The sequence below is a fragment of a genome, unplaced genomic scaffold (genome assembly GCF_019419815.1).
Source record: "Pyrus x bretschneideri cultivar Hongxiangsu unplaced genomic scaffold, Pyrus_bretschneideri_v1 Contig105, whole genome shotgun sequence".
Taxonomy (NCBI): domain Eukaryota; kingdom Viridiplantae; phylum Streptophyta; class Magnoliopsida; order Rosales; family Rosaceae; genus Pyrus; species Pyrus x bretschneideri.
This window is the reverse complement of record NW_025999397.1, coordinates 304,208-376,296: the sequence shown is the minus strand read 5'-3', so window position 1 is coordinate 376,296 and position 72,089 is coordinate 304,208. Positions and strand designations below refer to the sequence as shown.

General features: G+C 39.9%; 1 protein-coding gene across 2 annotated transcripts; it reads left to right on the top strand.

The window, feature by feature from the left end:
- The first annotated feature begins 55,927 nt into the window (after positions 1-55,927).
- Positions 55,928-61,588, top strand: LOC103942000 (probable magnesium transporter NIPA6). Of its 2 annotated transcripts, XM_009352197.2 has the most exons (10): positions 55,929-56,284; positions 56,401-56,457; positions 56,681-56,771; positions 56,879-57,039; positions 57,128-57,255; positions 57,401-57,538; positions 59,960-60,052; positions 60,148-60,265; positions 61,055-61,178; positions 61,274-61,588. In XM_009352197.2, the coding sequence occupies exons 1-10, from the start codon at positions 56,164-56,166 to the stop codon at positions 61,485-61,487; spliced, it is 1,245 nt and encodes a 414-aa protein (XP_009350472.2). In that variant the 5' UTR covers positions 55,929-56,163; the 3' UTR covers positions 61,488-61,588. The 2 variants fall into 2 exon arrangements, with proteins under 2 accessions (XP_009350473.2, XP_009350472.2); XM_009352198.2 differs by lacking the exon at positions 56,401-56,457 and having other exon boundaries at positions 55,928-56,284.
- The last annotated feature ends 10,501 nt before the right edge of the window (positions 61,589-72,089 follow it).

The following is a 72,089-nucleotide window of genomic DNA, read 5'->3' as shown; positions in this document are numbered from 1 at the left end:
AAAAGTGTCAAGTTTGTGACCTTCGCTAGGTTGCTCTGGTCATTAGTGTGGATAAGTATGTAAATGAATAGAGACAGGGAAGCAAATAACACAAGATGTATGTGGTTCACCCAGATTGGCTACGTCTACGGAGTAGAGGAGTTCTCATTAGTTGTGAAGGGTTTACACAAATACATAGGTTCAAGCTCTCTTTTTGTGAGTTCTAGTGAATAGTTTAGTACAAATGACATTAGAGATTATTGTGGGAGAATGATCCCCTTTTATAGAAGAGAATTTCTAGTTTTGTTGTGACATTGACACGTGACGTGTTATGATTGGCCTCTGATATCGACAAGTGTTGCGCTGTGATTGGCCTCTGATATCGACACGTGTCGCATTGTGATTGGCCTCCTAGTTGGAGGAAAAGTCTTGTGGGTCCTTGACGGTATGCTGTTGACCGGTGCTTAGTAGTTTTGGGATTGGTCAAGTATGGTACAAACAGTGTTCCCCTAAGTTCCTGAGTGAGGGAAGCTCCTCGGTTGGGGACTTGCAAGATCCAAGCCATTAAGTAATCACGAAACTTCCAAGTATCGAAGTGTGGTGTCGCCTTCACTTGCCTTCTCTGTCCTGTAAGTAGATGTGGCATCTTCTCTTGGAAGTACTTTTCCTTCATCCAGGAGTGGTATCTTTGGTTGGCGTTGACACACAAGGTAATGTATCATTTTCATTTAAAGCTTACTTATAGTTTCAGGTTTGGTCAAGTGTGATACAAACCATATAGTAGAAGTTCCCCAAGTCTCTAAGCGAGGAGATCCACCGAAGGAGGTGACAGACAAGGTAAGCAATCAAGGTTCCAAGCAATCAGTCTCAAATCGGTAAGTTGATCTTGTGTTTCGGCTGATTGTAATCATTCTCCCTGTCTCTCATTCAACAATAAGGATAATGAGAAGAAACAGGGAGAAGAGATGATATGAGGTACTTTTGTTTTTGGAGAAGATGGACGAATCGGCACTTGCTTTATTGCACTTAACTTTCCATAGGTGTATTCTTGAATTGGGCTGGAGAGTTTTCTGGTTTCCTCCAAAGGAGTGAGCTGACTCTAGAATTTGAGGGTCAAAACAAGTCCGTCAGACCTGGAGTATGTTCGATCCTGATGATATGGGATACTTTTGTTGTTTGATAAAGTAGTAGATGTGGTATGGCGAAGCTTTGTTCTTCGACGACGGTGCTAGCAAAAGGCTGTTGAGACTTCTCGATCTCTTCAATTAGAGCAATGATGCCGAGCTTGGATTTGACTTAGACTCTTCCGTCTAGATTCTGCGGTTCCACAAGAAAGGGTATCGTGCTGTAGTGATCTGTTTTAGCTTGCCGTTGAACCTTCTGCTTCAATCTTTTGTATAGCACGCAACCTTTGCATTTAAATGGTCCCTCAGAGCACTACTTCTCAGTGACTTATCCATGCTTGCCAGCTTCAGTGTAAAGAGCCAATATCGTACCAACTGTTCTGAGGTATTTGCCGAAGGAATTCATGACCTTGACAACAGTTGAGGATGAGTACTCGAGAGCAATGCTAGGCATGTGACCAGGCAAAGGTTTCGGGCAATCAGTTCTAGATCGGAAGTTTGATTTCAGGTTTCGACTGATTGCATTCTTTCTCCTTGTCCTGCAGGTAAGAGCAAGGGCAAAGGAAAAGACAGGGAAAAAGCATGATATGGGATACTCTTGCGTTCAACCCTGATGATATGAGATATTCTTGCTCTGGTGTGGCTGGTTGGCATGGGTATTATCGAAGGAGAAGAAAACGGAGTATTTCGAGGGGCTAGATTGGGAGTGCCATTTCGGATATGGGGAAGGGTTGAGCATTTTTTTTTTGTTTGGCAGGTCTGCCTGGCTGTGGTGGATGAAGGTCGACATATATAGGAATTGTCCTAACAGCGAGTGGTAATGTTGTTCCTTTACCCTTCTCGGTCAAAGCAATGTAATGGTCACTGCAAGGTTCACGTGTTTTAACTTTGTTAGAGCACTTTGAAAAAGTGGTATGTGGTATCCAGAAAGCTGATGTTGCGTGTGAGAATTGTGGACAAATTTTATCCAATGAAATCCGACTTCTCAAGTTCGGGAAGCGGTGCCTCTTTGATTTTTGAGCAGGCAATCTTGTTGGGGATATGGTTCTCGAGATTCGGAGAGCGGTGCCTCTTTGATTTCTGGGCAAGCAATCCTGTTGGGAGTGTTTTCTCAGATGTGAAGAAAGGTTGGGCATTTTTGCAAGTCTGCTTTGCCACGGAGCACAGAGGTTGACACACATAAGGATTTTCCAATAATCAAGCAGTGGTGCTATTCCTTTATCCTTGTGGGTAATAGTAGTGTAACTGGGCCTTCAACACTTACCTATCTTAACTTTGTCAGAGTTCTTTGGCAAAGTTGTCCTTGGTATCGGAGGAACTGATGTCACATGTGGGGATTGCTAATAAATTTTAACCCAGGAAATCCGCTTCTCGAAATTTGGAGAGTGGTGCCTCTTCGATTTTTGAACAAGCAGCCCTATTGAAGATCTGGCTCTTTCTTTTATAGGAGCACCAATTAAGTTCAAGGAGTCCGTTCTGAAAGTTATTGCTTGTAGGAATTTTTCCCTTATCTTCGTACTTCTGAGACTTACTGTACTTCATTTTTTTCTTCATCTTTTCTGAGAATGTCTGGCCCTTCCGACCATCGTTTGGACTTGAATGATGTAGAAGAGGTAGCCATGTCTCCTCAAGATAACATATGGCGCCCATCCTTCTTATCTTCTACTGGTCCCCTTACTATTGGGGACTTTGTGATGAAGAATGATATGACTGCTGTGGTGGTGGCCAAGAATCTTCTTACTCCCAAAGACAACAGACTACTTTCCAAACGGTCCGATGAGTTGGTTGTTAAGGATTTTCTGGCTTTCAGTGTTCAATGTGCAGGTTTTCTGTCTAATATGGCCCAACACCTATTTGCTCGAACCCGCCAAGTTGAATCGTTGGCGGCTGAAGTGATAAATCTCAAACAGGAGATCAGAGGGCTTAAGCACGAGAATAGACAGTTGCACATGCTCGCACATAGCTATGCTACAACCATGAAGAGAAAGCTTGACTAGTTACAGGAATCCGAGGGTCAGATTTTAAATGATCATCAGAGGTTTGTGAGTTTGTTCGAAAGGCATTTGTTGCCTTCGTCCTCTGGGGCTGTACCACATACTGAAGCTCCAAATGATCATCCTCTGGTGCCTCCTCTTTTTGTGGTTTTGCCCAGTACTGAGGCTCTAAATAATCACCCTCTGGTGCCTCCTATTTCTAGGACTTTGCCGAGTGTTGAGACTTCTCCTGATCAGCCTTTGTAAAGGCGCCTGATAGGAGCATATTTATGCGACTTAATTGGCTTGTTCTCGTGCATTTACGTTGTGTTTCTTTAGTTATTTTAGTCCTTTATGCCATTTTCGTGTGTTTCTAGGTTAATATGGCTAAGGAGGCAAAAAGGTGCATGTCGGAGCATTTTGGAGCAAGTTTGGGCTTAGAATGGAAAGCTTATGCTTGGAGCCAAAGTGTTGGACGAATTTGAAGGCCTTGTATGCACTTTGAACATAAAACAAAGGGCCTAGCCCAATCAAACAATCCTTTGAGCCATGCAAAACCTCTAGCCCAATCAAACAATCCATCAAAGCCATGCAAAACCACTATTCACACACATGCATCCTGAAATCCTCCTTTGCCGTGCACTCCTATCCCTTTGCATTTCCCTTTCATTTCAGCCACATGTATTCATCATTGCAGCCACCATTCACTCTTTAATCCACATGCATTCACACACACTTCACACAAACAACATTCACATGCAAATACATGCATTTCCAACACCAAACACAACCATTGCCGTGCCTTCCACACCAATTCCAGCTTTTCTTCATCATTGCATCCACGTTGCCCTTTTATTTATGCATTAAACCTATTTCCTTTCCCTAAATTGCAGCCACAATCCACACCTTTCCAGCCTAGCTGCACCCTACATACATTAATTAGTCATTCTTTTCATATTGCACTCACATGCATTCACATGCATTTCAAGAACCAAAACAACCTTGTGCCGTGCATCCCTTATGCCATTTTCAGATTTCCTCCTTGCAATTTCACATGCATTTCCAACCTAGCAACACCCCTTTAATCATTCCTAGCTGCAATTCACATGTTCTCCCATCCATTCTCTCCCTATAAAAACCACTCACACTTCATTCATTTGTCATTCAATTCTACACCTCATTTCATACACAAACACATCATCACACAAGTCTTGCCGTGCATCCCTTCCAATTCCAGCTTCTATTCTTCCATTTCCACCACTCCCCAACCCTCCAAAACACTATCCAACCATTCCTCCATACAAACACCAATCCAAACCTATCCTTAGACCTTATGCCACAACGAAGAGGAGGAGAAGAGTGCCTAAACGTTCATACAATTCAAGTTTGAGTTGTTGGAATTTTTAGGTGTTGCTTTTCCTCGATTGCAATGTTTAATTTCAATTCTCTTTGTCTTGTACGTATGAGGAACTAAACCCCCCATAGCTAGGGGGTGATTTGAAACCATGTTTACGCTTGCAATATGAATTGATTACCTTTGGTTGGAATTTCATGAGTTGTGATTCAATTTGTTTAACTATTTGATTGATAACCTATTTATGTATGTTTATTGAGAGTGCACGCTTAATTTTCATGCATGAATATGACGCTAGAATATAAGTGAGTTTCACCTAAAAGTTATGAACTTATATTCACAAGTAGTGGAGGTTGCTTATAAACAATCGCGTTAAGTAAATTCTTGGCATAAGTTTCATGCAATACATAGTAACGAATGCCTCGTCAACACTTATAGTTTTCATGATGCTTAATGATTCTTGCTTGTATCTCTATTATGCAATTCATGTAGGGAACTTGTGGGGAATACTTTGGGTTGCCGCATGCAATCATCCAATTCATTAACTTAAGGAAAACTTGACGGTTAATTTAAGCGGACCTAATTAACCCGGGGTGTTGAGTTTGATAATTCCTCGAAAGACCAACCGAAAATCATTTCGTATGCAAGTGTAACATGTGTGGAGAAGTATCCCTTGGCTATCCCATCATCCATTAGTTTTTCTTATTTTCGTCCAAAATCTGTTTTAAAGTTTTAAATCACTCGTTTTCTTTTAAATTCATCCAAAATCAAAACCCCCCTTCTTATTTGTTCCAAATCTGTCCACAAGAGTCCTTTTGAATCTTTAGAGTCAAAACCAAGTGTATTTTCGTCCAAATTAAGTCCTAGAGTCTAAATTGAGTTTTTGGTTGTTTTGAGTTTTTAAAGTTTGAGTCATATAAGTTAGTAAGAGTCTTGTGAGTCTATTTAAAGTGTTTTAAAACATAATTTTACATCTTTGAGTCAATTTTCATTAGATTAGCAATCCCTCCTAATCCCCGGCCTAGAACGATCCCTACTTACATACTTACTACATTTGACAAAAAGAGGGTTTAATTTGTGTGCGTATAATTCACGCATCAAATTTTGGCGCCGTTGCCGGGGATTAGCAACTTTGCTAATCTCTTAGATTGTTTTATTTTCTTTTGTTTTTATTTTATTCCAGATTCTTAGTCTTGTTTTGTTTCTTGTTTTAGGTACTAGTTTATGACTCGGAGTTCTCATCCGATTCGTGAACCTATCTCGGTCTTTGACGCCGATTTCGAGCGAGAATTGAGACGAAAGAGAAAGAACCCAGAACCTAGCGAATCAAGTGAAAGCTCCGAGTCCGTTTCTGAATCTGAAGAAGAACCCAAGACAACAGTGGGTGAAGAAGACATGGCAGCAAACAACCAAACAATCAAGGAGCTTTCCGCTTAGGGATTGGACATTGCCACACCCCTATGTATTCAATATCCTAGGGTGGCTCTAGGCAAGACCGATGAGTTCGAATTAAAGTCAAGCTTGCTGCATCATATTCCTAAGTACCATGGGCTGTCCATGGAAGATCCAAACAAACATTTGAAGGAGTATGAAGTTGTATGCTCAAGCATGACACCCATTAATGTTGATGGGAATATTTTGAAGATGAAAGCTTTTCCATTCTCTCTTGTGGAAAAGGCTAAGGACTGGCTTTATGAATTGGCACCCGGGACAGTGACTTCTTGGGAAAGCATGAAGAGAGCGTTCTTGGAGAAGTTCTTCCCTACTTCAAGAGTCATTCTCTTGAGGAAGAAAATTAGCGGAATCCAACAAAGTCAAGGAGAATCTTTTCCGGCATACTGTGAGCGTTTTAAAGCCCTTGTTGCATCATGTCCTCAACATCAAATGAAGGAGGAGCTTCTCCTTCAATACTTCTATGAGGGTCTTCTTCCCATTGAAAGGCAAATGCTCGATGTTTTGGCAGGAGGTGCATTGGTGGACAAAACTCCTATGGCAGCCAAGACCCTAATTGCAAACCGTGCTCTAAATGCACAACAATATGAAGGACTTGGACAAAGAGACCCCCCACGGCAACACCAAGTCAATGAGGTAAGTACCATAACCGAACTTCAAAATCAAATGGCTAACCTTACTACGTTGCTTTCTCAGGTGGTGGAAGGTCCAAAAGTCAAAACCGTAGCTTCTTGTGGCGTATGTTCCATGCAAGGACACCCTAAAGACACGTGCCCACAATTGATCGAGAATGGAGGGTGGGAGACACTCAATGCCGTGGGATATGGCAACCAATACCAAACACGTGGTGATCCGTTTTCTAATACTTACAATCCCGGTTGGCGTGATCATCCGAATTTCAAATGGCGAGATCCCCAACAAGGTCAACAACAAAGCGGATTTAGACAACAACCCCCGGGGTTTTACACCAGAACCCACAGCCAAGACCAAAACCAACCACAATCCAGCCAAAACCATCAAGGTACGTCTTTAGATAATGCTACAATTCTTAAGTTACTTACTAGTTTGTCTCAGGGACAAGAAAATCAAAACAAGGCGATGCAAAACCAAGACAAAAACGTGGACCAATTAGAGAAGCAAATAGGGCAGATTGCGGAGTTTGTGGGACAATTCCGAGACCAAGGTAAGCTTCCAAGCTCAACAATTGTCAATCCAAAGGGTGGCTTTGAAACCGCCAATGCAATCACCTTAAGAAGTGGCAAGGAAGTTGGAACCACCTCACAACCACCAAAATCAAGTCAAGACGAGGAGGACAAGTTGTTGCAAGAAGAAGCACAGGGAGCAAAGCCCACAGCCAAGGATGACCAAACCTTGCCGAATTCATCTAGTCCTCCTAAACCATCCTAAACCACCAAGGTAAGTCCCAATTCGACTTTTTCTAGTTCTATTCCACTAAACGTGCCCTTTCCTGGCAGGTTTTTGCAATCCAAGAAAGACGAGGAGGAAAAAGATGTTCTAGAGACATTTAGGAAAGTTCAAGTCAACATACCCCTTTTGGATGCAATCAAGCAAATCCCGAAGTATGCGAAGTTCTTGAAAAAGCTTTGTACAACAAGGAAATGGATTCGGGAGAAAGAGGTAGTACATGTAAATGAGAATGTCTCTGCATTGTTGCAAAGAAAGCTACCACCTAAATGCAAAGATCCAGGTAGTTTCACTATCCCTTGCGTAATTGGTAATACAAGGTTTGAACATGCCATGCTAGATTTAGGTGCTTCAATTAATGTCATGCCATATTCTGTTTATGCATCGATGAATCTAGGAGAGCTTAAAAATAATGGTGTTATTATCCAATTAGCCGATCAATCTAATGCATATCCGAAAGGAGTTTTGGAGGATGTTTTGGTGCAGGTAGACCATTTGATTTTTCCTGCAGATTTCTATGTGCTTGACATGGAAGATTCGGCACACTCTCCATCATCACCACTCTTACTTGGATGACCTTTCATGAAAACAGCTCAAACCAAGATTGATGTGGCCAAGGGAGCAGTCACTATGGCCTTTGGTGGTGATATGATTAACTTTAAGATTCCTGAATCGATTGAGAATACTAATGTGTTCGTTCTTGTTGTGCCATTAATGTAATTGAACACATATGGACGGAGTATTCAACAAAGATCAAGAAGGATGTTTCTCGAACTACCACCGAGAAGGAACTTGGAGTAGAGCACAAGGAGTGCATAGCTCCAACCTTGAAAGCACCACAATTGGCCATAAGCAACCCTTGTGCATCCGTCCATTATGCTGCCACTTCTTTGCCGTACAAAGGTAAGCCACCTATTCCAAATTCGATTCCCATTTCAACTAATAGGTTGTTACCTTGTTTGGTGCAGGTACCCAATCAATTACAAGGTGGAGGAGATCCCATTACATGCTGTGGGTCCTAAGTGAGAAAAGAAGGTCTCGTCCGGCTGCAAGACGTAAAAGAAAGCGCTACTTGGGAGGCAACCCAATACAGTGAATAAAACAAGGCTTGTTCATTGATTTCCGAGAGATTACAAGTGAGTAAAAAAAAAAAATGAAATGTATCTAACAAAGAAAGAGAAAGATGGAGCCTTCACAAAGGTTGTGTACATGAAGCCCCACTACGTGGCAACACTCTAGGAGCAGGAGGTATCGGAGCAGGAGGCATCGAAGTAGGAGGCATCGGAGTGAGAGGAATCGGAGCGTGAGGCATCGAAGATAGATCATTCAAGGCCCCAATCCTTGGTGGAACGCTAGATGATGCAGGAAAGAGGTGCCTCTGGAAGAAAGCCGCAAGCCTTTGACGGTCATTTTGAATTCGACCTTCAGATTCTTGCAGCTCATCAAGCTTCCTCTTCATGTGCAAACTTCTATTCTCGTACTTAAGCTGTTTGATCTCTTGCTTAAGACTTTCCACCTCCGCCATCAATGATTCAACTTGACGGGAGCGAGCAAGTAGGCGTTGGCCCATGTTGGACACAGAGCCAACGCACTGAACACTGAGAGCTAAGGACTCTTGAACATTCAACTCATCGGACCGTCCTGAAAGTAGCTGACTATCTTTAGGAGTGAGGAGGTTCCGAGCTACTATCATAGCTGTTGTTGCATCCGTCATCACAGAGTCTTCACCTGTAAGAGGGCCATGAGAAGATAAGAAAGACGGGCACCATACCTTACCCTGACGCGGCGCGACCGGATCACTGCTGAGACTCAAATCTAAGCAAATGTTCGATGGGTTAGATGAGCTAGCCATTGTTCAAGAAGTTAAAAGAGAAGGGTTGGATGGAGTAAAATCTCAAAGGGTCGGAGACGATTTTCACGAATGGGAAATCTTCAAGGTGTGCATGTTAGAGGTGATCGATCACCTCTATAAAAGAAGAGGCGACACAATCACCAATTCAGAATTGAAGAGACACCACTCTTCAAAGCCGGATTTTCCGCCGTAAAGATCGCCAGCTCTTCAGACGCAATCCCGGCTTTTCAGATAAAGCATGCAACTTTGTCAAAAGATTTCTGAAAAAGTTGAAGACGCGTGGAGGGCGAGAAAGCAGCTGCACACTTTTGCCGACAAGCGTGTGCAACTTTGTCAAAAGCTCCCGGCTTTTCAGAAAACGTGTGCAACTTTGTCAAAAGCTCCCGGCTTTTCAGAAGACGCGTGGAGGACATTGCCGCATCCGCACTGCCACTTGCCATTACAATTCCTATATACATCAACATTCATGGCAAGGCATACACCCAAAAACGCATGACTTCCCTTCTCGGCCGAGAATGTAACTGCAACCAACCCTCTCAAACATGCTCAGTTTTCTTCTTCTCTTGAGAACACATTTTCAACCATTGATGTATCCCCCAAAGAAGATACCAGATGCCTGGAGTACAAATGAGGCAAGAGGAAACGGTGGATCGAAGCATGTGGAGACAAGCGCAACAAATATATCTGCTGGTTCATTCACTGCTTCTGCAAAAGCAAAAGTATCTCATATCATCAAGGGCGAAAGCAAAGGTATCTCATATCATGATCATTCCCTGTCCTTTCCTTTGTCCTTGTTATTACTCGCATGGCAAAGTAAAGTGAGCAATCAGCCGGCACTTGGAGTCAGTCTTCTGATCTGGAACCAACTACTTGAAATCTATTCCCTGGTTGCTTACCTAGTGTTGCTCTCGAGTAGTCATCTTCAAAGGTTGATACACTTCCAGAGAAGGGACCACATCAGCTTGGAGAACAGCTAAGACGAGTGACGAGGAAACATCAATCTTGTGGATAGTCAGCAAACGCAACAACTGCATATGCTGAGTTATCCTCTAACCCTCTTCAATACGAATTGGAAAGATTGAACAAAGAAACAGGTCATCACCTCCACCTCGTGCTTGCCTGCCATGTGTCAGAATCCTCCAGCTTAGTTCAAGAGTAGTCTGTGGAAAAGCTCACGATCAAGCCTCACTGCAATCGCCAAGGAGAAGATGGAATTTACACTCCATAACCAGATTTGCATCCCTAAACTCTTCTCTTTGTTAGATACATTCTGCCATGTTTAGTATGTTTAGTTGCTGTTTATGTGTTTACTTTTGTTTGGTGTGTTTAAAGCTTAAAACATTGAGGACAATGTTTGATTGAAGTGTGGGGGGGTAACTAAGTATGTTGATGCAAATTCGTTGGATTTTATCACCCATAACTTCAAGTGTTGTTCCTTGCTGTTTTAAAATGTTTTTGAGCTGATTTGGAGTGTTTTAGTGTGTTTTGTTTTATAACTCCGAAAATCACAGAAAAATTTGAAAAACATGTTTTGAAAAGCCTAAAAAGAGTGTTTTGAGTTGTTTTTGTGTGTTTGTGTCGTAGGTCACCTTCCAACACAATGATGAGGATTTGGTTTTTAATTGCATGACTGTTAAAAAGAGTTATAAACATGGAGAAAAGTTTGATATACTCTTGATATATGCTTGGTTATGGTTATAATGTATGACTTCACATGCAATCAAATATGAAAAAAAAAAAATTTCTTGTAACATGCTTGAAGGAAGGAACTCAAACAAACGCTACAACCTTATGAGACTTGAGCCTAAACGTTATTTGGAGAGTTAAAATCTGTGCATTATTGTTTCTAAAAGTCGTTGCATGATCTCATTATTCTTTGCTTGGTTACTACTTAGAAGGCGTTTCATTATATAGTTCCAAATGCTAGAACTCATGCCCATTTCATTCAAAGCATGTTATTGATTTGCATAACACATATTCAAGAAGAAGTTGTGTAGTGACCACCACCAAAGCCAAATTGCCATGTATCCTACTTCATTATTTGTGTAAGTTAACCCCGTTGAGCCTTGTTAAGCCTTTATTCCTTGTTAACCCTCATTATCCTCACCTAGCCTAGTTTAGGACAGTCCACACCCTTGTTCTTAAAAGATAGTGAGCATGACTTAAATGAATTCCTTTTGGGTTACATTATGCAAGAAAATGAGTGTGGGGGAAGGAATGCTTGTTCTTAAGTATGTTTCGAGATTCAAAAGAAAAGAAAAACATAAAAGAAAAGAAAGAAAAAAGAGCTTGAAAAAAATGAAAGAATGAGTGATTGAAGAAAGGGTCCAAAACACCAATTCTGGCCCTAAATTGTCTAAATTCTCCCTTTTTGTTCAAAAGTTGAGTTTTCATTCAAAAGTGAATTCTAAGTTGATTCAAGTGCTTTGCTCAATATTTCTTTAAGAACCTTTGTTTTCCATATCCCTTCTTTGTTATCCACATGCCCCAAGCCCCATTACAACCCGTGACTTCAATCTTGAGTGTTATGTGTTTCAATTTGTGGAGTTTGAACTTGGTATGAGCATATGGTGTCACTGGTTCTCGCATCTAAGTCGTAGCATTCCATTCATGAGATCATATCTAAAAATGCTTATTAACTTCAGAAATTGCTTTCTTTGTGATATATATATGTGATGCGAACTAAGTAAGCACACAAATTAAAACCCTCTTGTGACAATTGTAGTAAAGATGCAAGTAGGGATCGTTCTAGACTGGGGATTAGGAGAGATTACTAAATCACTTGGACACTGACTCAAAAACGTAAAACAAACGTTAAAAACACTAAACTAGACTCAAAGAATGCAAAACTAAACAATAAAACACTAAAACAAACCAAAAGACTCAAAGAATACAAAACACTTATAAACACAAATTAAGACACTTTCTAACTAAATTAGACACTAAGGTAAAGGGGGATTGTGGTTTTGACGAAAATAAATTAAATGCACAGATTGTAAATTAAAGGCAGAATGTAAATATGAATGTGATGAAAATATGGAATGAATGCTAGCTAGAAGGTTCTTCTCCACACATGTTACACTTGCATACAAAATGATTTTCAGTTGGTCTTTCGATAAATTATGAAACTCAACACCCCAGGTTAATTAGGTCCGCTTAAATTAACCGTCAAGTTCTCCTTTAGTTAATGAATTGGATGGGTTAGCACAACGCAATTCAAAACATTCTCCAAAAGTCCTTTACGTGAAAAGCACAATAAAGATACAATCAAAGCTCATTAAGCATCATGAAAACTATAAGTGTTGACGAGGCATTCGTTACTATGATGAGCATGAAACTAGTGCCAAGAATTCATTTAACGCGATTGTTTATAAGCAACCTCCACTACTTGTGAATATAAGTTCATAATTATTAGGTGAAACTCACTTATATTCTAGCGTCATATTCATGCATGAAAATTAAGCGTGCACTCTCAATCAACATACATAAATAAGTTATCGATCAAGCAGTTAAACAAATTGAATTCACCATTCATGAAATTCCAACCAAATGTAATCAAATCATATTGCAAGCATAAACATGGTTTCGAATCACCCCCTAGCTAAATAGGGGTTTAGCCTCTCATGTTCACAACAAGAAAAATAAAATTGAATTTAAACATAAAGAACAAAGGATGGATTACACCTAGAACGCCCAACGACTCCACTTGAATTTCTGCGCGTCTAAGTCCTCTTTCCTCTTCTCCTTGATGCGGCAGTGAGGTTAAATGGATGATTTGCGGGTTTAGGGATGGATTTATGGAGGTTGGGTGGTGCGGCAAGGTGGTGGAGTGATGGAGGAAGGATGGTATGGTGGCTGGAAAGGTGGAGGAAAGGTGCAGCAGTGATGGGAAAATGTGGAAGATGGCTGCGGCTGATTGTGAAAATATGTGGAAGATATGCGGCTCGAATGAATATGGAGGAATTAGGGTTAAATGGAACAATCACGGCCTAGGGCCACGGCTTATGGTGAATGAATAATGGGAAGTCAATGGCTTAGAATAAAATATAAAAATATATGGTAGTGACTGCTTGAAACTTTTCTTTGTTTATTAGGTTTTCTTGTGATAAATGGGGGGGGGGGGCACGGCTTTTGGGAATTATGGAATGGAATGGTGGGATGCACGGCTTAGAGTGAAAAATTAGGGTGAATGGCTGAATGGGGGGCCACGGCTTAGAGTGAAAAGATTAGGTTCTTGCGGCTGCTAGGATTAATGTGTCAAGGCCGAATAGAATGAATGGGAAAATATAGAATAATGTGCGGCTAGGTTGTAAAAATGTGTAAGGTTTTAGAAAATAAACCCTAGCTTATTAAAATTAAATTAAAGTTAATTCAAAGGCTGCTAGAATTAGGGAATTAAATTAGAAATTAAAGGGGATTGCTTAATAGGTGCGGCTAGGGTTTAGGGTTAGGGCTTTTGTGCATAAAATTGGACCAAAGTGCCCCCCTTGCACGGCAAGGGAAGGGAATTAGGGTTAAGGCACGGCAAGATTGTGTAATTGGGCTAGGGCTTTGGTTTTGTCTCCTAAAGCGCCTACAAGGACTTCAAAGTGGCTAGAAAATATGGACGTTTAAGATTAGGAAAGGTTACCAAAACGGGAAACTTAGGGTTAACTTTCCTAAAATAGGAAACCTTGTTTGAGTAGGATTCCTCGTTTTGGTAAGAATTCATCGTTGGAGTAGGAATTCGTCGTTTCTTCAAGTCTTCAACTCATTCATTCCTCTTTCGCTCCAAAAGGCTCCAATTTGCATCTTCTTGCACACTTTGGCCTTATAATCTGAAAATACACAAAAGTGGCCTTAAACACTAACATAGATAAGTAAACACAACATAAATGCACGAGAACAAGCTAATTAAGTCGCATGAATATGCTCCTATCAAATTCCCCCACACTTAACTTTTGCTAGTCCTCGAGCAAAACAGAACAACTTAAAGAAAATAAGACGAAACAAAACAACAAAACATAACCTAAACCTTCCAACGTTTGCCTCAGGGATTTCCAATGAAACATGACATATCAAAGATCATTACTCACATAGCTTTTAGTCTTCCTTCCCCTCGAGCACATACTTAATCATAGTCACCATTCACTAGTTCGCATTTAATCAATTAAAACACATTTTGAATGTAGTAACATGCCTTAGAGAATTCCCTCAATTCCTCACTAGTTATGCACTCAATTTTCACTCAGATTTTCTGACTACACACCCTATACTAGTTATATGTGAGAAGATTGATTTAAACATGAAAGACTAGTACTCACATATGTTATAACAAAGAATGCAATTTCTGGAGTAATTAAACGTGTTTTGTTTCGTCTTATTTTCTTTAAGTGTTCTGTTTTGCTCGAGGACTAGCAAAAGTTAAGTGTGGGGGAATTTGATAGGAGCATATTCATGCGACTTAATTAGCTTGTTCTCGTGCATTTATGTTGTGTTTACTTAGTTATTTTAGTGTTTAAGGCCATTTTTGTGTATTTTCAGATTATAAGGCCAAAGTGTGCAAGAAGATGCAAATTGGAGCCTTTTGGAGCAAAAGAGGAATGAATGAGTTGAAGACGTGAAGAAACGACGAATTCCTATGCCAACGATGAATTCTTACCAAAACGAGGAATCCTACTCAAACAAGGTTTCCTATTTTAGGAAAGTTAACCCTAAGTTTCCCGTTTTGGTAACCTTTCCTAATCTTAAACATCCGTATTTTCTTGCCACTTTGAATTCCTTGTAGGCGCTTTAGGACACAAAACCAAGGCCCTAGCCACACCCTTTAATCTTTCCCTCTTTAATTTCTGATTTTATTTCCTACTTCTAGAAGCCTTTGAATTTATTTTCGTTAATAAAAATAAGCTAGGAACCAAACATATTTAAAACCCTAGGTTTTACATCTTTAGCCGTCACAATCCCATCCATTTATTTGATAAAACAATCTCAGCCATTAATCACTTTTTCCCATAATTCCCAAGCCGTGATTCATGCATGTTTTTCTATTCAGCCATTATCCCCTAATTCATTCCAAAGCCGTGCATTTGGCACACCACTCCAGCCATCAACCCGTGCATACACACAGCCACTTTCACCCCAACACATTCAGCCACCATTCTCCCATTATCACAAAATTGCCGCATTCATCATTCTCTCATTTTTTATTCATAATCAGCCGCACCATTCCACCACCATTGCCGTGCCTTTTCTCCACCCTTCCAGCCACCATAAATCCATCCCTAAACCCGCAAATCATCCACCAACACCATTTAACCTCACTGCCGCAGCAAGGAGAAGAGGAAAGAGGACTTAGACGCGCAGAAATTCAAGTGGATTCGTTGGGCGTTCTAGGTGTAATCGTTCCTTTGTTCTTTATGTTTAAATTCAATTTTATTTTTCTTTTTGTGAACATGAGAGGCTAAATCCCCCTAGTTAGCTAGGGGGTGATTCGAAACCATGTTTATGCTTGCAATATGAATTGATTATTTTTGGTTGGAATTTCATGAATGGTGAATTCAATTTGTTTAACTGCTTGTTCGATAACTTATTTATGTATGTTGATTGAGAGTGCACGCTTAATTTTCATGCATGAATATGATGCTAGATTATGAGGGAGTTTCACCTAATAGTTACAATCTTATAATCACAAGTAGTGAAGGTCGCTTGAAAACGATCGCGTTGAATGAATTCTTAGCATAAGTTTCATGCAATTCATAGTAATGAATGCTTCGTCAATGCTTATGTTTTTCATAGAACTTAATGATTCTTGCTTGTATCTCTATTATGCAATTCATGTAGGGAACTTGTAGGGAATGTTTTGGGTTGTCGTATGCAATCATCCAACTTAATAACTTGTGGAAAAACTGAGGGTTAATTAGTGCAATTCACGGTTAATTTGGGGCGTTGAGTTTCATAATTTATCGAAAGACCAACTGAAAATCATTTTGTATGCAAGTGCGACATGTGTGGAGAAGAACCTTCTAGCTAGCATTCATTCCATATTTCATCACATTCATATTTAAATTCTGCATTTAAATTACAATTTGTGCATTTAATTTATTTTCGTCAAAATCTCAATCCCCCTTTACCTTAGTGTCTAATTTAGTTAGAAAGTGTCTTAGTTTGTGTTTATAAGTGTTTTGTATTCTTTGAGTCCTTTGATTTGTTTTAGTATTTTATTGTTTAGTTTTACATTCTTTGAGTCTAGTTTAGTGTTTTTAACGTTTGTTTTACGTTTTTGAGTCAGTTTCCAAGTGATTTAGTAATCCCTCCTAATCCCCGGTCTAGAACGATCCCTACTTACATCTTTACTACAATTGTCACAAGAGGGTTTTAATTTGTGTGCTTACTTAGTTAGCATCAAATTTTTGGTGCCGTTGCCGGGGATTAGCAACTTTGCTAATCCCTTGGATTGTTTAATTTTTGTTTATTTATTTATTTTGTTAAAGTTTCTGATTTTGTTTCGTTTTCCTTGTTTTAGGTACTAGTGCATGACTCGGAGTTCTCAACCGATTTGTGAGCGTATCTCGGACTTTGATAGTGACTTTGAGAGGACTTTGAGACGAAGGAAGAAGCATCACGAATCAAATCCGCCAAGCCCGGAACCTGAGCTTGACGAACAAGGCCTAGAAGAGGAAGAAGAGGCCACGGCAGGGATCTTTGAGGAGCCACAAGACATGGCCGTAGACAACCGGACACTTAAGGAGCTTTCCGCTTCGGGATTGGCTAATGCAGCACCCTTGTGCATCCAATATCCCCCACCGGCCGAAGGGAAGACCGAGGAGTTTGAGTTGAAGTCAAGCTTACTCCATCATATTCCGAAGTACCATGGGTTGTCCATGGAGGATCCGAACAAGCACCTAAAGGAATTTGAGGTGGTGTGCTCAAGTATGACTCCCGTCAACGTTGACGGAAGTATACTGAAGATGAAGGCTTTTCCATTTTCTTTGATGGACAAAGCCAAGGATTGGTTGTACGATTTGGCTCCCGGAACCGTCACATCGTGGGAGAGCATGAAGAGGGCCTTTCTGGAGAAGTTTTTCCCAACTTCTCGAATCATCCTTTTACGAAAAAGGATAAGTGGTATACAGCAAGAAGATGGTGAGTCTTTTCCTACGTATTACGAACGTTTTAAATCTCTTGTTGCTTCTTGTCCACAGCACCAGATGAAGGAGGAGTTGCTTCTGCAATACTTCTATGAGGGGCTCCTGCCAATTGAACGACAAATGCTTGACGCATCGGCGGGTGGAGCATTGGTGGACAAGACGCCCAGGGATGCCAAGGTCTTGATCGCGAACCGAGCGTTGAACGCTCAACAATATGAAGGAGTGGGACAAAGAGGACCCCCACGGCAGCAAGTGCATGAGGTAAGTTCCACCCCCGATATTCATTCCCAGTTAGCTAATCTTACGTCCATTGTGTCTCAGATGGCCGAAGGCTTGAGGATGCAAGGACCGGTTGTATGCGGGGTGTGTTCGATCCAAGGACATGCTTCTGAGAAGTGCCCACAGCTCATAGAGAATGGTGGATGGGAAAGCGCCAACGCCATTGGATTTCAGGGCCAGAACCAACCGAGGAACGATCCATATTCTAACACTTATAATCCAGGGTGGAGAGACCACCCAAACTTCAAATGGAGAGAGCCCCAACAACCACCACAACAAGGGGGATTTAGGCAACAACCTCCGGGCTTCTTCACCAAGCCATTCGTCCCCACACAAGCACCTCCACAAGCTGCCCAAACAAGTTTAGGTAACACGTTAGATAATGATACACTTCTGAAGTTACTAACGAATTTGTCTCAGGGGCAAGAAAATCAAGCCAAAGCAATGCAGAATCAAGAAAAGAGGGTGGATCAATTGGAAAAACAAATTGGCCAGATTGCGGAGTTTGTAGGGCAATTCCGAGACCAAGGCAAGCTCCCTAGCTCAACCATTCCAAATCCAAAGGGAGGCTTTGAGACTGCCAACGCAATTACTTTGAGAAGTGGTAAGGAAGTTGGAACCACCCCACAACCACAAAAATCAAGCGAAGAAGAGGATGAAAAGATGCAACATGAAGAGGAAGATGCAAGCAAGCCCACGGCAAGGGTACAAACACCCTTGCCGCAACTACCTAGGGACATTAATGCACCCAACTCATCCCATTCGGCCACCAAAGGTAATTTGGGTTCAAACTTGATTAATTCTAACTTTGTTCCACCCGATGTTCCTTTTCCTAGCAGATTTTTGCAAACAAAGAAGGAGGAGGATGAAAAAGACATCCTGGAGACGTTTAGGAAGGTGCATGTCAATATCCCGCTCCTTGATGCAATAAAACAAATTCCAAAGTACGCGAAGTTTTTGAAGAAGATTTGTACAACAAGGAAGCGGATTCGGGAAAAAAAGGTGGTTCATGTAAGTGAGAATGTCTCTGCCATCTTGCAACGCAAACTACCTCCCAAATGCAAAGATCCAGGTAGTTTCACTATCCCTTGTGTCATTGGGAATACTAGATTTGAATCTGCCATGCTTGATTTAGGTGCTTCTATAAATGTTATGCCATATTCCATTTATGCATCTATGAACTTAGGAGCATTGAAAAATGATGGTGTTGTTATACAATTAGCTGATCGATCTAATGCATACCCGAGAGGAGTCTTGGAAGATGTTTTGGTGCAGGTAGAACACTTGATTTTTCCTGCAGATTTCTATGTGCTTGACATGGAGGATTCAACCCACTCTCCACCATCGCCACTCTTACTTGGACGACCTTTCATGAAAACAGCCCACACCAAGATTGATGTGGCCAAATGAGCTTTAACTATGGAGTTTGGTGGTGATACAATTAACTTTAAAGTTTCTGAATCCATTAAGAGTACTAATGATGTTCATTCTTGTTGTGTTATAGATGTGCATAAGGACTTAGGGCCGAAAGGATCCGCACCAATCAAGAAGGATGCATCTAGAATCACCATTGAGGAAGGAGTTGGATTGGAGCACAACGAGCATGTCGTTACCATAAAAACATCCAATATGGCCGTGCCTTGTGCTAAAATTGGCGAGATGGTGGCTGCCCTAGGGACATTGCCACAACATCCTAGTAAGTCTCCAATCCCAATTCCGATTCCCATTTCAAGTAATAGGTTGTTACCTTCTGTGGTGCAGGTGAAAAACCAATTTAAAGGTGGTGGGAGCATGTACATGGAGTGTCGGAACCCAAGCACCAAAATCAGGGAGGATCACTATCCCCTCCCATTCATCGAGCCGTACTATGAGAAATTTCAAGGAGTATACCGTGGAGGACATAACCCTCCATTCCGTGAGCCAGAGTGAAGAGTAAAAGAAGGTTTCGTCCGGCTGGAAGACGTTAAAGCAAGCGCTTCTTGGGAGGCAACCCATGCAATCAACAAAGGAAGAACTTGGGAATCACTCCACACTCAGATTTGCGTCCCTAAACCCTTTCCTTTGTTGCTTACTTTATGCTTTGTGTAATGTTTTTAATTGTGTCTAAAACATTGAGGACAATGTTTAGTTTAAGTGTGGGGGGGTAACATTCTGTTTTGAGACTTTGTGCATGAAATTCGTAGGGTTTTACCACTTAACATATCTAAACTTGTTCTTTGCTGTTTTTAAGTGTTTTTAAGCTATTTTAGAGTGTTTTAGTGTGTGTTGACTTAAAAATCCGAAAATACCATAAAAATTTGAAAAATTGTGTTGAAAAACCCAAAAAGAGTTGTTTTTGTGTGTTTGTTTGTGTCGTAGGTCACCTTCCAACACAATGATGAGGATTTGGTTTTTAATTGCATGATGGTTAAAGAAAGTTACAAACATGGTTGGACGTTTGATATACTCTTTGGTTTATGCTTGGTTGTCGTTATAGTTTACGAATTCACATGTAATCACAAATGATAAAAATTAGTTTTTGTAACATGCTCGAAGGAAGGAACTTAAACAAACGCTACATCCCTGTGAGACTTGAGCCTAAACGTTATTTGGAGAGTTATAATCTTTGCATCATTGTTTTCTAAGTCGTTGCATGATCTCATTATTCTTTGCTTGGTTACTACTTAGAAGGCGTTTCATCACTTAGTTCCACATGCTAGAACTCATGCCCATTTCATTCAAAGCATGTTATTTATTTGCATAACACATTTTCAAGATAAAGTTGTGTAGTGACCACCACAAAAGCCAAATAGCCGTGCGCCCTTCACTCATTTTGTGTTTAAGTTTAACCCCCTTTGAGCCTTGTGTAGCCTACTTTCTTTGTTAACCCACATTATCTTCACCTAGCCTAGATTAGGATCATCTGTACCCTTGTTCTTGAAGCATAGTAAGCATGAATGAATTCCCTTTGATTAATGTGTGCAGAAAATAAGTGCGGGGGAAAGTGTATTCATGTGAGTTTTTGTGCCATAGGCATGGTTAAAAAAAAAAAAAAAAAAAAAAAAAAAAGAAAAGAAAAGAAAGAAAGAAAGAAAAAGAAAAGAAAAGAAAAAAGTGGAAAAAGAGTTGAAAATAGTTGAAAAGTATTGGTTGTTGAAGTAAGGGCCCAAAACAATGAATTAGGCCCTAAGAGTTGTTTGAGTTTCCCCTACTGTCTAAAAGTTGATTTTTGCATTCTAAGGGAATTCTAGGTCTTAATTTCATTGCTTTACTTGCTATTGCTTAAAGAACTTTTGTTTATCCCTATCTTTCCTTGTTAGCCAACACCCCAAGCCCCGTTACAACCGTTGACTTCTATCTTGAGTGTTGTGCATTTCAATTGTGGAGTTTGAATTTGGTATGAGCATATGGTGTCACTGGTTCTCGCATCTAAGTAGCAGCATTCCATTCATGAGATCATATCTAAACACGTTTAATTACTCCAGAAATTGCGATTCTTTGTTATAACATATGTGAGTACTAGTCTTTCATGTTTAAATCAATCTTCTTACATATAACTAGTATAGGGTGTGTAGTCAGAAAATCTGAGTGAAAATTGAGTGCATAACTAGTGAGGAATTGAGGGAATTCTCTAAGGCATGTTACTACATTCAAAATGTGTTTTAATTGATTAAATGTGAACTAGTGAATGGTGACTATGATTAAGTATGTGCTTGAGGGGAAGTAAGACTAAAAGCTATGTGAGTAATGATTTTTGACTTGTCATGTTTCATTGGAAATCCCTGAGGCAAACGTTGGAAGGTTTAGGTTATGTTTTGTTTGTTTTGTTTCGTCTTATTTTCTTTAAGTGTTCTGTTTTGCTCGAGGACTAGCAAAAGTTAAGTGTGGGGGAATTTGATAGGAGCATATTCATGCGACTTAATTAGCTTGTTCTCGTGCATTTATGTTGTGTTTACTTAGTTATTTTAGTGTTTAAGGCCATTTTTGTGTATTTTCAGATTATAAGGCCAAAGTGTGCAAGAAGATGCAAATTGGAGCCTTTTGGAGCAAAAGAGGAATGAATGAGTTGAAGACGTGAAGAAACGACGAATTCCTATGCCAACGATGAATTCTTACCAAAACGAGGAATCCTACTCAAACAAGGTTTCCTATTTTAGGAAAGTTAACCCTAAGTTTCCCGTTTTGGTAACCTTTCCTAATCTTAAACATCCGTATTTTCTTGCCACTTTGAATTCCTTGTAGGCGCTTTAGGACACAAAACCAAGGCCCTAGCCACACCCTTTAATCTTTCCCTCTTTAATTTCTGATTTTATTTCCTACTTCTAGAAGCCTTTGAATTTATTTTCGTTAATAAAAATAAGCTAGGAACCAAACATATTTAAAACCCTAGGTTTTACATCTTTAGCCGTCACAATCCCATCCATTTATTTGATAAAACAATCTCAGCCATTAATCACTTTTTCCCATAATTCCCAAGCCGTGATTCATGCATGTTTTTCTATTCAGCCATTATCCCCTAATTCATTCCAAAGCCGTGCATTTGGCACACCACTCCAGCCATCAACCCGTGCATACACACAGCCACTTTCACCCCAACACATTCAGCCACCATTCTCCCATTATCACAAAATTGCCGCATTCATCATTCTCTCATTTTTTATTCATAATCAGCCGCACCATTCCACCACCATTGCCGTGCCTTTTCTCCACCCTTCCAGCCACCATAAATCCATCCCTAAACCCGCAAATCATCCACCAACACCATTTAACCTCACTGCCGCAGCAAGGAGAAGAGGAAAGAGGACTTAGACGCGCAGAAATTCAAGTGGATTCGTTGGGCGTTCTAGGTGTAATCGTTCCTTTGTTCTTTATGTTTAAATTCAATTTTATTTTTCTTTTTGTGAACATGAGAGGCTAAATCCCCCTAGTTAGCTAGAGGGTGATTCGAAACCATGTTTATGTTTGCAATATGAATTGATTATTTTTGGTTGGAATTTCATGAATGGTGAATTCAATTTGTTTAACTGCTTGTTCGATAACTTATTTATGTATGTTGATTGAGAGTGCACGCTTAATTTTCATGCATGAATATGATGCTAGATTATGAGGGAGTTTCACCTAATAGTTACAATCTTATAATCACAAGTAGTGAAGGTCGCTTGAAAACGTTCGCGTTGAATGAATTCTTAGCATAAGTTTCATGCAATTCATAGTAATGAATGCTTCGTCAATGCTTATGTTTTTCATAGAACTTAATGATTCTTGCTTGTATCTCTATTATGCAATTCATGTAGGGAACTTGTAGGGAATGTTTTGGGTTGTCGTATGCAATCATCCAACTTAATAACTTGTGGAAAAACTGAGGGTTAATTAGTGCAATTCACGGTTAATTTGGGGCGTTGAGTTTCATAATTTATCGAAAGACCAACTGAAAATCATTTTGTATGCAAGTGCGACATGTGTGGAGAAGAACCTTCTAGCTAGCATTCATTCCATATTTCATCACATTCATATTTAAATTCTGCATTTAAATTACAATTTGTGCATTTAATTTATTTTCGTCAAAATCTCAATCCCCCTTTACCTTAGTGTCTAATTTAGTTAGAAAGTGTCTTAGTTTGTGTTTATAAGTGTTTTGTATTCTTTGAGTCCTTTGATTTGTTTTAGTATTTTATTGTTTAGTTTTACATTCTTTGAGTCTAGTTTAGTGTTTTTAACGTTTGTTTTACGTTTTTGAGTCAGTTTCCAAGTGATTTAGTAATCCCTCCTAATCCCCGGTCTAGAACGATCCCTACTTGCATCTTTACTACAATTGTCACAAGAGGGTTTTAATTTGTGTGCTTACTTAGTTAGCATCACTATGGTGTTCACTACACAACTTCATCTTGAATATGTGTTATGCAAATCAATAACATGCTTTGAATGAAATGGGCATGAGTTCTAGCATTTGGAACTAAGTGATAAAACGCCTTCTAAGTAGTAACCAAGCAAAGAATAATGAGATCATGCAACGACTTTAGAAAACATTAATGCACAGATTTTAACTCTCCAAATAACATTTAGGCTCAAGTCTCACCGGGATGTAGCGTTAGTTTGAGTTCATTCCTTCAAGCATGTTACAAAAACTGATTTTTATCATTTGTGATTACATGTGAATTCGTAAACTATAACTACAAACAAGCATAAACCAAGGAGTAAATCAAACGTCCGTCCATGTTTGTAACTTTCTTTAACCATCATGCAATTAAAAACCAAATCCTCATCATTGTGTTGGAAGGTGACCTACGACACAAATAAACACACAAAAACAACTCTTTTTGGGTTTTTCAACACAATTTTTCAAATTTTTATGGTATTTTCGGATTTTTAAGTCAACACACTCTAAAACACTCTAAAATAGCTTAAAAACACTTAAAAACAGCAAAGAACAAGTTTAGACATGTTAGGTGGTAAAACCCTACGAATTTCATGCACAAATATCTCAAAACAGAATGTTACCCCCCCACACTTAAACTAAACATTGTCCTCAATGTTTTAAACACAATTTAAAACATTACACAAAACATAAAGTAAGCAACAAAGGAAAGGGTTTAGGGACGCAAATCTGAGTGTGGAGCGATTCCCAAGTTCTTCCTTTGTTGATTGCATGGGTTGCCTCCCAAGTAGCGCTTGCTTTAACGTCTTCCAGCCGGACGAAACCTTCTTTTAATCTCCACTAGGGCTCACGGCATAGAATGGATCCTTGAATGGAAGGTGATACTTGAAGTGAACCGGCATTGGTTTGAATTCTAGTGTAGGTGCCTGATTCATCAAAATCAGCCAGTTAGTATAAAATGTAATGGAATTTGGAGAAGATGACATACTTGTTTTGTCCGACAAGAACTCAATGACAAACACCACTCCTTTGAAAGTTTCAGGGATATTGGACTTGGCCCGATTGCATGTGATGGTTATGACTTGTCCAATGTCATCAAATTCAACTTCTTTGGGTTTTGTGGTTTCAAATATGTCCTCTTTGATGCCTTCTACATCTTCTCCAGCCACTACCTTCTCTTGAATCATTCTTCTTGGTGTACAAAGTCCTTTGAAGAATTCAACACCATCTAAAACTTGTTGTGTTGCACCAAGAATTGGAATAGCATTTTGCACCTTTGGTAGGGCTTCCACGATGTCCTTTTTACTCTCTTCTTGGTTGGGAATCAAAAACCTGCTAGGAAAAGGGACATTGGGTGGAATAACATCAAAATAACATGGAATTGGGACGTCCTTACTTGTGATGGGTGGTTTAGAGGGCTTAGGGGGCTGCGGCAAGGGTTGTTCTACCCTTGCCGTGTGCATGTCTTCTTCCTCCTCCTCAATTAGCAGCTCCTCATCCACTTCTAGGCTATGTTTGGACATTTTTAGGTCAGCTCCAACCTCCATAGCACTTCCCAAAGTGATAGCATTATGGATTTCAAAATCTTCCTTCGAGTTTTCAATAGTTGAGTTGGAGAGTTCACTTTGCTCTTGAATTTGTTTCATGAAATCCATAATCTACCCAATTTGCTCCTCCAATTTACCCAACTTCTTGTCTTGATTTTGTTCATCCTGCGTCAAAGAGGTTAGTAATTGAAAATTTTTATCATTATCCATGGACATACTTGAACTTGATTGGAATTGTTGTGGGGGAGGTTGTGGTGGCTGCATAGGTGTCGTATAGAACTCCTCATATGGTTGCCAATATGCTTCTTGTTGAGCCTCCTTGGCTTGATTTTGTGACCCGTGCACCAAAGAATTTAATTCATTAAGAATTTGATTATAATCTATTGACGAACTTGAATTTAATTGAGCATATTGCATATGAAGTTGTGGTGGCTGCATAGGTCTTGAATAGAACTCCTCATATGGCTGCCAATATGCTTCACTTTGAACTTGTTGAGCTTCCCACCACATAGAGTTTGAATGATCCCTCCAATCTCTTTGTGGACATTGATTGGCTTGAAATCCTTGCCTATATGAAGCACCAAATGTAGGGACACTCTGCATTGTGGTCCTTTCGGCATACGGCGACAATTGAGAAGTAAGATTTGCCAATTGAGCTTGAATGCTAGCAAAATCCATATCTTACTTCTCAAGTACCTAAAATCAAAGAAAGAGAACTAAATCAAATATCAAAAGTAACAACAAACAAAGAAAATAACACTAAGTTAGAAACTAAAACGAAAACAACTAAACCAAAAAGAAAAGAACCAAGGGATTAGCAAAGTTGCTAATCCCCGGCAACGGCGCCAAAAATTTGATGCGAACTAAGTAAGCACACAAATTAAAACCCTCTTGTGACAATTGTAGTAAAGATGCAAGTAGGGATCGTTCTAGACCGGGGATTAGGAGGGATTACTAAACCACTTGGACACTGACTCAAAAACGTAAAACAAACGTTAAAAACACTAAACTAGACTCAAAGAATGCAAAACTAAACAATAAAACACTAAAACAAACCAAAAGACTCAAAGAATACAAAACACTTATAAACACAAATTAAGACACTTTCTAACTAAATTAGACACTAAGGTAAAGGGGGATTGTGGTTTTGACGAAAATAAATTAAATGCACAGATTGTAAATTAAAGGCAGAATGTAAATATGAATGTGATGAAAATATGGAATGAATGCTAGCTAGAAGGTTCTTCTCCACACATGTTACACTTGCATACAAAATGATTTTCAGTTGGTCTTTCGATAAATTATGAAACTCAACACCCCAGGTTAATTAGGTCCGCTTAAATTAACCGTCAAGTTCTCCTTTAGTTAATGAATTGGATGGGTTAGCGCAACGCAATTCAAAACATTCTCCAAAAGTCCTTTACGTGAAAAGCACAATAAAGATACAATCAAAGCTCATTAAGCATCATGAAAACTGTAAGTGTTGACGAGACATTCGTTACTATGATGAGCATGAAACTAGTGCCAAGAATTCATTTAACGCGATTGTTTATAAGCAACCTCCACTACTTGTGAATATAAGTTCATAACTATTAGGTGAAACTCACTTATATTCTAGCGTCATATTCATGCATGAAAATTAAGCGTGCACTCTCAATCAACATACATAAATAAGTTATCGATCAAGCAGTTAAACAAATTGAATTCACCATTCATGAAATTCCAACCAAATGTAATCAAATCATATTGCAAGCATAAACATGGTTTCGAATCACCCCCTAGCTAAATAGGGGTTTAGCCTCTCATGTTCACAACAAGAAAAATAAAATTGAATTTAAACATAAAGAACAAAGGATGGATTACACCTAGAACGCCCAACGACTCCACTTGAATTTCTGCACGTCTAAGTCCTCTTTCCTCTTCTCCTTGATGCAGCAGTGAGGTTAAATGGATGATTTGCGGGTTTAGGGATGGATTTATGGAGGTTGGGTGGTGCGGCAAGGTGGTGGAGTGATGGAGGAAGGATGGTATGGTGGCTGGAAAGGTGGAGGAAAAGTGCAGCAGTGATGGGAAAATGTGGAAGATGGCTGCGGCTGATTGTGAAAATATGTGGAAGATATGCGGCTCGAATGAATATGGAGGAATTAGGGTTAAATGGAACAATCACGGCCTAGGGCCACGGCTTATGGTGAATGAATAATGGGAAGTCAATGGCTTAGAATAAAATATAAAAATATATGGTAGTGACGGCTTGAAACTTTTCTTTGTTTATTAGGTTTTCTTTTGATAAATGGGGGGGGGGGGGGGGGGGGGGGCACGGCTTTTGGGAATTATGGAATGGAATGGTGGGATGCACGGCTTAGAGTGAAAAATTAGGGTGAATGGCTGAATGGGGGGCCACGGCTTAGAGTGAAAAGATTAGGTTCTTGCGGCTGCTAGGATTAATGTGTCAAGGCCGAATAGAATGAATGGGAAAATATAGAATAATGTGCGGCTAGGTTGTAAAAATGTGTAAGGTTTTAGAAAATAAACCCTAGCTTATTAAAATTAAATTAAAGTTAATTCAAAGGCTGCTAGAATTAGGGAATTAAATTAGAAATTAAAGGGGATTGCTTAATAGGTGCGGCTAGGGTTTAGGGTTAGGGCTTTTGTGCATAAAATTGGACCAAAGTGCCCCCCTTGCACGGCAAGGGAAGGGAATTAGGGTTAAGGCACGGCAAGATTGTGTAATTGGGCTAGGGCTTTGGTTTTGTCTCCTAAAGCGCCTACAAGGACTTCAAAGTGGCTAGAAAATATGGACGTTTAAGATTAGGAAAGGTTACCAAAACGGGAAACTTAGGGTTAACTTTCCTAAAATAGGAAACCTTGTTTGAGTAGGATTCCTCGTTTTGGTAAGAATTCATCGTTGGAGTAGGAATTCGTCGTTTCTTCAAGTCTTCAACTCATTCATTCCTCTTTCGCTCCAAAAGGCTCCAATTTGCATCTTCTTGCACACTTTGGCCTTATAATCTGAAAATACACAAAAGTGGCCTTAAACACTAACATAGATAAGTAAACACAACATAAATGCACGAGAACAAGCTAATTAAGTCGCATGAATATGCTCCTATCAATATGTGAGTGTTCGTTTTCATTAATCTTCTCACATATGACTAGATTAGGGTGTGTAGTTAGAAAATCTGAGTGAAAATCGAGTGCATATCTTGTAAGGAATTGAGCAAATTCTCTAAGGCATGTTACTACATTCAAAACATGGTTTTAAATGCTTAATTGTGAAATAGTATGTGGTGACTATGATTAAGAATGTATTTAAGTGTGAAGATGACTAAAATCTGTGGGAATGATGATTTTTAACATGTCATGTGCATTGGAAATCCCTAAGACGATTGTTGGAAGGTTTAGGTTGTGTTTACTTGTTTAGTGACGTTTTGTTTTGTTTTTCTGTTTTGCTCGAGGACTAGCAAAAGCTAAGTGTGGGGGAATTTGATAGGAGCATATTTATGCGACTTAATTGGTTTGTTCTCGTGCATTTACGTTGTGTTTCTTTAGTTATTTTAGTCCTTTATGCCATTTTCGTGTGTTTCTAGGTTAATATGGCTAAGGAGGCAAAAAGGTGCATGTCGGAGCATTTTGGAGCAAGTTTGGGCTTAGAATGGAAAGCTTATGCTTGGAGCCAAAGTGTTGGACGAATTTGAAGGCCTTGTATGCACTTTGAACATAAAACAAAGGGCCTATCCCAATCAAACAATCCTTTGAGCCATGCAAAACCTCTAGCCCAATCAAACAATCCATCAAAGCCATGCAAAACCACCATTCACACACACATGCATCCTGAAATCCTCCTTTGCCGTGCACTCCTATCCCTTTGCATTTCCCTTTCATTTCAGCCACATGTATTCATCATTGCAGCCACCATTCACTCTTTAATCCACATGCATTCACACACACTTCACACAAACAACATTCACATGCAAATACATGCATTTCCAACACCAAACACAACCATTGTCGTGCCTTCCACACCAATTCCAGCTTTTCTTCATCATTGCAGCCACTTTGCCCTTTTATTTATGCATTAAACCTATTTCCTTTCCCTAAATTGCAGCCACAATCCACACCTTTCCAGCCTAGCTGCACCCTACATACATTAATTAGTCATTCTTTTCATATTGCACTCACATGCATTCACATGCATTTCAAGAACCAAAACAACCTTGTGCCGTGCATCCCTTATGCCATTTTCAGATTTCCTCCTTGCAATTTCACATGCATTTCCAACCTAGCAACACCCCTTTAATCATTCCTAGCTGCAATTCACATGTTCTCCCATCCATTCTCTCCCTTTAAAAACCACACACACTTCATTCATTTGTCATTCAATTCTACACCTCATTTCATACACAAACACACCATCACACAAGTCTTGCCGTGCATCCCTTCCAATTCCAGCTTCTATTCTTCCATTTCCACCACTCCCCAACCCTCCAAAACACTATCCAACCATTCCTCCATACAAACACCAATCCAAACCTATCCTTAGACCTTATGCCACAACGAAGAGGAGGAGAAGAGTGCCTAAACGTTCATACAATTCAAGTTTGAGTTGTTGGAATTTTTAGGTGTTGCTTTTCCTCGATTGCAATGTTTAATTTCAATTCTCTTTGTCTTGTACGTATGAGGAACTAAACCCCCCATAGCTAGGGGGTGATTTGAAACCATGTTTACGCTTGCAATATGAATTGATTACCTTTGGTTGGAATTTCATGAGTTGTGATTCAATTTGTTTAACTATTTGATTGATAACCTATTTATGTATGTTTATTGAGAGTGCACGCTTAATTTTCATGCATGAATATGACGCTAGAATATAAGTGAGTTTCACCTAAAAGTTATGAACTTATATTCACAAGTAGTGGAGGTTGCTTATAAACAATCGCGTTAAGTAAATTCTTGGCATAAGTTTCATGCAATACATAGTAACGAATGCCTCGTCAACACTTATAGTTTTCATGATGCTTAATGATTCTTGCTTGTATCTCTATTATGCAATTCATGTAGGGAACTTGTGGGGAATACTTTGGGTTGTCGCATGCAATCATCCAATTCATTAACTTAAGGAAAACTTGACGGTTAATTTAAGCGGACCTAATTAACCCGGGGTGTTGAGTTTGATAATTCCTCGAAAGACCAACCGAAAATCATTTCGTATGCAAGTGTAACATGTGTGGAGAAGTATCCCTTGGCTATCCCATCATCCATTAGTTTTTCTTATTTTCGTCCAAAATCTGTTTTAAAGTTTTAAGTCACTCGTTTTCTTTTAAATTCATCCAAAATCAAAACCCCCCTTCTTATTTGTTCCAAATCTGTCCACAAGAGTCCTTTTGAATCTTTAGAGTCAAAACCAAGTGTATTTTCGTCCAAATTAAGTCCTAGAGTCTAAATTGAGTTTTTGGTTGTTTTGAGTTTTTAAAGTTTGAGTCATATAAGTTAGTAAGAGTCTTGTGAGTCTATTTAAAGTGTTTTAAAACATAATTTTACATCTTTGAGTCAATTTTCATTAGATTAGCAATCCCTCCTAATCCCCGGTCTAGAACGATCCTTACTTACATACTTACTACAATTGACAAAAAGAGGGTTTAATTTGTGTGCGTATAATTCACGCATCAGCGCCCTCCTGTTTGTTTGTTTGTTTTGATTCATGTGTATGCACGTATTTGTAATTTATCGAAGATATCAATAAATAAGCTTTACTTCATTCAACGTGTTGTGTTAAATACACTAAGGTATCCGTCACTAAGTTCTTTGAATTTTTTATTTTGTTGAAGTTTACATGTTGAAACTTCATGGGTGGACCATGTAGGTTGAAGTAGTGCTTCCTTAATTTCTTGAGTGAGGAAAACTTCTCGGCTGGGGACTTGAAAAATCCAACTTCTCGGTTGGGGACTTGAAAAATCCAAGGCATTGAGTAGTCGTGAAATTTCTGATTACCAAGTTGTATTGGTATATGGTAGGAGTCCCCCAAGTCTTCGGTCGAGGGAGTTGATGAGGAAGGTGTCTTGCTAGTAGGCAATTTTCCAAACAAAACTTCACCATTTTCCTTTCTAATTGGTTGCCTAAAACTCCTCATTCATATATATTTGGTATGAAAGTTGTTAGGTCCAAAGAAGGGGAGGCCTAGGCTCATTTTATTTATTTATTTATTTATTTTGAATTTTTGAAATTTTTATTTATTTAATTATTTATAATGGGTGAAGCTTTGATGTTGAAGTTTTGTAGGTGAAGTTTTGGTATTGAAGCTTTTGTGTTGAAGCTTTTGTATGGAAGCTTTGTAGGTGAAGCTTTTGTGTTGAAGCTTTGTAGGTGAAGTTTTGGTGTTGAAGCTTTGTAGGTGAAGCTTTTGTGTTGAAGCTTTGTAGTTGAGAGTTGAACCTTTGTAGTGAAACTTTGGTGTTGAAGTTTTTGTGTTTAAGCTTTGTAGTTGAAGCTCTTGTGTTGAAACTTTATAGGTGAAGTTTTTGTGTTGAAGCTTTGTTGGGCACCATAAATTGATTTTACTTCACACTATCTTGATCAAGAGTGTGTAAAGCTTTTGAGAATTGTAGTTGCTCTCCATTGATGAAGCTTTGTTTGATGTTGAAACTTTGTAGGTGAAGCTTTTGTGTTGAAGCTTTGTTGGGCACCATAAATTGATTTTGCTTCACACTATCTTGATCAAGAGTGTGTGAAGCTTTTGAGAATTGTAGTTGCTCTCCATTGATGAAGCTTTATTTGATGTTGAAACTTTGTAGGTGAAGCTTTTGTGTTGAAGCTTTGTTGGGCACCATAAATTGATTTTGCTTCACACTATCTTGATCAAGAGTGTGTGAAGCTTTTGAGAATTGTAGTTGCCCTTCACTTGTTGAAGCTTTTGTTGGCACCATAAATTGATTTTGCTTCACACTATCTTGATCAAGAGTGTGAAGCTTTTTGAGAATTGTTGTTTCCTTTCACTTGTTGAAGCTTTTGTTGGCACCATAAATTGATTTTGCTTCATACTATCTTGATCAAGAGTGTGTCAGGGTTTTAACATTTGTTGAAGTTGTTGAATTTCCCAATTTCTTTTTTTTTTTTTTTTTTTTGGGGGGGGAAATTAGAAATTTGAAAATGTGGGAGAGACAACATATTCCAATTTTGCTTCCACACTATTGAGCAAGAGATTGTGATGCAAGCCACACCTTGTAGTAGTCGAAGGTTTTGGATGAACCATATAAATTGAATTTGCTTCGAACAGTCTTGATCAAGAGTGTGTGAAGCTTTCTACGAGTTGTAGTGTTTGCATTGTTACAGAGGAGAAATGTCTGAAGCAGATGTAAGAGGGCTGAAGAGCTTGATCTTCGTATACCATGCAATGAAGCCGTTGTTGGCTTGCAATAAGACTTTGTTGGTGACTATAACTCTTGTTAGGCATAAGTGCTCCCCTAGTTGAGTTGTAAAGCTTGAGGGTTTTTGATTATTTGTGAATACTAGGAGTTCACATGTACAAGTTGTACCACTCGTCTTCTGGTTGGTGTAATGAATGGTGAGTTGCTTTCATCACTTGGTTAGTGGTACGAATGTGAGTTCCTTTATCACCTTTCATCACATTTCATCACTTGGTTGGTGGCACGAAGATGAGTTCCTTCTTCACTTGGTTGGTGGCATGAGCGGCAAGTTGCCAAATGATATTAGAGTACAGGTTGTACATTTTATCACCTAATTGGTGGCATGAAGAAGTGTACAGGTTGTACATTTCATCACCTCGTTGGTGGCATGAAGATGAGTTCTTTCTTCACATTTCATCACTTGGTTGGTGAGAATAAGGGCAAGGTGTTGAGGCACATTGTAGCAAGTGTCGAATGAAACAAAGTGTGTTGAACCCTTTCGAAGCATAGTTGGCTTATGTATGGATGTGTTGGAATGTATGATGTTTATGTATGAATGTGTTGGAATGTATGATGTTTATGTTGATTGACATGAGTGATGCTTATGAATGTTTTGCTATGCATGAAGGGATCCCTTGTTTGGATATAAGTCATGTTGACATATACTTATACTTTATTTCATGTTGTAAGCATTCGTGTTGAAGCTTCAAACCTGAGCATTTCAATGATAGGGATGTAAGGGAGTTAGGACCAAGTTGTCTAAATCACCTCTTTATTGAATTGATGCCAAATGGCCTTCATTACATAGTATGCCGAATGGCCGTAGCTCAACACTTGTACAGTTTGAGTCTACTTGTAATAGTACTTCAAGTGATCAGCGTTCCATGGATGGCCAAGGGTCTTGCCATCGAACCTCTTTAGCTTGTAAGAACCAGGGCGACTGATGCCAATAACTTCAAACGGTCCATCCCAATGTGGGCTAAGCGTGCCTTCACTCGAGACTCTGTCGCAGAGTAATCTTTTCTTCAATAGCCAGTCCCCCACTTTGAAAAAGCGAGGTTTGACTCTTGAGTCATAGTAGTTGGAGATGCGCTGCTTGTAAGCGACATTCCTCAAGTGAGTCTGGTTTCTCTGTTCCTCGACTAGATCCAAGTTGAGGGAGAGTTGTTTGTCATTTTCACTTTGCATGTAGTTCTGGACTCGGAACGTTGCTTGCTCAAGCTCAATTGGGATAACAGCCTTTGTACCAAAGGCAAGTGAGAATGGAGTTTCTCCTGTTGAAGTCCGATATGAAGTGCGGTATGACCAAAGAACTTGGGGTACAAATTCTGGCCAACAACCTTAGCCTTGTCCAAGCTGGTTTGTAAAGTGCGCTTGATTAGTTTGTTGATTGCTTCAACTTGTCCATTAGACTGGGGATGAGTTGGGGATGAGCTAAGGATGGTTTATTGTTATTATGCCCCGGCACATAGGAGGCTACCTGAGCAATCGCCGAAATACATGAAGGGATTTGTGGAGCTCACTAATCCGAGCATAAGATGCATTGGCTGCTTCACCAAAATGGCTATTTCTGGCCGAGTATATTGAAGCATTGCATCGAATATGCACAAGGATGCATACAGTGTCAAATTCATGGTCTTATACAAAGGGTCCTGGCCGAATCCCTACATTCGGTCACTAAACCATGACCATTCAGAAGATGGGCCATGGATGTGATCGGCAAAATTACACCATCTTCCAGGTTAGCAAAATATGCATGGATTCTCGTCGCGACAGACTCCTTCACCAAATGGGTTGAAACGAAGTCGTATCCTGAGTTAACATCTAAAGAAGTTTGTAATTTTGTAAAAGAAAACATCGTGACTAGATTCGGCGTACCAAAAACAATCATAACAGATAATGGTACAATCTTCACATCCGACAGGTTTAAAGAGTATACGACGAATCTAAAAATTCAACTCGAGCAGTCTATGTCGTATTACCCACAGGCGAATGGGCAGGCCGAAGCAAGCAATAAGGTTTTGATTAGTATTATTGAAAAAATGGTAAAAAAGAAGCCTGACATGTGGCATCTGAAGCTAAACGAAGCGTTATAGGCCTATCGAACTTCACTCCGATCAGCCACTCGAACGACTCTATACGCGTTGACTTATGGACATGACGTAATTTTGCCAGTCGAGTTAAGTATAAACTCATTGCGAGTTATTAAACAAAGCAATTTGTTCAGTGCCGAGTACAGTCAGGTCATGAGATAAGAGTTAGAAGATTTAGAAGAAGCTCAACTTGATGCTTATAACTTGTTAGTGGCACAGAAGAAGATTGCTAAGCGAGCTTATAATTAGCGAGTCAGACAAAAGATGTTCGATGAAGGAGAGTTGGTGTGGCAAACCGTGCTACCCATGGGAATTAAAGGCCCTAGGTTCAGAAAATGGTCACCGAATTGGGAAGGATCGTCCGTCATTCATAAAGGTCTTGGCAAGGGAGCATACCACCTCAAGGATCGAACTGGTTTAGTTCACAAGTTGCCAATCAACGGGAAATTTTTAAAGAAATACTACCCAGTCATTTGGGAGATGAGAGAATAAAAGATCATTTCATTGATTTCATAAAATGACGTACAAATGAAATTACAAAAGATTCCTAAAATCCTAGGGGGTTGAAGGAAGAAAGGCCTCAAAAGGGGCTTTCAACTCCAACCACCTTACTTCGCTCATTATGACTTTAGCTTGCCTCGTCTTTTTGTTAAGTTGAAGTTAGTGAATCTGCCTTATGCCAGCCGCGAAGTTCGTTAATCAAGCCTTATTCACCTCGAAATTCTTTTTGAGTTCTGAAGCAACAACTAACCTTTGCTGTTGAAGCTCAGCAATTTGACGTTGAAGCTCAAAAATTTGGTGATCAAAGCGGTCAGTTGTGCTTTCTTTGCTTTTATGGCCTCAACCTCTGACCGGTTGGCCTCTTGAGCAATCTTTGCAGCCTTTAGGTTGTATTCAGCCCGGAGAGCTTATTCAAAAATAATAAAGTGCTGATGGGTCCGCTCCAAGATATCGGATAAGTGGACGACATTTTCGGTGCTCTATAAGTTGCCGGTTGCAAGGTTATTTAGGCATTCTCCTATGGAGTCGAGGCCTTTACATTGAAGGACCTGTGAGGCAGAGAGGGATAGGATTTATTACAACTTGGCAAAGGCATTAAATTCAGCCACGGCCTCTAAAGGCTTGGTCTACGCGGCAAAAGACCCGGCTGCTCCAGAAGTATTCAAGAGTAAAGCGTCAAGCTCGACCTCCCATGAAGGCTATAGAGGAAAAGATTTTAAGTAGAAGGAAAATTATAAGGAACATAGCAGAGGGAATTTGTTCTAAACCTGCCAAGAGGAGACCTCAGCCATGTCCCCTGGTTCGTTACTCGAACCTAGAGAGCTCAATGGCTGAGCCTAGTGTTTAAGATTGCTTCTCAATTCACGCGGCTGATGGAGGTTATCCACGTTCAATGACCACTGAGGTGGCCAGGAAATATAGATAACACCCTTCGGTGCATAGAATTGTCGATGAAAAGAATAGTCGGGCACCTGCATTTAATATTTTTCTCGGTTCAGACTTGTTATAGTAAAACTAACGAGAGAAAGAGATAGAGCCTTACAAAAGCCGATGTGACTTCTTGTGGAGGAACGCCAAGGTTATGATTCTGTGGATGGATTGGTGTCTCCGCCGTTGCTTCAGGCTAGACGAGAGGCCTTTTCCCATGGTCTGCTACAGGAGGATCGACATGGTCTGCCGCCTCAACCACAAGAGGAGGATGAGCGGTAAGGGGTTTGGTCGGTCGAGGGCGACTCATTAGCGAGGTTTCATCGCCGTCATTATCCTAAAATAAGAGTTATTAGTATTCATAATTTATTTGAAGCAGTCGCCAGCAACATAATCATACCTCTTCCTCCAGAACAAGAACTATTCTTGTTTTTGGATGTGGGGGAAGGTTTGCCTCGGCCAGGGTGGCCACTTCCTCCAAGATAGGAGCAACAGTCGACCCAGGCGATGCAGGTTCTTTGATTACCAGATCATCGGCTGGTTCGGCCACAACTTATCGAGCAGGATGAACCTTAACTACTAGATTGGCGAGAGGATTTGGTTTCATGTTCGTCAAAGTTTGGGCAACAAGGGTGCGTGGAGACTCAAAGGTTGCTCATGTGGCCTAACTAGAGATGACATGGATCTCTCACTCCTATTTTTTCGCCAATTTCTTAACATGCTTTTTGGGGCGAGGAATATTGTAGACATCGAAATTTCAGTAAAACAAATGTTCACCAATGCATTAAAGTTTTGACGTGTCAAGGCATACATGGCATATGCCACGTGTTGTACAAATTGTACACATGGCGTGTGACTCAACAAAATAGGAAGAAATACCCTTGAAGGATTAAACAAGTTTTTCTTCTCATTTTGGGCAATGACAAGGCAAGTACATTTCAATCCATTAAGGATCAAAACAAGTTTTTCTTCTCATGTTGGGCAATGACAAGGCAAGCACACTTCAATCCATTACGGATCAAAGCAAGTTTTTCTCATTTGGGCAATGACAAAGCATACACATTTCAAGTTTAAAATGGTGTTAAGTGGGAAATTAGGCCATAAGTTAGACCACTTCAAGTTTAAAATGGTATTAAGTGGGAAATTAGGCCATAAGTTACACCACTTCAATTTCAATATTGCATTAAGTGGGAAAATTAGGCAATGGTGCTTGGAAAGGAAAAAAATATTTTGTGGTGGTGCTTGGAAAGGAAAAAATATTTTGGAAAGGAAAAATAGGCTTCTCCATCAAGGTATCAAGCATCAAGGAATTCACAAATACATTTCTCTACTCCAAAATTAGAAGAGGAATTCCCCAAATCCTTGAAGCTTTGAAACTCCAAAGCTTCCAACCATCCAAATTCCCAAGAATTCCGAAGGATCAAGAAAGCTCTCTTCGTTCTTCGTTAAACCATTATTCAAGATCAAGCCCAAAAGCTCTTGAAGAAATCCACACAACCATTATTCAAGATCAAGCCCCAACGGCCCTTGAAGAAAGCGTTCATCATTCATCATCCGTTCATCCTAAGATCAAGCCCCAACGGCCCTTTGGATCAACAACATCAACAAACACACACCAAAACCTTGAAGCCTTAAAGTTCTAAAGCTCTCAAGAAAATCCCGAAGGATCAAGAAAGCACTCTTCGTTCTTCGTCAAATCCTCCTTTAAGATCAAACCCCAACGGCCCTTGAAGAACTTCCACCAACTCAAGATCAAGCCCCGACGGCCCTTGAAGAAAGTGTTCATCATTCATCATCCGTTCATCCTAAGATCAAGCCCCAACGGCCCTTTGGATCAACAACCTCAACAAATCCACACATCCAACCATTATTCAAGATCAAGCCCAAAAGCCCTTGAAGAAATCCACACAACCATTATTCAAAATCAAGCCCCGACGGCCCTTGAAGAAAGCATTCATCATTCATCATCCGTTCATCCTAAGATCAAGCCCCAACGGCCCTTTGGATCAACGACCTCAACAAACCCATACACCCATTCTTCAAGATCAAGCCCAACGCCCCTTGAAGATCCATTCATCAACTGTTCATCCTTAGATCAAGCCCCGACGGCCCCTTGGATCAACAAACAAATCCACACATCTATTCTTCAAGATCAAGCCCAAAAGCCCTTGAAGAAAACCAACTGTTCATTCAAGATCAAGCCTCGACGGCCCTTGAAGAAAACCAACCGTTCTTCAAGATCAAGCCCAAAAGGCCTTGAAGATCCGCTCATCCATCAACCTTCAAGGTCAAGCCCAAAAGCCCGTGAAGAAATCCACACAACCATTATTCAAGATCAAGCCCCGACGGCCCTTGAAGAAAGTGTTCATCCGTTCATCAACTGTTCATCCTTAGATCAAGCCCCGACAGCCCTTTGGATCAACAACTCATCCACAAACCTACACCCTACGAAGATAGAATCAGAGGACCAAATTTGAGAGAGATCGTAACCCCAAAATCATTAAACACAAAATATTATTTTGTACACGTTATTCTTGTTTCTTGTTTCAAGGAACTTTCGTGTTCACAAATTTGGCACGCCCGGTGGGACATCTCTACCTCTCATCTCTATCCTCAAATCATCGAAAAACGCAAATTGCATCAAGAAAGGATCAAGCTGTTCCTGCAATCAAAGCAAAGAACAAGAACATCATCTCCGCAAGTGGTGATATTTCGGGCACCATAACCCGAAGTAAGGTAAGAGCTCTTTTTGCCGCGGCTTCCGCCCCTGCATTAACTCTGTCAAAGGAACAAGAGCACCTGAGGCATGAGCCTGTGATCACCCTAGCCTCGCTAAGGGCATCAAGAGGGGAAAGCCTGAGGAAATATTCAGAGTCCCTACTCTCCGACGCTGATTCGAGCGGTAGTACAACCATGCAAGTCATGACCACTGGAGTAACTTCAATCGAGGAGCAGCTAGCTCAGATGAATGAAGCAATCGCAAAGCTCACACGGACTGCAGAGGAAAAAAACTTGCAAACCGCCGGACTCATCAACCGTCTGGAGGCACAGCATGGCGTCAAAATGAAACCAAGCTCTCTTCCAACTAAGAAGACCGAAGAAGGCTTTAACCCAAATGCCTACGAACCCATGTCAAAGGCTAGGCATGACTTTGCTTCCTCTTCAAATCTTGGAAAAAAGGTTTCAAACACCGTCAATGACAAAGAACGTAACCTCACCAAAACTCAAAAGAAGTTGAAGGAGCATGGTTACGGAGTTGACAACAACAAAGCCGGACTTGGCTTCACACCAAATGCACCCGTAAAGATTTCAAGCAAAGTGAAGAAAGCTAGCGCTCAACACATCAGCGTGAGCATTGAACAAGACCAAAAAGAGCCTAAAACCGCCCCTCGGACGTCGGTCTTCGATAGGATGAGCCATTCAAGCTCCAGAATTTCAGCGCTTAATCGCATTGGTAGTCAAGGCCGAACCTCTGTCTTCAAGAGGCTTAGCGCGCCAACATCCCAAAGCTCTGTTTTTGAAAGGTTGTTAAAGCCTAAGAAACAAAGCAACACAGCTATCTCTCCTCTGCGACGATCAGCTTTGGAAAGATTTGAAGATAATGAGAAGCCTTTTGGAAAGAGGAAGACAACACCAAAGGAAGAAAAGTTCGATGGGTTAGCAGAAAAAGGCGATGTTCGAAGCTTGATTCCTTCAAGGATGAAGCGTCAAGCAATCCTAGAGGTCGACACAAAAGGACCACTGAAGGTAAGGAGGCGCATCATCGTCCACACTGGCAAATCTTCATGCCAACAAACCCAAGAGGACGGCACTGAAGATGAAATCCCTAAGAAAGATGTCACTTCTGGCTCTTTCGACTCAAAGTCTTCACCTCGACTATTGGGGGCATGCTCCAAGTCAAGTGAAATTGAAGGATGGACTAATGTCGCTTCGAAGAAACTGCACGAGAAACATATGTCTTCTCCACAAGTGCACCAATCAGAAAAGGGGGAAAGCAGCTTTCGCCAACCTCCAAAGCAATGTGAAAATGTTGAAGATAAGAAAATTTCAACACAAAGATCGTTCATGCGGGATCTTTTCTTCCTCGAAGACTTATTCAATTTCTCGATCAAGGCTCCTTGCTATGAAGATTGTGAGGAATGCCTTTCGAAGATCGCTTCGAAGAAATTGGACAAGCAGCAACCATCTTGTCCACAAGTTTATCAGTCGAAAAGGGGGCAAAACAGCTCTTGTCAACCTCCAGAACAATGTGAAAGTGTTGGAGATAATGAAATTTCGACACAAAGACCGTCCATCCCCATCACAATGTGCGACCTCTTCCCAGAAGACTTCTTCAATTACTCGGTCAAGGCTCCTTCCTATGAAGATTGCGAGGAACGCCTCTCCCAGATCGCTTGACAAATCCACAACAACAACCAAAGCTCCTCATTCGCACGAGCCTAAAAGGCGACAACCAAAGCTCCTCGTTCGCACGAGCCTAAAAGGTGACAACCAAACGCTCCTTGCCTGCACGAGTTGAAACTGCAAATGGCCCCAAACGCTCCTTGCCTGCACGAGCTGAAACTGCAAACGGCACCAAACGCTCATTGCCTGCATGAGCTAAAACTGCAAACGGCACCAAACGCTTCTGGCCCGCAAGAGCATAAACTGTGTACGGCAAAATCATCATCAAAACCATCACTCATTTGAACTACGTTATGACTTGATCCCTTATTTGGAAGAGTACGTAGGCAACTTGAAACTTCAAAACTTCAAGTACAGTCACATCAAAATAAATAAATAAATGTTTCATTAAAGAAAGTCAATTTTATTACATCATCAAAAAAAAAAAAAAAAAAAAAGATGGAGCTTTCACAAAGGTTGTTCACGTGAAGACCCACTACGTGGCAAAACTCTAGAAGCGGAAGGCATCGGAGCAGAAGGCATCGGAGCGGGAGGCATTGAAGATAGAGCATTTGAGGCCTCAATACTGGGTGGAACGCTAGATGACCCAGGAAAAAGGTGCCTCTGGAGATAAGTCGCAAGCCTTTGACGGTCACTTTGAATTCGACCTTCAGATTCTTGCAGCTCATCAAGCTTCCTCTTCATGCCCGTCGAATAGTTATTTGCAAGCACATGCAAACTTCTATTCTCGTACTTAAGCTGTTTGATCTCTTGCTTAAGATTTTCCACCTCTGCCATCAATGATTCCACTTGACGGGATCGAGCAAGCAGGGGTTGGCCCATGTTAGACACAGAGCCCGCACACTGAACACTGAGAGCGAGGGACTCTTGAACGGCCAACTCATCGGACCGTCCTGAAAGCAGCCTACTATCTTTGGGAGTAAGGAGGTTCCTAGTTACTATCGTAGCTGTTGTTGCATCCGTCATCACGGAGTCTTCACCTGTAAGAGGGCCATTAGAAGATAAAAAAGACGGGCACCATACCTTAACCTGATGCGGCGCACTACTGATACTCAAATCTAAGGAAATGTTAGATGGGTTGGCCATTTTTCAAAGGGTGTTAAAAGAGAAGGGTCGCATGGAGAAAAATCTCAAGGGGCTGTTAAAACAAAATACACCGGAGATGATTTTCAGGAATGAGCAACCTTCAAGATGTGCATGTTGGAGGTAATCGATACCTCTATAAAGAGGAGAGGCGACACGACCACCGATTCAAAAATGGAAGAGACACCACTCTTCAAAATCTCAAAAGCCAGATAAAAGGCGTAAGTTAGGCGACGCTTTCTCGGCTTTTCAGAAAACGCGTTCAACTTTGTCAAAAGATCTCTAACAAAGCCGCATCCGCACTACTGTTTGCCATTCAAAAATCGAAAAAGCATTTGTTCAGAAATCGAAGAGACGCTTGCTCAAAAATCGAAGAAGCGTTTGTTCAGAAATCAAAGAAGTAACACCCTCCGAACCTCAAAAGCTGGGCCGCTTATTCAAGGATCGAAGAGTCATCATTCTCTGAATTTCAAAAGCTGGGCTCTTCCAGATTTGTCATCACCCTTTATATGCAACCCCAACTTTGCAGAAATCACGGGCAACTTTGTCAAAGATTTCTGACAAAGTTGAGAACGCGTGAATCTTACTGTTCAATTACCCAACAGTTGTCGACAATGGTAAAGGAACAGTACCACCACTTGCTATTGGGAAATCCCTATATATGTCAACCTTCATCTTTTATGGCAAGGCAGACCTGCAAAAAAAAAAAAAAAATGCCCAACTCTTCCTCACCTCTGATGGCGCACTCCCAGCAAAGCCTCTCGAAATACTCAATTTTTTCTTCTTCCCCAAAGAAGATACCAGATGCCTGGAATACAGATGAGGCAGGAGGAAACGGTAAATCGAAGCATGTGGAGACAAGCACAACAAATATATGTGTTGATTCATTCGCTGCTTCTTCAAAAGCAAAAGTATCTCATATCATCAAGGGCGAAAGCAAAGGTATCTCATATTATGCTTTTTCCCTGTCTTTTCCTTTGCCCTTGTTCTCACCTGCCAAGACAAGGACAGAGAAAGCAATATGTCAGAACCTCCACTCAAACTTGCGCTGCCACCAAGAAGTGAGGGTCCATTCAAATGCAAGGTTTGCATTCAACTCCTGCATCAAAGGACAAATACTACAAGAGAAGATGCAAACCTGCATAAGGAAATACCACTTCTGCAAGGGGAGCAAGTAAGGCAAGTGAAAATGATACATCGAAGCATGTGGAGACAAGCACAACAAATATATGTGTTGATTCGTTCGCTGCTTCTTCAAAAGCAAAAGTATCTCATATCATGCTTTCTCCATGTCCTTTCCTTTGTCCTTGTTCTTACTCGCATGGCAAAGTGAAAGAGAGCAATCAGCCGGCACTTGGAGTCAGTCTTCCGATCTGGAACCGACTACCTGGAATCTATTCCCTGGTTGCTTACCTAGCGTTGCTCTCGAGTAGTCATCTTCAACGGTTGATACACTTCCAGAGAAGGGACCACATCTGCTTGGAGAACAGCTAAAACGAGTGACAATGAAACATTAATCTTGTGGATCGTCAGCAAACGCAACTGCATATGCTGAGTCATCCTCTAACCCTCTTCAATACGAATTGGAAAGATTGAACAAAGAAACAGGTCATCACCACCACCTCGTGCTTGCCTGCCATGTGTCTGAATCCTGAAACAGCTCATGGTCCTATTTTCACTCAAGATCAAGCCTCGATGGCCCTTGAAGAAATCACAAGCCCGATTCAAAATCAAGTGTTCACCACCCTTGAATCAAATTCAACTCCAGATAAAAGGAGTAAGTTCAAGCCTTCGGGGGAGACCAAAAGAATCCTCCAGCCCAGTTCAAGACTAAGCCTGTGGAAAATCAACGATTGGAGGAAACCAGAAAATCTTCCAGTCAAACTCAAGATCAAGCCTCAATGGCCCTTGAAGAAATTTCCAGCCCAATTCAAGATCAAGCCTCGACGGCCCTTGGGTTGACATCTACATTAAGGGACTTCAAAACGCATCTTCTACACGTGTCAAGCACATGTCTACGACGCGCCTTGAAGTGGGGGCATTTGTAGACATCGAAATTTCAGTAAAACAAATGTTCACCAATGCATTAAAGTTTTGACATGTCAAGGCATACATGGCATACGCCACGTGTTGTACAAATTGTACACATGGCGTATGACTCAACAAAATAGGAAGAAATACCCTTGAAGGATTAAACAAGTTTTTCTTCTCATTTTGGGCAATGACAAGGCAAGTACATTTCAATCCATTGAGGATCAAAACAAGTTTTTCTTCTCATGTTGGGCAATGACAAGGCAAGCACACTTCAATCCATTACGGATCAAAGCAAGTTTTTCTCATTTGGGCAATGACAAAGCATACACATTTCAAGTTTAAAATGGTGTTAAGTGGGAAATTAGGCCATAAGTTAGACCACTTCAAGTTTAAAATGGTATTAAGTGGGAAATTAGGCCATAAGTTACACCACTTCAATTTCAATATTGCATTAAGTGGGAAAATTAGGCAATGGTGCTTGGAAAGGAAAAAAATATTTTGTGGTGGTGATTCATTCTCAAAGCCTATAAATAGGCTTCTCCATCAAGTTATCAAGTATCAAGGAATTCACAAATACATTTCTCTACTCCAAAATTAGAAGAGGAATTCCCCAAATCCTTGAAGCTTTGAAACTCCAAAGCTTCCAACCATCCAAATTCCCAAGAATTCTGAAGGATCAAGAAAGCTCTCTTCGTTCTTCGTTAAACCATTATTCAAGATCAAGCCCAAAAGCCCTTGAAGAAATCCACACAACCATTATTCAAGATCAAGCCCCAACGGCCCTTGAAGAAAGCGTTCATCATTCATCATCTGTTCATCCTAAGATCAAGCCCCAACGGCCCTTTGGATCAACAACATCAACAGACACACACCAAAACCTTGAAGCCTTAAAGTTCTAAAGCTCTCAAGAAAATCCCGAAGGATCAAGAAAGCACTCTTCGTTCTTCGTCAAATCTTCCTTTAAGATCAAGCCCCAACGGCCCTTGAAGAACTTCCACCAACTCAAGATCAAGCCCCGACGACCCTTGAAGAAAGTGTTCATCATTCATCATCCGTTCATCCTAAGATCAAGCCCCAACGGCCCTTTGGATCAACAACCTCAACAAATCCACACATCCAACCATTATTCAAGATCAAGCCCAAAAGCCCTTGAAGAAACCACACAACCATTATTCAAGATCAAGCCCCGACGCCCCTTGAAGAAAGCGTTCATCATTCATTATCCGTTCATCCTAAGATCAAGCCCCAACGGCCCTTTGGATCAACGACCTCAACAAACCCATACACCCATTCTTCAAGATCAAGCCCAATGCCCCTTGAAGATCCATTCATCAACTGTTCATCCTTAGATCAAGCCCCGACGGCCCCTTGGATCAACAAACAAATCCACACATCTATTCTTCAAGATCAAGCCCAAAAGCCCTTGAAGAAAACCAACTGTTCATTCAAGATCAAGCATCGACGGCCCTTGAAGAAAACCAACCGTTCTTCAAGATCAAGCCCAAAAGCCCTTGAAGATCCGCTCATCCATCAACCTTCAAGATCAAGCCCAAAAGCCCTTGAAGAAATCCACACAACCATTATTCAAGATCAAGCCCCGACGGCCCTTGAAGAAAGTGTTCATCCGTTCATCAACTGTTCATCCTTAGATCAAGCCCCGACGGCCCTTTGGATCAACAACTCATCCACAAACCTACACCCTATGAAGATAGAATCAGAGGACCAAATTTGAGAGAGATCGTAACCCCAAAATCATTAAACACAAAATATTATTTTGTACACGTTATTCTTGTTTCTTGTTTCAAGGAACTTTCGTGTTCACAAATATCGCCAGCCGTTTCGACTTCTGGGCGAGACAGTTTGGTTGGCAAGGTTGGTGAGGCAGTCGCGGTTGTTGCTAGCAAGGGAGCAAGTAATTTTTTGCCCACGGCCACGGCTGCTGCATCCACATGATTACCTAGAAAAGTTGAAATCAAATTAGAAGAGAGTTCGAACAAATGGCCAACGTAAAATGATAAACACAGACAAATACCTTGAGCTATTTCTTTGGGTGTCGGGGCGAAAGTCTTCCTCAAGCGGTCGCTGAATATTTTCTTGATAACGTTTCGTAAAAGTCTTGAGTATATGCGGCCCACCAGTCAACAAAAATGGCAGTGTTGAGAGTCTCAGGGATGTTCGGCCAAAGGCCGAATTTCTTGCACCTTTCTTGAAATTCTTGTTCGACCTCCCGACATTCTCTTTCCGAAGAACCAGAAAGGCATCTTCGACTCAGGAGAGAACGGAAGGTTAGCAGAGGCAGTGGGCAACCTTGAAGTTAACCAAGTTGCCGCATGGTGAAGTAGGGTTGGTAGATTTCCCAACTTGCACGCTTGGCATCATAGCCGAAAGGAAGATCGCGAGTTAAAACGAACGACCCCTAGCTCTTTCAGAGGTCAGCATCTTCGGCTTCATTCCATGCCAATGATGGGAGCTTGATAGAAGGGAGGGTATTCTTGATGACCGCAGATCAAAAACCCGTCATCAGAAAGGTCTTCTAGGCCAAAAAATATTTACAAACTTCTTCGGCCAAGTGAGGAGGAGCGGGTCTAGAACCCAATTGAAGACCTAACGCTTCAGTAGGTATGAAGTTGGGGACTTCTGGCCTGAAGGTGGCAAAATAGACTTGCAGCCAGAGTTGAAGAACCCAAAGTGGGCCGGTTTGGTATGGGTCAATTTTGTTGACCATCGTCTCAGCTAGGCAACGTGTAAACTGGGCAAGGATAGCCAAGCTAAGAGCCAGGACATGACCACTGGCTAATGCTTCAGCGACCGGCATGTTCTTGACCAAACATTTATTTGACTTGGTACAATAAATAAATTTACTGTACCAATAGAAGAGGAAGGCTTCGTGTTCTCCCTTCCTGAGGTTTTCTTCTCCTCGGCTAACGAAATGTTGAATGAGGGTGTTGTAGTTGAAGAAGTTCTTGTGCAACTTTTGAACTTCTTTTTTTAGGGGCTCTTGATTTTTCTTCCTCAGCGATTCGACGGTGCGTTCGTCGAAGAGCATCTTGAGGTCGAGGTTAGATGGGCATCCAAAGAAGGAGACGTCAATCGGGAGACCCGAATGGGAGGTCTCGAGAATGGCTGAGATGTCAAGAGTAGTGGGACCGATAGGGCATAGCGGAAGGACCATAGTATTGGTGGCCGAGCACCAAAAGCCTAGAGCTACCATGAGAAGTTCTTTGTCCATGGCGCTCTCGATGGTCGAGAGCTTGATGGCATCATAAATGCTGAGAACCCTCCACTCTTTCTTGAAGAACTTCTTCATTATTTCAACCCATGCTACCCAGACCGTGGTAGTTAAAGGCTAGGCTCCTTGGGGTTTAGTCAATTCCCACTTCGACCAATCATAACCTTGAAGCAGAGGTTCCAGACAGTGATATTTGAGGAGGTTGGTAATAGACACCAGGACGTTGTCTTTAAAGAGTGGTCCCAGGATCTGATGGGAAGCACTTGAGTCACCTTTGAATCACAGGTTTTTTATGGCGCTCCAGTCAATAAAGTCCCGACACTTAGCACATTTGTCGGAAAGTTTGGAAATAAAGGTGTTGAGAGCCACTGTGGAGAACTTGAAGGAATTTTTGGATTCAAAAGAGTTTTTCTGATTAGAAAGGGAGCTTTCAAGGGTGATCTGAGATTGAAATGTCTGAGAGTTCTGAGGGGGTAAAAGGAAAAATGAAGGATTTTGAGTATTTATAAGGGTTTTGGAAGAAGGCCAATTGTTTGATTTTGAAAAGAAAGGGTTAGATTAGTCAGACGGTTTCACAATCATCATGGAGATTCGAGAAATCCATGTGAAGAGATCAAGAAACTCGCAGATTGAGGCTGCACGATGGCGTGCAACAGCGGACTTAATGATGAGGAGACGTTTGATTGGGTGCACGACTCAAACATACTGAGAATTTGCAATTCGACGTGCTTATACTCTTACGAATGTAATCACCGTGACCAAACCCGGCGCCGATGATTCGTGAACTTCACAGAACTAGCAGCCTTGTCTTCAGGCTTGAGAACCTGAAGGCCGAGACGTGTTCCTTCCTCATTCGCAATTGCAAGATCAAGAAGTCAGTAGTGCGTTCAACGCAACATCAACAAATTTTACTCCTCTGCCGATGAGTTGGCACACCCCTCATCAACCAAATAATGTAGTTAGCTCATTAGTTACTCAGCATGCGCGCTACATAGCCTTTGTAGTTTTTAGGGTCAACAGGTTCACATAAAGCTAGTAATTTGTAGAGGTCTAATTAGTCCATGTGGTTCGACACCTTTACCTGTGCCATTATAGTATCCTTATATTGAAAGGAACACAACACTACCCTTCATAGTTTGCTCATCCCCTATCAATTTACACTTCAATGTCTACCTAACTACTACAAATCTACACAACTACAACACAATTGATCACAACCCAGCATAAGTTTGACCTATATATCTAAAATCCAAATTCATGATTTCAACCAAGTCCAGTGGTAACCACCCACCATTATGGATTCAAACCCCAGAATTATAAAAGCCAAAATGGAATGGAAATGGAATATAATGGAGGTTCTGAATTTCTTCACAAACTGACCTTCACAATCTGATTTCTTCAAAGGTTTTGGATGTACCAGCCTTGTTAACTCCAATCCAAGCACAGTTTCAATCCACATGAAATCGAGCAGTCACACCCCTTCATCAGCTCACCATCTCCCTCTCTCAGCCTTTCTTTCGCCCCGAATACAACCATCAACTATCCATCTCGAACCAAAAAGGATTAAAGGTATAGGAATTACAGGTCCCTGTCAATCTGCCTGAAATCGAAGGCTCCCACCTATCACCAACTCCCTTTCTCTGCCTCTCTTTCCTAGACGAAGACAACCGTAACCTCTCCTTCTCTCGCCAACAAAAACACACTTAGTGAACAAAAAAAATTAAATAAAAGTATAAGATTATTAGGTCACAATCACAATGCAACTTTAATCCAACTAGAATTGATTCCTCACCTGAGCTCCCTGCCTTTACCTCTCTTTCCCTCTTCAATACGCGAATAAAATCCCTCAGTTCCCCGGCTCCCCTATTCTATCCGACAAACACATACCCACTGAATAAAAAAATTGTTTTGATTACATTAGGTCGCAACCCAATTCTAATGTGAGCTCAGCAAATCACAACCATCGGATTACGGTTCGCACGCAAAGTCCTTTTCAACGTCCGCACCTTAGAAACGCCCATGTCCAATAAACCCAAAAAAAAAATAAAATAGAAAAAATCTCCATTGGGCTTTTGATATCCATCGAAATCGAAGTTTAATCCATGACCCATATAAAGTGTTTAAAATATCGGTATCGATGGAAACATCGATATGCAAATTTATGAAAATATCGACAGATATACCGAGGATCGATATTGATATTGGTTGCTTTCAATGGAAATGATAGAAATTTAAAATGAAACTTTAAGAATTGAATTGTCAAACATTAATTTGGACAAAATATAAGAGTTTCTCTGATATTTAACATATATGACACACCCCGACCCGGAATGTCCACTAGGACTCCGAATCGAGTCGTGTTGGCCAACACCTGGAAGGTGACGAAGCCATAAAGTGTAGTGATGTGGAAAATGTGAATAAACTTAAACCTAAAAGTGCTCAAATGTAAGAGTGCGTTGTGAGCGGGAATGAACCCATTTCACACATGATTACAAAGCATAAGTAAAGCACAATAAGGTAAGATAAGGTTATGCCATCATAGGTAGCCACCTATATTGGGATATGCCAAGAATCCTCATCGATACAAAAGTTTAGCAACTAAAACCTTGAGGGCGAAAAATAGAAGGGTGAGTGGGCAGAAACAAAGCTTTAGAAAAACACATTTACCTTTTCTAAAAATACTAACCCCTCTTTGTTAAACCCGTATAGTTTCCAAAAATACTACTATGTAGGTATGAAAACCAATGCACAAGAGCAGTGAAAACTAAAGTATGCCATATCGTAATATCTCAACAATAATAAGTGTAAGCCAGGAGTGCAACCAACATAAAATAGTATGCTAGTCGCAGTCACCTAACGTGACTTGTATGATTAGACCCATAGCTTATCAATCTAGGCTAGCACACGAGCTGGAGTCACTTAATGTGGCATGTACGACATACTGGATATAAATAAGTACGCTCAAGTGCTACGATCACGTGAAAGCTATGCGATAAATCGCGAATCACCTACGAGTCGAAACCACCTATTGTGGTCTGTACGACAAGCTGGCACCAGACTTGGATCCAAGGTGAGCGTGTGATGCGGGAGGTGAACAATCACGTGAAAGCTGGCCCTAGCCCCGACCGGGAGCACTAACATTGGGCTGCAGCCATGATGAGCTCTCAACAAATGTATGTATACCAATGCAATACAACTCATTCAATCACATAATACTCACTAGAAACTTACCTGAGTCTCTGTAGCATCACACGATACAATTCACAAATATAACAATGCAATATTTAAAATGTAACTTATTACGACATGGCATTCAAAGTATAAATCATTTTAAGAAAAACGTTCTGAAAACCGTAGTGTGTACATGTGTCTATATTTATATATATATATATATAGAAAGCAAATGCCCATTCACCTGAAGTCCGTGCTACAACTCCCTAGCACGAATATCGAGGGCATTCGACTGGCGTCTAGAACAATTATCAAATCACAACTCATAATTCTTATCGACAGAACACGTAACTTATATAAAACACATCCCCAAGGACGTTCTAGAATGATTTGAGACCCATTGATCAAAAATCAACCGTCGGTCAAAGATCGACGGTAGGGTCCACAACCCTACATAACTCGATTCAGAAGATCTACATCATAGATTTCCGATCCGTAACTTCCAAAGATCCACATTATGCTTCTAAAACATCATTCTAAAGTTTCATTACAATCCAACAATCGGATCTCCACCAAACACAATTCAAGTGGCGGTCCACGATTTATTTTACGAGCTTACAAATCCAATTTGGGAAGATCCATATGTCAGATTCCTGATCCATAAGTTCCTATTGTCCTCAAATATTACGTACTATAACATATTAAAATTTGGTGATGATCCAGCGGTCGGTTTGTCGATTCATACATTGACCAAGTCATGTATCGTTGTGAATCTAGGTTCAAACGATCAGCCTACATCATACGAAGGCATCTAATTTAGCCTACCAATAGCATTGATGGCCCTCTGGTCACGCGCTACTGCATGTGCCGTCGTGGATGGCTGTTGGTCGCCCCGACTTTCCGGAAAATTTCAACTATTTCCAAAAATTCTCAAATTTTATAGAAATGAAGATCTCAAAGAGTAGAGCAAACTTTATACCTGTGGCCAAGTCCAATTTGGCTGGGAAAGGCTCCAAATTGGCTCGAACCCGCTAGAAACCCTAGATTTGGGTAGTTGTCGATTCGTCACCAAAATGAACTCCGACGCCTCATCCAAGGCTTGGACCTCGCTCCTAGGGTTGAGAGGAGTCTTTTGGTGGTGGTCATTGATGGTGAAGCTCGCCGAAGCCATTGAAAAAAGATTAACGCCACCGAAAAGGTTGTGGGCTTTGTGGCTTTGAACTAGAAAATGGGAAAGAAATTGAGAAATCTAACACTACAGAGATGTAGGGCTCGTCAAGGGCTTTCCATGGACACCAAGATCACCCAAAACAAAGTTCGTACGAAGGAGATATAAGCGGGTCAAGTTGGCAGGTTGGGTGGAGAAATCGGGTTTGGTCGGTTCTCTCCTCCTCCCTTCCCTCTTTTCCCTCCTTTCCTTTCTTCCTTATTGGTCACTCCCTCTTTCTCTTCTTTCTGAATGAGCATCCCGCCCTTCCTTTCTCTCCTATATCTATCATCTCCACCTCCCATCAGTTGGAAATATGCCCTGAAAGTCAATCTTTGGAAGAAACCTTTCAGGACAATGTAATGATGTATATATGACTCTTATACATCGGAAGGCAAAGATACTAATTAGGACTATCTCAATGAAAGAAATATGTCCTAAATGATGAATCCATGGACAATGGATTGATGGAAGAAGTAATCTAATGATGATTAGACTACAGAGACCTTCTTCTCATAACCATTATGTCCAAAAAGGTTCCTGATCATAGGATTGTCGGAGGGATACTGACAATGCATAGACCGGTACATACTATGTCTGCTTCAAATGGAAGGATGGAAAGTCTCATCCCATTCGTGTAGTGACACTAAGACAAGTATGTAGGTGCTCATTAAGGGAATGAGTTCACTGAACACAATCGAACGAGAGTACTTGCATGGAGGTCTACTCACATGTCAAGCAAGTAACTCTGAAGGTTGGAATAATGTAAGTAATCCTTTGACCTGAGACATCATAAATGTCTAATGGTTAGGTCCTTGATCTTTGATCATGTCAAACGACATTCCATTGGAGTGTCCACGACATTGTTGGGGTTAAGGTATCTAAACATGTAGGCATGTGAATGATCAACAAGGAATCTCTGATCCTCGTTATGAGAGGAAGAATACTCTGAGATATGATTCGGGAATCTTCGGCCGAAGTCTCGAGCGTAATAAAGGAAAACGTTCCTATGCGACTCAATTGAATCATATAAGAAAGCATAATCACATTAGGGGTTTGACATAGTATATCCATACCCTAGTGATGTGATTGAGAGTATTGTTTTAGAGAAGGATCGAATTACATTGTAATTCCAACTGAATAGGTTCTCCGAATGAACTTCTACATTAGCTTGGGTAGCCATGATATATGTTTAGATGTCACTCATGGCTTGTGAGTTCTTCTAGATGATTAAATGTAGTCATCAAAGAAGAAGGTGAATTAAAAGTAAGTTTTAATTCACTAAGTGGATGGATTAAATATAATCAATTGGATTGGTGCCAATCACCTCACTGCCTTGCTAATTAGAACCTAAAAGATTGTTCACCAATACACTCTTGTAGTGAGTAACTAATGGATGATGGAAATAATTAATTGGATTAATTAAGTGTTGTGATTAATTTAGAAAGTCTAAAGAAATCATAAAAGCGATAAAAGATCGTTTTGGGCTTAAAGAAATGTTCGGGTTTAATTAGGCCCATTGGGCCTAAACCCATTGGGCTTTTATTCAAGCATTGGATGACTTAAAATAATAAAAGCCCAAGGCCCAAACAACACTAAAAAGGCCGGCCAAAGAGAGGGAGAGAGAAGGTCAATTGTTGACTTGTTTCTTTATGTTATAAAAGGAACTTTATAATGAAAGTTTAAAATGGGGGTTTTTTTTTTTTTGGTGTTCAAAACAACAAAAGAGAAGAAAATAACTCTCTCTAACACTCAAAGGGCCGGCCACCATAAGGGGATTTTAGCTAATCATTTTATCACCCTTTTGGTTATTCCTTCATCCTTCTCACTACACTAGTGGGTGAGGATCTTTAGAGGTTTTCAATTTTGGAAACTTGAAGAGGACCTAGGAGCACTCATTTAGAACAAAGTGGAGGAGGCAAGGAGGGAGGCTAGGCTCAAGGAGTTCAAGGAGCAAAGAGCTTGGAGGTGGTCCATCCTATAAAACTACTCCTAAACTTTGTTCTTCAATAAATTGTTTTTGATGCATCATAAATAAACCTATGAATCTTGAAGGGGATTTTCATGACTAGAGCTTTGATATTAATTGATGACATGCTTCCGTTGTTTTCGTATATAAATCTTGAATTGTATATGCATGCTAGTCAATAGAAATCCCACATAGATCTCATATTTTCCCTTCACCATCTTTTCTTCCTTTTAATATGGGCCACACACGTGGCTTTCCAGGTTTTTCTCCAAAAATTTGGAGCTTTCTTGAAATTAATCAATTTACTAAAATGTCCTCGACTTTAAACGTTAATATCTCATTCGTTATAACTCTAAATTGTATTCCGTTTGCGCTCACGAGTCCGTAGCGACGAGAACTACAAGAGTACGCCAAGAAAATGGATCTTACATGACATGACAAGGTGGTCAATAAAAGTCAACATCTTTGCCTTGAAGGTCAGCAAACCCAGTTTGTCCCCCCTCCCCCCACCCAACCTGCAACCCAAAAGAAGAAAAATAAGAAGAAGAAGAGGAAAAAAAAAAAAAACAAGCCCAGTTCGTCCCTCCCCCCACCCCCTGCAACCCAGAAGAAGAAGAAGAACCAAAAAAAAATTAATAATAAAAAAATAAAAAAAAACGAAGCAAACCCTTTTCGTCCCCCCCCCCCCCAAAAACCTGTAACCTAGAAGAAGAAGAAGGAAAAAAAAAAGAAAAACGCACCCACCCTCTTCCTTCCTCTACACACTCCACTCCTTAAATCCACACCTATTGGAGAAGACGGGATCTGGGTTGCAGGGAAAGGGGGGATGAATATGGGTTTTATTTTTTTATTTTTTATTTTATTTTTTTTTCTGGGTTGCAAGTTGGGCTTGGATTATTGGGGGGGGGGGGAGAAGATGGGAAGTGGGTGCGCGGAGGAGGTGGAGGATGGGTGCAGGGAGGGACCATGGATAGGGAAGATGACGTTGGGGGGGGGGGGGTGAGGGGATGGATGGGGAAGATAATGAAAGGGGATGGGGTTTCGGGGGGTGGGTGATGGGATCTGGGTTTAGTTTAATTTTTATTTTATTTTATTTTTTTAATATTTAATTAATATTTTTTTAGTTTTTAATAATATTTTATTAATTTTTCTGAAAATTTGATATTACCCCTTGAAACTATATTTTCCTCTACTAAAACCCATCTCCTTTTGTTTTCTTGAATAAAACCCATTGACTAGCCTTCAATTAAACAAATTCTTAAATTAAGTTTGACTTTTCAAATTGTGTATTTTTCGAATGCCTAAACTACCCCTATTAATACTTGGATGAGGTTTTTGGATCAGTTACTTGTTATATCCATTTAATTAATTTTATATATTTTACAAAATAATTCATGCCATTCATTGTATATTCAATGTATTAACTTTCAAATTGTTATAACGTGCCAATTGAAAAATAATAATACTAATTTCATAATTTTGTGCATTACATATATAAGTTAATTTACCTACCAACACAACAATAAACCTAAAACAGCTTCGGCTAATATTCCAATCCCTAATACACAAAACAAAAGCTATCTGTTCCGCACAATTCTTACCTACAAAATAGTCTAATTTACCTATTACATCAAACCAAAATTTAAAGGGTCTAGTTTACTTTCAAAATGGTCTAATTTACCTACATGATTTATGTGCATTAGATTAAAAGTTTATTTAATTGCCTACAAGCACAAACCCACAACATTCGAACATTATCTAATATCACTAATTTTTTTTTTTGGAATAGATAAATTAATTTAAATGTAGGTAAATTAGTATAATATTAATAAGTAGGTAAATTAGTATAATATTAATAAGTAGGTAAATTAATTTAAATGTAGGTAAATTAGTATAATATTTTATAAGTAGGTAAATTAATTTAAATGTTGGTAAATTAGTATAATATTTATATGTAGGTAATTACATGATTCAAAATGCAGGTTTATTAGTATAATATTTTATAAGTAGGTAAGTTAATTTGAATGTAGGTAATTACATAATTCAAACAATATTATTTTTTCCGTACAAGATTGTCTTTCTCTTTTAAATTTGATAAATTAATTTATATATGTTGCTAATATTTATGATACAAGAAAGGTAAAATATCCATATGGATTTAATTGCTCATCATAATTAGGATGAGTAATAACATTTATTGACCAAATTAGGATTCTATGGCATAAGTTGTAATTGTATTGTAATAGTTGGTTATATATTTGTCTACATGGTAGGCTATTTGAAATTTGGGTTTTATTTGAATGTTTAAATTTAGATGGGTTTTTATTTGGAAAATAGGAGTTTCAAGGGTCTATATCTAAAGAATCCTTAATTTTTTTAATAAAAGGTGGGCTCGTCTTATGCCACGTCAGTATTTAACAGAGGAACTGATAGATAACTGACGGAAGGTATAACATTGCAATAAAATTTGAAGATAAGGTATGACATTGAAATTTTGTAAAGACGAGATATGAAACTGTTAATGACCTAATAGTTAAACTAGTTTTTTTGTAATTTATTCTAATTTGTTTTATAAAAAGAGAAAGGTAAAATAGAAAATATAAAAGAATGGGATATAAGGGAATAGAACGAGGGAAAAAAAGAATCATAGTCCAATAGCAAAGCTCAGGTACGGGAGGTAGGGCTGCAGACTGGCAGGTGAGAAATCACGCCATCTCTCCCCTTGTTTCACGTTTCACATTTCTTCGCATTTGAGAGAGCCGATTCGCAGAAATCAGATCCATCTGGTCTGGTCAAAAGTCAAACCACACACACGGTGAGAGTAGGAGTAGTCTACCAATTCCATCATCCAATTCCCAATTTCTCAATTTCTCAGTTTCTCAATTCCCCAATTCCCCAATTCCCCAATTGTTCTTCTTCTGAGTCGAATAAAAAGAAAGAAAATTCGAGGGTTTGGGTTTTGATTTTGGTAATTGGGAATTGTGGGAATTGTGGGAATTCTTGTATGTAGAATGAGTGTCGCTCCGGCTCCCGCTCCCTCTTCCACTCGCAACCCCACCCATTTGGTAATTTTACTACTCCTTCCGCTCCATACTTCTCTGAATTCATAGCTCCAAATTATTACCCTTTCCCTCCCCTCCTCCCCTCCCATCCCTAAAAATAATATATATAACCAAGCCAATGTACTCAAGCAATTTGAAAGGCTTCATCTTGGCCGTCGTCTCGAGCGCCTTCATTGGCTCCAGCTTCATCATCAAGAAGAAGGGTCTCCGCCGGGCAAGTGTCAACGGCCCTCGAGCCAGTATGTTCATTCATTTTTTTTCTCTCAAGACAGTTTCCTTGTATATTTATGATGATATGACTCTGTTTGATGTTAATTTTTCTTGTTTTCTCGCTTTCGTTGTTAATGTGTGAAAGGTGTGGGAGGATATGGGTATCTGTTAGAACCTCTATGGTGGATAGGAATGGTAACAAGTAAGCTTTCCTTGCTCCTGGTTCTGCTTAATTTAATTAATTCTAGGGCTATGCTGTGGTTTTGGAAATTTCATTTAGATTGAGGTTAAGTTTTATTCCCACTATTTCATTTGAGTTGGAAAATTTGACCCCTTCTATCTTCAATTCATTTTTCCGCTGCTAGACGGGGTTGGATGTTGAATATTGCATGTTGTTGATCATCGTAATTTTGGACAATTTACAGTGGTTGTTGGAGAGATAGCCAATTTTGTAGCATACATTTACGCACCTGCTGGCCTGGTCACCCCGCTTGGTGCATTGAGCATTATTGTTAGGTACATTTCATTTCCCAATTTTAGTACATCTGAATACACCTATATTTGTATATTTCAATCGTCAAACCATATTTCTGACAAGTTCAACTGTGGATGCATATGTGTAGTGCTGTTTTAGCGCATTTTTTGTTGAAGGAGAAACTTCAGAAAATGGGAATGTTGGGGTGTCTTTTATGCATAGTGGGTTCGACTGTGATTGTACTCCATTCACCTGAAGAGCAATCTCTCAGTTCCGTCGAAGAAATCTGGGAATTAGCAATACAACCTGGTACGCTCTAAAAGGTTAATAACTAATGGATGCTTATTTTCCTCTTCTTTTTTCTTCTCTTCTGATTGTTTCTCTTTCTTGCCTTCAGCATTTCTTTTGTATACAGCCTCGGTGGTAGCTGTAACATTAGTTCTGATGTTGTTTTGTGCTCCCCGCTATGGCCAAACCAATATACTGATTTATACAGGAATCTGTTCTATAATAGGATCGTTGACAGTGAGTTATTCTACCACTATAGCCACCTTTTTGTTAAGATAACGATTTCATCAATATTGTTTTTTCATCGTGCACAAAAATTTACCATACATCACTTTTAAAGTAACGTTGGCTCTCTCATCTGATTAGTTGTTCCATATTGCAGGTTATGAGTGTAAAAGCAATTGGGATTGCTATAGAACTCACAATAGAGGGCACCAACCAGCTAAAATACTTCCAAACATGGATTTTTGGAATGGTTGCAGTTACCTGTATCATCACTCAATTGAATTATCTGAACATGGTTCGTATCTTGTTATTGTCTATTATATTGCATCATGGTAGCTTTGTGTTCTTTTCTTTTTTATGTTTTAAGTATGTCTCAGATATTATATGCATCTGTGTCTCTCTTATTATGAATATGGAATTTTTCTTCAAAATTCTGAGAGATAGTAATTACTGTGAACACGAAGTTTAAGAAGACTGATTATAATACATGCCTTAATTAGTAAAATCACTCTTACAGAGTTACAACTATACCTTTCATAAAAAAGAAACCCTGCAAGAGTCAAGTTGAAGAGAGGAACCCACTACTAATTCTTAGAGTGAAATTATTTTTTGTGCCCTTCTCCAATTAAAATATGTTTATTCTTTGGGTAAATTACATGTCATCCCTTCAAGTTTGGGTGCAATTACAACCTCATACAACATGTTTAAAACATTTCTGTTTCATACGTTACTTATCATTCCATTTCAATAGCATACATCTGTTACATAATCTGATAAATTAACCGTTAAGTGATGACACATCAAATATAAGGTCCATATTTTTAGTGACGTGGATGCAAATTTCCAGCTTGCAAATATGGGCCCACATCTTATCCACGTCTTCTTCTCCAGCAACCTCTATCTTTCTCTTCATCTCCATCTTCCACTCTGTAGTCTCTGAGCTTCTTGGAAGTTTGAGTCCAGTTTCCGTGTTTTTGCTCAAATTGGAGGTGGATTCATCACGATTACGAAGAATGAGAGCTCATTAAAGTGTATGCGTATGAAAGCTCATTAAAGCTCGTCAATTTGAACCATGAAATCCACCCAGTTTTGCGTTTTTGCTGCTTAGAACTCCATCCCACATTTTTCATCAAATCCCGACTTTGCGTTTTCAACCACCAAACCAGGCAAGTACATTTGGAACAGCCTCACAAAGAGCAGAAACACAGCCACAGTACAAATCCATTAGATATTGGCTTCAATTCATCATCATCTTCTTCTTGTACATGAATAATTAATTAGGGATTGGCTTAGGCCTTACCTCAATTCAAAGCCCGACTATGCCCAAAAAGTACCATAAGAACAACAAATTTATTTATTTTATTTTTTTTTCTGGGTTCTTCTTGGGATAATGAATTCCAAAAGTTTTATCAGTTTTCTCACCTCTTTCTAGGTTCATCTATCTCTAATAAATTTGTTCAAACAATTTTTGGCTCCTTCCCTATTACACTGCCCCAACCCCCATGCATAACCCAGATTTGAAACCTACCCACCATAGACTTTCTTTCTCTTCTTGTCGATGATGGATCTGTTGCAATTCGGCCAGGAATCGAATTCCCTGTGACTTTGGCACGTTTCTCGAACAAATTGAGGGACTTGGGTTGGTATGGTTTCTCGAACGAATTCAGGGACTTGGGCTGGAATCAGGAACTGGGTTTTTCCCTGGGACTTTGTGGGGTTGCTGGAATCCGGGGTGGGGTCGACAAAGCTTGTGGCTTAGGGTTTTTAGAAACAGGGATTTGGGGTTGAGGCCCAAAATCTGTGAGCTAAATCCTAGGCTGCAAGGATTATCCTGATTGTTTTATTATTCATTAATTGAGGTGTTTTTTTTTCAATGAAAAAAATGGGCCCTCGTGATTGCTTCTAAATGTGGTTGCATGATTCTACTTTGTTAGTCTTTGTATGGACTATTTATCATGTTTAGGCCCTCTGAATTAGTGGTTTTTTTTTTCCTAAGCTTTGGAATGCAAAGTGTTATTTATAGATTGTTGAAGGAAGAGAGGTTCAGATCTTAAGCTACCATTATACCTGAACTAGAATAACGGAAGAATCACCCTGAAGTTTAATGCATTTTTAGAATGAACTTTATACCTTCATAAGTTAAAGTACAATTGCTTGAGGCTTTAATTTTTGTAACTTAAACATCCCCTCTTAACATATTGTTAGCTAAACAAAGTGAAACACCAACATCAGCAAGTATTTGCAATAGACACAAGTGTCTTCTGGGGAAGGAAGAAGGGGGAAGTCTAGAGGTGTGCTGTGATGACTGTGTTTCAGGTAGTTTGATTGGAAAGAAATAGGAGGATATTTAACACTTAAGGGAAGAGGATGAGATGATGTTATTCGCCAGAAGAGGGCTAGAATTTTGGCTGTGTACAGTGTAAATCTCGTTCTCTGCATGGAACTTTTACATAGGAATTAATATAATCTTGGTTTCACATTCTCATAAAAGAAAAGTAATTCGAGCAGAAATTATTCTGCATTGTATTGGTAATTAAAGCAAATCTGTACCCCATCCAACTATATATGAAGTTTATCGAATATTTTGTTTTTGCGTAAGCATGCGAATGTATGAAGTGCTGCATTCATCACCTGTATAAACCACTTATTAATCTTTTCTGTTTTGGTCAGAAATGTGAACTTTTTAGCTGGTTGTCTAACTCTGGTGTGGTTGCAGGCGTTGGATACTTTCAACACAGCAATTGTTTCTCCGATATATTATGCAATGTTCACATCTTTTACAATATTTGCCAGTGCAATAATGTTTAAGGTATCATCACGTCCTCATGATGTGTTTTTGTGTGTGAGCAAGAGAGAGAGACTAACCGTTATGTTATAAATCTAAAATGCATACCCTTTTGTTAGGATTATTCGGGTCAAAGTGTGAGCAGCATAGCATCAGAATTTTGCGGTTTCATCACTGTGTTATCTGGGACTGCTATATTGCATAGTACAAGAGAGCCAGATCCACCTTTAATTACAGGTTTGTATCTTGGATGTCTGATTGCATGTCATTTTGAAGATTCTTAGGTGTTAAATGGAGACTGACCTGTAATTTAGAAGCTTAGTGCAGTACTGTTTGTTGACAATTACCTCCAATAGTTTTCCCCCTGTATTGTCTGAGTACAAGTGTTGAAATTTGGAACCAAATAGTTATAAGATCTTTTGACGTTTTCAACATAAAAGCTGAAGCTTAGCCCAACCAATATGGGACAAGTACTTAATAAGATCCATACTGGGGGTCTGGATTAGTTTTCCCCAGTATTTCAGAGTTGAGACTTCCTTATGTTTTCAGGATTGGCATCCCTGTGTGCTTCAGTTTCTTTAGATTTTGGGTTGTCCTGCCATGCTATTTATTCCAATCGGCATGCTGTTGTTATTTAGTCTTGTTCTTGTGCTGTTGGCTTCTATTTCGTTCTTTAGTTGGGTAAATGTTCAAAGGGGAAGGCCAAAGTTTGGTGGTTTACCAGAGTAACATGTTTCTGAAATAGAAAAATTTATTTTGATGACCCGTTGTGTTATAAACACCATATTTGAGAACATCAATGACTGATTTTGATGGTGAAGCGGTTGTGATCGTTATGCACATCTTTAAAGTACAATACGCAGTGTTGTGCACCATCATGCGTGAATATGATTCCTGGATGAATTCTGCATGTTTGAGTTGAAATTTTGCATCCTTAAATTCCTTGGGCAGTAATACTACTGCCTTCAATGGTGTGCATTTTTCAAAAAAAAATGTTTACATTTTTCTTGAATCTGAAACATGCAGATTTGTACACACCATTATCTCCGAAAGTATCATGGTACATACAAAGCAATGGGGAATGGAAGCAGAAGGATGAGGATGGCACGGCCCCTAATTTCATCACTATTCTTCGGCAAGACTACTTCAAGTAATGGAATATGCTTCCGACATCGAGTTCTTGGTTGCATCTCATGACTTGAGTGTGAAATGGTACCTCAATTTCATCATGTTTTTTTTTTCCAGCTTGAAAGCCAGAGGTATGCTTGGGACTCTAAAAGTGCTTTGGCATGACTGTGAAGTAGCTCTCGTGCATAGAAAACCAAGCAGAAATGTTTTGCTGCGATTTTTTTCGGCTTTCCATTCAAATTTTGAGCGGTGTGTTGTGGAATTGTCAAATAGCCATAGTTTTAGAAGCGACGTCTTCATTCATTCATTCTCTCACCACACGAGATTTTAGTTTCAATCCTTGTAGAGAGTCGGACGGATCCTTCTCCGGCTTATAGCTTGTAATTTGATCTGACTCATCAATGTAATTTAATTCAATTGCTTTTCTTACTATCTATGGTTGAAATAACAGCTTGATGTTCTTTGTAAATGACCATTTAACAACCTTGAGACCAATGCAAAAGTGGCATTAAACATTTGTATCATCATTTTTGAGAGATATTTGTATGAACTTTAACCTTCTTTACAATTTGGAAAAATAACTAAAATCCCCGCATAGAATTTTAGCCAACAGGATCCAGATTCTCTTCCATTTTCCCTCCCATCCAATCCCTTCATATTTGATTGTTCATGATCAAGTCAAGTTAATAATTTCCATTGTCTTTGCTGTAGAGAGAATGTAAAAGAGGAAAAAGAGAGGAGGGGACCAGATGAGAGGAGAATGGGAAGGGGGACCATAAGAAACGATTAAGTCACATTAATATTTTCTATTATCTTTGCTGGAGAGAGAATGTAAAAGAGGAAAAAGAAAGATGAGGGGACTAAAGGAGTGGAGAATGGGAAGGGAGAGAATCCTATTGAGCCAAAAGTTTGGCATGGAAGTACTAAAAACCCTTTGTGACTAAACACCTTCCCATTTTCTTCTCTTTCCCTTCCCCACTTCTCTAGGCTCTCTGATAGGAGCATATTTATGCGCCTTAGTTAGCTAGTTCTTATGCATTTTTGTTATGTTTTCTTCCTTAAAGTAGTCTTTTAAGCTACTTTCATGTGTTTTCAGGTTTAAAGGACATATTACATGAAATGATGCAATTGGGAGCTTTTGGAGCAAAACTGAGCTGGAATGTGGTGTATGCAAATGGAGCACGAGGAATGAACGAGGTTGAAGGTCAAAGGAGCTTAAGAAATGAAGAAATGAAAGTGAAGAGCAAGGAAGTCGGAATTGGTAACCAAAGTTTCTAAAGTTGGAAGTTTCTATTCTTGGAGGTTTCCATTGTCGTGAGTTTCTATTCTTGGCTTTGGGCTTTTAGATGACCTAAACCCTAACTCTTTGTGGACCCTAAGCCTATGCCGCACCTAAACCCTAACCTTAGCCCATTTTAGAGCCATTGTCGTGGGCTTTAGCCCAAGTCCTTTCCCTTGCCATGCAAGGGGGGGCATTTTAGGCCCAAATCCATGCATTAAGCCCTTCACCCTAATTGGCCCAAATCCATGCATTAAGCCCTTCACCCTAATTCTTCCTCCTAATTAGTGCATCCCACCATTCCATTCCATAATTTCCATTAGTGCATCCCACCATTCCATTCACACTTAAATGCCCATTATCCCATTTTTTTTAGCTTTTAATTCCACACCATCCCATTATCCTTTACATCCACTAAACCATGCATCCACATTCACCTAAATAAACCCTAAATTACATCCACTAAACCATCCATCCACCATAATTCCCACCATCCACACCTTTTCCCTTCCACCAAATACCTTAAACAAACATCCATTAACACCCATTCTCTTCCTATAAATACCCATTCATTCCATTTACCAAAGGATCTCATTTTCCATTGTAATACACAAACACTTCCCCTTCTCCATCTTCTCCATTTCCACTCCATTCCACACTTCCATCCCCCCAACCAACCTATCCTTAAACCTTGTGCTACAACAACGAGGAAGAGAAGAGTGCCTAAACGTTCATACAATTCAAGTTTGAGTTGTTGGAATGTTTAGGTGTTTCTTTGATTTCAAAGGTATGAGGAACTAATCCCCCTTTAGCTAGGGGGTGATTCGAAACTATGTTTATATTTGCAATATGAATTGATTAACTTTCGTTGGAATTTCATAAGTTGTGGATTCAATTTGTTGATAACTTATTTATGAATGTTTATTAAGAATGCGCGCTTAATTTTCATGCATAAATATGACGCTAGAATATAAGTGATTTTCACCTAATCGTTATGAACTTATATTCACAAGTAGTGGAGGTTGCTTATAAACAATCGCGTTAAATGAATTCTTGGCACGAGTTTCATGCTCATCATAGTAACGAATGCCTCGTCAACACTTATAGTTTTCATAATACTTAATGATCTTTGATTGTATCTTTATTGTGCTGTTCACGTAAAGGACTTTTGGAGAATGTTGTGAATTGCGTTGCGCAAACCCATCCAATTCATTAACTTAAGGAAAACTTGACGGTTAATTTAAGCGGACCTAATTAATCCGGAGTGTTGAGTTTCATAATTTATCGAAAGACCAACTGAGAATCAATCTTGTATGCAAGTATAACATGTGTGGAGAAGAACCCCTTAGCTAGCATTCATTCCATATTTCATCACATTCATATTTAAATTCTACCTTTAAATTACAATTTGTGCATTTAATTTATTTTCGTCAAAATCTCAATCCCCCTTTACTTTAGTGTCCAATTTAGTTAGAAAGTGTCTTAGTTTGTGTTTATAAGTGTTTTGTATTCTTTGAGTCTTTTGATTTGTTTTAGTGTTTTAATGTTTGTTTTACATTTTTGAGTCAGTTTCCAAGTGATTTAGTAATCCCTCCTAATCCCCGGTTTAGAACGATCCCTACTTATACTTATACTACAATTGACAAAAAGAGGGTTTAATTTGTGTGCTTACTTAGTTCGCATCAAATTTTGGTGCCGTTGCCGGGGATTAGCAACTTTGCTAATCCCTTGGATTGTTTTATTTTCGTTTGTTTTTATTTTTCCAGATTCTTAAATTTGTTTTGTTTCTTGTTTTAGGTACTAGTTCATGACTCGGAGTTCTCATCCGATTCGTGAACATATCCTGGAGTGATTGGGTTCTTCGTCCGGCTGCAAGACGTAAAAGAAAGCGCTACTTGGGAGGCAACCCAATACAGTGAATAAAGCTTGTTTATTGATTTTCGAGTGATTAAAAAAAAAAAAAAAAAAAAAAAAAAAAAAACATGGCAGAAAGATGGAGTCTTCACAAAGGTTGTGTACTTGAGGCCCCACTACGTGGCAACACTCTCGGAACAGGAGGTATCGGAGCAGGAGGTATCGGAACAGGAGGTATTGGAGCGGAAGGCATCGGAGCAGGAGGCACCGAAGATAGATCATTCAAGGCCCCAAACCTTGGTGGAACGCTGGATGACCCAGGAAAGAGGTGCCTCTGGAAGAAAGCTGCAAACCGTTGACGGTCATCAAGCTCATCAAGCTTCCTCTTCATGCCTGTTGAATAATTGTTGGCAAGCACGTGCAAACTTCGGTTCTCGTACTTAAGCTGTTTAATCTCCTGCTTAAGACTCTCCACCTCCGCCATCAAGGATTCAACTTGTCGGGAGCGAGCAAGAAGGCGTTGGCCCATGTTGGACACAGAGCCAGTGCACTGAACACTCAGAGCCAGGGATTCTTGAACGGCCAACTCATCGGACCGTCCTGAAAGCAGCTGACTGTCTTTGGGAGTGAGGAGGTTCCGAGCCACTATCGTAGCCGTTGTGGGATCCGTCATCACAGAGTCCTCATCTGTAAGAGGGCCATGGGAAGATAAGAAAGACGGGCACCATACCTTACCCTGACGAGACGCGACCGGATCACTGCTTAGACTCAAATCTAAGCAAAGGTTCGATGGGTTGGATGAGCTAGCCATTGTTCACAAAGTTAAAAGAGAAGGGGTGGACGGAGTAGATTTTCAAAAGGGCCGGAGATGAGTTTCAAGAATGAAAAATCTTCAGAGTGTGTAAGTTGGCGGTGATCGATAGCTCTATAAAAAGCCAAGGCAACGCGTGCACCAATTCAAAAAGCCTCGGCTTTTCAGAAATCGCGTTCAACACGTGGAGGCTATCATCGCAACTACACGTCTTTAGCCGACAAGCGCAAAGTTCGGCGACGCTTTATCTGCTTTTCAGAAAACGCGTGCAGCTTTATCGAAGAGGCGTCTTCAAAGATCGAAGAGTCGTCACTATTCCAAAAAGCCGGATTTGCGGGATCAAAATGTTTGTCGACAACGGTAAAAGAACAGTATCACCACTTGCTATTGAATTCCCTATATATGTCGACCTTCATTTTTTGGCAAAGCAGAACTGAAGAAAATGCCCAACTCTTTCTCACCTCTGAGGGCGCACTCCCAGCAAAGCCTTTCAAAATACTCCATTCTTTCTTCTTCCCCAAAGATGATACCAGATGCCTGGAGTACAGATGACCCAGGAGGAAACAGCACCACAAATACATGTGCTGATTCATTCACCGCTTCTTCAAAAGCAAAGGTATCTCATATCATCAAGGGCAAAAGCAAAGGTATCTCATATCATGCTCTTTCCCTGTCTTTTCCTTTGTCCTTGATATTACTTGCATGGCAAAGTGAAAGAAGCAATCAGCCGGCACTTGGAGTCTATCTGGACTCTATTCCCTGGTTGCTTACCTAGCTTTGCTGAGCTATCCTCTAACCCTCTTCAATACGAATTGGAGAGATTGAACAAAGAAACAGATAAAAGGAGGAAGCTCAGACCTTCGGGGGAGACCAAAGGAAGCCTGCTACCCAGTTCAAGAGTAGCACAAAGGAAAATCAACGATGGGAGCAGCGCATTTCAAGAGTAAGCCTGTGGAATCACTCAAGATGAAGCCTCACTGCAATCACCAAGGAGAAGATGGAATTTACACTCCATAACCAGATTTGCATCTCTAAAACTCTTCTCTTTGTTAGATACATTCTGCCATGTTTAGTATGTTTAGTTGCTGTTTTATATGTTTTCTTTTGTTTGGTGTGTTTTAAGCTTAAAACATTGAGGACAATGTTTGATTTAAGTGTGGGGGGGTAACTAAGTATGTTGATGCAAAATTTGTTGGATTTTATCACCCATAACTTCAAGTGTTGTTCCTTGCTGTTTTAAAATGTTTTTAAACTATTTTAGTGTGTTTTGACTTAAAAATTCGAAAATCCCATAAAAATTTGAAAAATTGTTTTGAAAAACCCAAAAAGAGTTGTTTTTGTGTGTTTGTGTCGTAGGTTACCTTCCAACACAATGATGAGGATTTGGTTTTTAATTGCATGACGGTTAAAGAAAGTTACAAACATGGATGGACGTTTGATATACTCTTTGGTTTATGCTTGGTTGTAGTTATAGTTCACGAATTCACATGTAATCACAAAGAAAAAAATTAGTTTTTGTAACATGCTTGAAGGAATGAGCTCAAACTAACACTACATCCCTGTGAGACTTGAGCTTAAACGTTTATTTGGAGAGTTAAAATCTGTGCATTCTTTGTTTTCTAAAGTCGTTGCATGATCTCATTATTCTTTGCTTGGTTACTACTTAGAAGGCGTTTCATCACTTAGTTCCAAATGCTAGAACTCATGCCCATTTCATTCAAAGCATGTCATTGATTTGCATAACACGTATTCAAGATGAAGTTGTGTAGTGAACACCATAGCCAAATTACCATATTTCCCTTTTCATTTGTTTTATAGAATTTAACCCCGTTGAGCCTTGTGTAGCCTACTTTCTTTGTTAACCCACATTATCTTCACCTAGCCTAGATTAGGAACATCTGTACCCTTGTTCTTGAAGCATAGTAAGCATGAATGAATTCCCTTTGATTAATGTGTGCAGAAAATAAGTGTGGGGGAATTTGTATTCATGTGAGTTTTTGTGCCATAGGCACGGTTAGAAAAAAAAAAAAAAAAAAAAAAAAAATGAAAAAGAGTTCCAAAGTATTGGTTGTTGAAGTAAGGGCCCAAAACAATGAATTAGGCCCTAAGAGTTGTTTGAATCTCTCCTGTTTGTCTAAAAGTTGATTTCTGCATCCTAAGGGAATTCTAGGTCATAATTTCATTGCTTTACTTGCTATTGCTTAAAGAACTTTTGTTTATCCCTACCTTTCCTTGTTAGCCAACACCCCAAGCCCCGTTACAACCCTTGACTTCTATCTTGAGTGTTGTGCATTTCAATTGTGGAGTTTGAATTTGGTATGAGCATATGGTGTCACTGGTTCTCGCATCTAAGTAGTAGCATCCCATTCATGAGATCATATCCATACACGTTTAATTACTCCCGAAATTGCTTTCTTTGTATAACGTATGTGAGTACTAGTCTTTCATGTTTACATCAATCTTCTCACATATAACTAGTGTAGGGTGTGTAGTCAGAAAATTTGAGTAAAAATTGAGTGCATAACGAGTGAGGAATTGAGGGAATTCTCTAAGGCATGTTACTACATTCAAAATATGTTTTAATTGATTAAATGCGAACTAGTGAATGGTGACTATGATTAAGTATGTGCTTAAGGGGAAGTAAGACTAAAAGCTATGTGAGTAATGATTTTTGACATGTCATGTTTCATTGGAAATCCCTGAGGCAAACGTTGGAAGGTTTAGGTTATGTTTTCTTTGTTTTGTTTCGTTTTGTTTACTTTAGTTGTTTTGTTTTGCTCGAGGACTAGCAAAAGTTAAGTGTGGGGGAATTTGATAGGAGCATATTTATGCGCCTTAGTTAGCTAGTTCTTATGCATTTTTGTTATGTTTTCTTCCTTAAAGTAGTCTTTTAAGCTACTTTCATGTGTTTTCAGGTTTAAAGGACATATTACATGAAATGATGCAATTGGGAGCTTTTGGAGCAAAACTGAGCTGGAATGTGGTGTATGCAAATGGAGCACGAGGAATGAACGAGGTTGAAGGTCAAAGGAGCTTAAGAAATGAAGAAATGAAAGTGAAGAGCAAGGAAGTCGGAATTGGTAACCAAAGTTTCTAAAGTTGGAAGTTTCTATTCTTGGAGGTTTCCATTGTCGTGAGTTTCTATTCTTGACTTTGGGCTTTTAGATGACCTAAACCCTAACTCTTTGTGGACCCTAAGCCTATGCCGCACCTAAACCCTAACCTTAGCCCATTTTAGAGCCATTGTCGTGGGCTTTAGCCCAAGTCCTTTCCCTTGCCATGCAAGGGGGGGCATTTTAGGCCCAAATCCATGCATTAAGCCCTTCACCCTAATTGGCCCAAATCCATGCATTAAGCCCTTCACCCTAATTCTTCCTCCTAATTAGTGCATCCCACCATTCCATTCCATAATTTCCATTAGTGCATCCCACCATTCCATTCACACTTAAATGCCCATTATCCCATTTTTTTTAGCTTTTAATTCCACACCATCCCATTATCCTTTACATCCACTAAACCATGCATCCACATTCACCTAAATAAACCCTAAATTACATCCACTAAACCATCCATCCACCATAATTCCCACCATCCACACCTTTTCCCTTCCACCAAATACCTTAAACAAACATCCATTAACACCCATTCTCTTCCTATAAATACCCATTCATTCCATTCACCAAAGGATCTCATTTTCCATTGTAATACACAAACACTTCCCCTTCTCCATCTTCTCCATTTCCACTCCATTCCACACTTCCATCCCCCCAACCAACCTATCCTTAAACCTTGTGCTACAACAACGAGGAAGAGAAGAGTGCCTAAACGTTCATACAATTCAAGTTTGAGTTGTTGGAATGTTTAGGTGTTTCTTTGATTTCAAAGGTATGAGGAACTAATCCCCCTTTAGCTAGGGGGTGATTCGAAACTATGTTTATATTTGCAATATGAATTGATTAACTTTCGTTGGAATTTCATAAGTTGTGGATTCAATTTGTTGATAACTTATTTATGAATGTTTATTAAGAATGCGCGCTTAATTTTCATGCATAAATATGACGCTAGAATATAAGTGATTTTCACCTAATCGTTATGAACTTATATTCACAAGTAGTGGAGGTTGCTTATAAACAATCGCGTTAAATGAATTCTTGGCACGAGTTTCATGCTCATCATAGTAACGAATGCCTCGTCAACACTTATAGTTTTCATAATACTTAATGATCTTTGATTGTATCTTTATTGTGCTGTTCACGTAAAGGACTTTTGGAGAATGTTGTGAATTGCGTTGCGCAAACCCATCCAATTCATTAACTTAAGGAAAACTTGACGGTTAATTTAAGCGGACCTAATTAATCCGGAGTGTTGAGTTTCATAATTTATCGAAAGACCAACTGAGAATCAATCTTGTATGCAAGTATAACATGTGTGGAGAAGAACCCCTTAGCTAGCATTCATTCCATATTTCATCACATTCATATTTAAATTCTACCTTTAAATTACAATTTGTGCATTTAATTTATTTTCGTCAAAATCTCAATCCCCCTTTACTTTAGTGTCCAATTTAGTTAGAAAGTGTCTTAGTTTGTGTTTATAAGTGTTTTGTATTCTTTGAGTCTTTTGATTTGTTTTAGTGTTTTAATGTTTGTTTTACATTTTTGAGTCAGTTTCCAAGTGATTTAGTAATCCCTCCTAATCCCCGGTTTAGAACGATCCCTACTTATACTTATACTACAATTGACAAAAAGAGGGTTTAATTTGTGTGCTTACTTAGTTCGCATCACTCTCTTCCTTAATCCAAAGGTGTAGGAGTTGGGCCTTCGTTGATAAATCCACGACTCTTTCTTAAGGCTTCTTGGCACTGAGATCCAAGGAAACACTTGACAATGCTTAAGATGTTGATAAAGTAAAATTCTTGACAAGAGTGTCATGTTTTTCATAGTTACAATTGCTTCATCAATGCTTATGATTTTCATAGACCTTAATGATTTTTGATATGTATTTATTACATTTTTCATAGTTAGGAAACTTGAGAAGAATATTTGGTTGTGATGCTTTGACCCTAAAAACTATTTAGCCTACGTGGCACGCAGGCCAAATAGCTAATAAGTTAACTACGTCATTCGGTTGAATGTGGGGCGTGCCAACTCTTAAAGACAAGGTTGCTAGTTTTGCGAAGTTCAATATCAAATTCGGCTTTTAATGTGCTGAATATTAACCTTGTAACACCTCACTTCGTCAAGGAGGCTAATGAGATGACCTCTTCCAACAAGGACTCGGAAATTCTTGTTGATTGAGGCTTGGATAAATAACCAATTGGTCTCGAAGCAATGTTGTTTATCCAAAATGAAGATGCTCCTCCAGTCGGCTGATTCTACGGCTCCAGTGCTATTTATCCAAACTGAAGGTGTGCTGGTGGGAAAAAGGAAAATAAAAATCTCAAGGTCTTTAAGAGGTTTAGCGTAGAGCAAGAGTTTGCACAGGACAATTTTGCGTTGATTTGGAGGGGCTTTGAATGATGCACTCCCTTCTCTATTTATAGTAGCAATTTCCTCAATGACCGAGTTAGAATTTCACTTGAACTTGAATTCCTCAACCCAATCCGATTAGGTCTCAACCAATCCTACCTCCTATAGGATTCTGAACCAAGCTCTTTAATCACTCATATTCAACCCATGACTCTCGGCATCTTTTATGATTTGAAGCATCTTTAGCTTTTGAAGAAGCTTTATTGTACTAGGAGTCAACCACTTCACCCTTATCCAAACATTGCCCCATCGCTTCTAAAGTCTTCGACCTGCAGCACCTGGCCAAACTTCAGCCTTGAAGAAGCAAACAGTTACCAACCAAAAATAAATCCTCGCAAAACAAATATTCTCCATCCACCCACTCAAATGTATTAATAGGACACGAACCCCCACTCTACATGTCAGTCCTTAATAGTCGTGAGTTCCTAACACATGATCAATTCTCGTCGCGTCTGTCTAGCTTCGGTGATGCACGCACCTCTTGCCCGAGGTGTGTAGACATCGAAACGTCTCTTCATAAGGATTGTGCCTTACAGTTCGCCGTCACACGAAATAGTGCAACCTTGATTTACATGTTTTTTGGCCTCTTCGCATGGATCTTTGAATTTTGCAATGATTATTAAAGATTTCGGCCGAATTTACCCTTTAACCCTCAAATCTGAGACTGTCGATCTTTTTCTCTAGTTGTCTATAAATACCAACTCTAGCCTCTTTCAAATTTTATGCTTTCAAAAGTCCCAGAACTCTTGCCATTTTGTTCTGATTACTCAAAACCCAAAAAACTCAAACCTTTGAAACCCAAAAAACCAAAAACCTCACCTTCTTACTCTAATGGCTGCTAACACTTTCGTTACCAAGCTCACGGAGGAGTGTGACAAATGTCACGACTTCATTGATCGGGGTGCCATCAAGCCTCTCCAATTTGAAGAGGATGTAGTTGCCACTCACCAGATTATGGGCCCTTTGTTCAAAGATGACCTCCCAGAAGTCATCACTGAGATTTGCCTAAGTCCCTTGTTCCAGGGCCACGATTGGTCGAAATAGGAAATGCCCAAACCTCAAGGAGCCTAGCCGTCGACCCTCATAGCGTGGGCTGCTTGGGTTGACCGAATATAGCCCCACTTCGACGCTGCCTAGAAATCTCTTGGCATCTTCGATGCCATTAAGCTGTCAGCCACTGAGATTAGTATGGATCGAGAACTCTTGATGGCCGCTCTGAGCTTTTGGTGCTCGGCCACTAACACTATGGTTCTCCCTCTCGGCCCCATTAGACCAACCGTCCTCGACGTTACAGTCATCATTGGCACCTCTCCATCTGGTCTTCTAGTTGAACCTGCCCTCTTTCTGTATCAGTTCAACTTGGACCTCAAAGCGGTTTTCGAAGAATGTGCCTTCAAGCCCTAAAAAAAGATGACTAAGAAGAGGTGCCAAATGACGAAATTAATAAACTATACAAGAACT

Coding starts and splice junctions, on each gene's coding strand:
- LOC103942000 (XM_009352197.2), top strand. CDS start 56,164: ATGTACTCAAGCAATTTGAAAGGCTTCATCTTGGCCGTCGTCTCGAGC. Junction 57,256..57,400: donor CTATAATAGGATCGTTGACA/GTGAGTTATTCT, acceptor TCCATATTGCAG/GTTATGAGTGTAAAAGCAAT. Junction 61,179..61,273: donor CTTCGGCAAGACTACTTCAA/GTAATGGAATAT, acceptor TTTTTTTTCCAG/CTTGAAAGCCAGAGGTATGC.